The sequence below is a fragment of the Prunus persica genome, chromosome G1 (assembly GCF_000346465.2).
Source record: "Prunus persica cultivar Lovell chromosome G1, Prunus_persica_NCBIv2, whole genome shotgun sequence".
NCBI lineage: Eukaryota > Viridiplantae > Streptophyta > Magnoliopsida > Rosales > Rosaceae > Prunus > Prunus persica.
Window position 1 is genome coordinate 15,573,125 of NC_034009.1, and position 72,089 is coordinate 15,645,213.

General features: G+C 36.1%; 3 protein-coding genes across 3 annotated transcripts; all 3 read right to left on the bottom strand.

Annotated features, from left to right (window-relative positions):
* LOC18788290 (chitinase-like protein 1) lies at positions 6,357–9,069 on the bottom strand. The gene is made up of 3 exons (XM_007227416.2): positions 8,484–9,069; positions 7,518–7,677; positions 6,357–7,140 (listed from the first exon to the last, which is right to left on the bottom strand). Exons 1-3 carry the CDS (start codon positions 8,869–8,871, stop codon positions 6,723–6,725), a joined length of 966 nt encoding a protein of 321 aa, XP_007227478.1. The 5' UTR covers positions 8,872–9,069; the 3' UTR covers positions 6,357–6,722.
* Positions 23,535–34,648, bottom strand: LOC18790597 (signal peptide peptidase-like 3). Its single transcript, XM_007222256.2, has 14 exons — positions 34,330–34,648; positions 33,959–34,117; positions 33,670–33,781; positions 32,198–32,317; positions 29,684–29,841; positions 29,165–29,341; positions 28,197–28,231; positions 27,930–28,086; positions 27,290–27,343; positions 27,103–27,195; positions 25,438–25,577; positions 24,260–24,330; positions 24,015–24,098; positions 23,535–23,918 (listed from the first exon to the last, which is right to left on the bottom strand). Exons 1-14 carry the CDS (start codon positions 34,462–34,464, stop codon positions 23,797–23,799), a joined length of 1,617 nt encoding a protein of 538 aa, XP_007222318.1. The 5' UTR covers positions 34,465–34,648; the 3' UTR covers positions 23,535–23,796.
* On the bottom strand, positions 36,462–47,284 carry LOC18788821 (prolyl 4-hydroxylase 1). The gene is made up of 12 exons (XM_020555062.1): positions 47,051–47,284; positions 45,803–45,850; positions 44,617–44,685; positions 43,214–43,263; positions 42,303–42,368; positions 40,285–40,359; positions 39,554–39,628; positions 39,340–39,410; positions 39,195–39,246; positions 38,990–39,079; positions 37,685–37,777; positions 36,462–36,933 (listed from the first exon to the last, which is right to left on the bottom strand). Exons 1-12 carry the CDS (start codon positions 47,112–47,114, stop codon positions 36,826–36,828), a joined length of 861 nt encoding a protein of 286 aa, XP_020410651.1. The 5' UTR covers positions 47,115–47,284; the 3' UTR covers positions 36,462–36,825.

A 72,089-nucleotide genomic window follows, 5' to 3' on the forward strand; every position in this document is an offset into this window, starting at 1 on the left:
ATAATATCCTACATAATGGAAGAGGATGAGTGGTGGGTGATGAATGCCCGGTGGTGGTGCTCCGGTGCTCTATTACTGCATGGGGGCTCAAAACATTAAAAGCGTGAGTTGACAAAATAAAGTTGTGCAAAATATAATATCAATATACTAACCCCACTGTTAAAACCATTTGAAAATTCATTTAATCCATATTCTATATTCGTACCAAAAATCAAGCATGCATATTTATATTCATATAACCGTTCAGACATTCAATCAATTCATCAAAACCATGTGAAAGCATTGAAAAATAATAATTCCTTTCCACTGTACCCTTCATAAATTCGTCAATTCCATGATTTTTCTATTTATTTCCCATATTATACCATCAATTTCAAGTGTCACATAAGTGACACCTCATCGCAAAACTCGGAAACACAATGTTAACCTGAGTGCAATCCTCGCAGAACTCAAGAGACACTTGGTCAACCTGAGTCGCATTCCTCGCTCCTCACAGTCCGAGTATCCCTAGGACTCATGGAGCAACTATCAAACGCGCTCTGACTCAACCGAAGGCAACTACGATATCTGTGGACATCATTATATCCAAAGGCAACAGTTTATTCGAAGGCAACATTTTGGATACCTATGGTGGTTTAAAAACCTTTCCTGAAAAATTATAATATTGTTTCTCACTCAATCGTTAACTATTTCATTTTCTACTTTTCAAACCATTCACATTTAAGCATAACAAAATTTTATAAAAACATTTGAATTCAAACTATATGCTTGGAAAGCAAAAACCATAAATAATTCATTCAGGATCAATTAATAAAACTTTTACTACATAAAATTTATTTTTAAAACAAACATCTATTCACTGTGCGTCCGACCTGGCATGACCCTTCGAGGGTTATTGCTGTGGGTTTGGTGGAGCTTGAGTACCTATTCAAGCGATTAAAACATTTAATTAATAAAATAGCTCAACCACAATTATTTAATCAAAACCCCGACCCCCGGCTTTCAAGTGCGTGCGCGTAACTTAAGAAAGTTCATAGGCCCATTTTCAACAGTTCTAACAGATAGAATGGTCTGAAAAGACCCGAGATTAAATATACGATTAAATTCTTATATTGGTCAATCCAGTCCCCCGTAGGGTCCACAACCTCCAATTACTAATCCAAAAATTCATATGGGTTCAATAAAGTTTACTAAACACATCCTGCAAGTTTGGTCCAGATCAAGATGTCAGATCACTCATGATCGAATGATCAGAAGGTCACCATTTTACGTAATCTTTGAATCATTGAATGGAAGCATCCAGGACTCCGATTCTCGATCTGTGAGTTCCTATACGATCCTAGAGGTTCCTAGATCAACATATTTGGAAATGGAGTCAATCCAACGATCTGAATATATCGAACTCAGATATCGCCTAATATGCAAAATCTGTTCGATTGTCAAACGATAACCAAATTCGAATCCAAGCATACCATCGTGCTCAGGATGATAGGGAGAACATTTTAGGACCAAATGGGCCACCCTACCCCGGCCCACGGGCTTGAGTGGCTTGAGAAAATTTCGACGACCATAAAATGCTCAAAACACCCAACAATACCTATACCCACCTGATCAGGACAACTAGTGGAGCAACTTTTGTTCTTGGGCCACGGCCAAAAAGTAGCCTGAGCTTGCTGGAAATTCGAGCCGAAAACGGCCAAAACTTAGATCGTGAATCGAGCTTTAAAACTTCAAAATCAATCCAAACCAACTCAGCCATCATCTAAGTCACGTTGAAAGGATGAGAAAGCATACCTGGATAGACAAATTTGGTGGTCGAAATTGTTGAAAACGACGACGAAAAATTTGAAGGGAAACCGGCGATTTTTGAGCTACATCAAGCATCAGTGGTGGCAATTGCGGCGGCGATGGGGTGGGTAGGAGAGAGGAAGCTGAGCTGGTCACTTTGTACCGGTCTTATGGCTGGAGGTAGCCAAATGAGAGAGATTGCCGGCCAAACAATGGCCGGCTGTGCGAGAAATGAGAGAGATTGGGGGAAGAGGAGAGAGAAAGGGGAGAGAGAGAGAGAGAGAGAGAAAAACCAGGTTTTATTTATTTTATAAAATCTGAGTTTGAAATATTTAAGATTATGCCACTGCACTTCCGTTGATCGTAATTTCTTCGTTAAAACTCTGATTTGAGCCCATTACGTGTCTTCGAACACGTATCGTCGCGCTCTACACAATGATGCTACTAAAATCCCCAAATTCTTTCCCGAAGAAAAAGTCAATTTTAAACCTATTAAAATATTCTCGAGGTCAAATTATCTTTTACTAGAATAATTTAATAATTGAATATTAATTTAGAGACAGGATATCACAATCATCGTCGATGTCCTCAATGGAAATTGTAGGCTCGACTATGCTCTCATTGGAGACAAGCACTGGTCCAACTTCAAGCTGCTCTACATCTTCAAGCCCAAGTCCAAATAGGACAAAGCCTTAGTTAAGGGATAGCTGCTCTGCAAATTTTATTTTATTTTCCTAAAAAATTAATTAAAATATATTTTATTTAAAACCAAGTGGCTCTATACCATTGAATGTGTGAGCTCCACACATTTGCCACCTCAGCAATTTAACAAAAAAATTGACAAAACTAACGATATGGACCATTTTTATGTGTGAATGGTAACCTTAGAGTATCTAAAATCATGCTCCCTTTTTTTTATTTAAATTTAGCTAAAAACACACAAAAGTTATTTTAGGAGCTCTCTATAAAATTTGAACTCCAATCATACTCCTTAGTTAGCATTAATTAAAAGTTTGTTGTAAATGCATGAGTTGGTGGATGACCACTATACCTCTTAATATTCCACCGTTGGATTTTATGTAACCTATGCACTAAGTATTTGTAATTAATGCTTATAACCTATAGGTATATTGTAAATGATGGTATTCAATCTCCTATCTTGTAAGCCTATAAATAGGTGGTTCTACCAAAGATTTAGAGATGAATAAAACATGGTGAAGCTTTATCTTTAGCATATCACTTCTCTCTACATTTTCTCCCTCTAGTTTTATAACACGTTATCAGCACGACATTGCTCTTGGTATGTTTTCTTTCTCTGAATTTTCTTTCTTCTTATATGAGCTAGAGTCATCACATGGTATAGAGTTTCTTTGTACTCACCATCAGACTTCATCATGCTTGTTTAAGAAAAAAAATTCTTATTCTTATTACACATGAATATAATGCCATGTTTTTGTTTTTATTTGTTTGTTTATTTAATTTTAAGTATGATCTTAATTATTATGATGAGTTTGAATTATACAAAAGATCAAGGGCCCGAAGTTCCGTGATCCTCATCATATAACTAGATTAGGATATAGAGTCCTTTTGATTGAATCAGAGCCTGAAGTTCTTTGATTCCAAATCATTGAGGGCGTGAAGTTCCGCGAATTTAAAGAGCACATAAGGACATAAAACTCCTCGATTTTGTATTAATCAAAATCAGAATTCCATGAGGCCTACATATGTCAAGAACTTGAACCAGAAGTTTCGAGTGCATATACATCGATTTGAGTATGAAGTTCAAAGCACAACTATTAATTCAATTTATTTAGATCTACGTATTCGTACCTGAAGTTTCGAATATATATTGATATGAACCTGAAGTTCATAGTTTTTCATGGATCTTAATACTATATATGAACTTGAAGTTCATTACTTATTTGTGCCTATATGAACCTGAATTGGTTGGAAATCCAATTCTTAAACTTGTAGTTTTATCCACATATTGAATCCACATTAATATTGGATTATCTTGGAATTTCATAGTCTTTAATTGATTTATTTATTCCTTGTTTATACCACTTTACTTATTTTATTTATGTTAGGTTATTAATTAATTTCGTTTTACAATGGTAATGTTTTGTATTACCGCCCCAATATTGATAACCAGAGGCGTCTATTGGAGAAACTTCCTACTTTCTTTTGTGGGTAGGAAGTTTATGATGTTATGAACCAAAAGTTCTTGAGGCCCCAATGTTACACAACTATTATAGTTGAAGATTATGATGTCATGAACTAGAAGTTCATTGACCGAATAACTTTTATGTTGTGACATGATTATCTTGGCAATCCATGTCCCACAATGATGCATAAGATTTTTATAAATTTGTAAGGACATCGTTTAAAGACTCAAATTATTGTCTTGTCCAACAATATCATTACAAAGAACGCTCACAAATAAAAGTTGTCATAAGATCATCTCAGTCAAAAATTGACTTTGAGCCATCTTTCCTGAAATAATTCAAGGGGATATTTGTGAGCCTATACAACATCTAATTATGGATCACTTCACCAGTTTTACTGAATGTGCCTACTAAAATGGTCACATATTTGATAACGACTGTGAGTTTATTTTCCTACATTTTGAGACAATTTTCCCGCCGTTAGGGGGAGAAATGACAATTCCTAAAGAACGTTGTGAAATAGTGTTGAATCAATCCGCTTTTGTCTCATCAAGATAATGCATATATAAGTTGTACATATGCTAACATGGATTGATATTCTCGTATCACAATCCATTAACATGGTGACTATATATATAATGCATGCCTGAAGCATGTCAGAAATATAGGTTCTAAAGACTTAACTCCTCAGAAATGGAGATTATTTGAAAAATTCAAGCCCTATAAAAAATAACGCTCTATAGGAGGTTATGATCCACATATTCTAAATACTTCATTGTAAAAGAGATGTTTGTCCCATAAGTGACAACATAAGCCCCTGAAGAGGCATTGGTACCCTAAAGTAATGAGATGCTTATAAATTATGCATGCGCATGCACATGAGAATTGTGGGATCACAAATTGATGATACATTTGGTTTATTAGTAGCTACTACAATCATCAAGGGCTGTGATTATATTAAATCACGTTTCATGAATGTCGACAAGTTAAGTGATTGGCCAAAAATGGAAATAGGCAATTCCATTTATCACTAAATAAGAAGAGTTGGATATTGAACCTATAACTCAAACACCAAATTACAAATGTTCAGTATGAAGGTTACGAATTGGTGTTTGTGAAGTGAAATAAGATCACTAATATGACATAAGGTTTCCTGGGAGAGACATGTGGTTTTAGTCTCCAATCTCATCGTAAATGCATCCACATTTCTATAAGTGCGGTTGTTACTTTAACGCAAAACTTATAGTATGTGTTAAATGCATATTTATTAAGACTATATGGTACATGGAAATCCTCAAAGCTCATGAAATATTTGAGATATATCGGATGAAGCAACCTCTTGAAGGATATAAAGTACCACAATATTCTTAATTAAGAGTTAACACTAAGAGTTTGAGTATTTTGAATTCAAATTTGATATTGTTGTAACATATTTTAACTACTAAATTAGTCGTTGATACTCCTAAAGATTTCAATCATTTGAAAAGTGAAAAGCAGGTTGAGTAGTGTGATAGATGATCATGTATGAAGACAATGTTGCTTGTATTGCTCAAATCAGAGAAGGAGAGAGATTAATCAGGGGGAGCATCCCAATTCTACTATATTCAAGACAGATGCGCGTTGTACTCTTTTTCCCTTCGACTAGGTTTTTGTCCCACTGGATTTTTCCTAGTAAGGTTTTAACGAGGCAATATAAGCTCATCCAACACCATATCAATGATTCAGAAGAAAGTTTCACTCTTTTTCCCTTCACTTTGGTTTTGTCCCACTGGGTTTTCCAAGCAAGGTTTTTAATGAGGGAACTATGTCATTGTATGGTGGACATTCAAGGGGGAGTGTTGTAAATGCATGAGTTGGTGGATGACCACCATACCTCTTAATATTCCACCGTTGGATTTTATGTAACCTATGCACTAAGTATTTGTAATTAATGCTTATAACCTATAGGTATATTGTAAATGATGGTATTCAATCTCCTATCTTGTAAGCCTATAAATTGGTGGTTCTACCAAAGATTTAGAGATGAATAAAACATGGTGAAGCTTTATCTTTAGCATATCACTTCTCTCTACATTTTCTCCCTCTAGTTTTATAACAAAGTTTAAATTATGCATAAAACAAAGCAGCATTAAATTATAAGGAGCTACAATAAGTCATATCTCTCCCCTCACCCCTCAAATTTATGAGTTCCTAGAAGTCTCCCTATTTTAGGAGGTGGATAAGGAGTATGATTGCGATTGTATTTTTCTAATTCCTCCCTAAAATTTGTCTAAGAATGTAATTTAGAGAACCCATTATGAATGCACTTAAGGGTCATTGGTGTCACAAAAATGGTTAGGTACGAAAGGTGATAATTTCGCAAACCTGAAGGACTATTTGTTATAAAAAAAAAAACCTATTAAATAAATACAAATTCACAAGTCCATACACATTCGGGTCGACAAAATAGTTCATATATTACATATTACATATTACAAACTACACAACCACACATTTCGACCTTGGAAACGAATGGATCTCAAAATTCACATAGCAATTTAACAAAGTATGGCAATAAATCAATCAGCAAACCATATACTTCCACAGAAATGCATCTTCACACGTAAAAATTAAAATAATCATATTAACATCTACCTTCGACATCTTTTTATTGATAGTCTTGCCCTCGGATGGGTTTTGATTCTTTTTCTTTTTTTCTTTTTAAATTGCTTAGCTGATGAGAGAAGAAGATGGATGTGATAAAGCAGGCAACCCAAGGCCCTATAGAGCTCAAGAAGATGCAGTAACAGCAGCCTTGGTTGGGTTAAATGCAACCTGCTCGGCACAAGTTAGCACTTCATGGGGCCCTGCTTCCTCTCGTCCGACACCCATAAGGTCAAGGTAGTACTGGTAATGGGAAACGATGGTGTTCATGGCATCAATGTCGCCCTGCCCACAAAGTTGATCGCCATAAAGAATATTCATTGTAGCACCAAATCCAGGAAACCTCTTGCTCAAAGTATCATTCTTGGTGGGCTTCCAATTGCCAACAAATGCATCGTGCGCTGAGGGTTGTGACTTCTTGATAGCAGTCATCCACCTCCATATTGCAGCCTGGAAAGCAAGAGTAGCATTCTGCTCAATGTATTCGGGATGGTTCAACAGATCAACCTTCAAAGCTTCTCCAGCTGCACCATAATTGTAGTTCCTGGATGGCAGCACCAATAGAAACTTACAAACATTGTCTACTCAACGAGCTCATTATAAACTAACATATCATCTACAACTCTCGTATGACACTAAATTTGAGGAAAAGAGAAAAGTGGCAATAGCTAGACTATGCAAAAAACTGACATGTAAATTGAAGACAACATGCCGGACCTACAAAACAACTCTATCATTTACTTCTGAGTATATCAATGAATAATCTCATTTTATAACAGCTCTATTCCTCCACAAGACAACTGATATCCTCCGGTTAAGTTATTAGGTAAAAGAGAGTTTGGAAAAATAATAAAAGGAAATTCACATAAACAAATTATGGGGGTGGATTAATTATGAAATAAAAACAAAAGGAATACAAACCAGTAGATTGGCAAAGCACCACGACCATAGTATTCAGCTCCAGGAGTGCAGGGGTATGTGTATTTGTAGTAGTCATCGCAGTATGACTGCATGGGACTCATTTCCCTGTTGTAGCAAAGTCCCCAGGCCAATGGTCCTCCTGTGGCCACACCATAACCACCTGGAAAAATCATTGCTCTCGCCGTCATCAACCATAAAAACAATGGTGCGCATATGTGAATTTCAGCAAAAGCTTATTCTAGCTTATCCAATCTAGAGTTGTATTAAGCCCGTTCTACTTTGTATCCACAACAATATCAAGTTTTAACAATATGTATTTGTGATCAATCATTTTTTTCCCATAGTTTTAATATTTACTATCATTGTAATTCTCATTCTTTACTTGATTGACCAATTATTCAGCTGATCTATCTAAACATATGAAAAAAGTAAAAGATAAAAATTTCTAACCCTTTTAGTTCTTCACATCCCTGTTTCTATGTTCTAAGTGAAATTCAATCTGATGTTTTCACAAGACCCACATTGTTCATAAACCCAATTAACTCAAACTTAACAAATCACAATCAAATCCTATCAAACCTCACCCGCAAAAACACAACCCATAATTCAATTCAACATTTGATTCAACCATTTTAAGCATCCAACAAAAGCATTACAAATAACAACAGCTGCCCACTATAACAGTTCTATCCTAAACCATCTACATATTTATATATACACATCCATATACTGTATGTCCATGAAGATAGGACTTGCAGTTGCTGAAAACACAAACTTTTCATAAACCAAATTCACTCAAACTTAACAAATCCCAATCAAATCACCCTAGCCCATTCTATTCAAAATTTGATTCAACCATTTTAAGCATCCAACAAAAACATAACAAATTAAAGACAATTACCCACCATAACAATTCGATACAAAATTCTTGACACACCACAGAACTTAACAGAAGTGGTGACTTACAAGTGGTTTTGCTGCCGACATGTCCAAGAAAGGCGGCGATCTCCTTCATCTGCATAAGCTTCCCACCAGTGGTCCCGAACCCAAGAGGCTGGAAGAGGGCAGAAGCAGTAATAAACGACTGATAATCCCAAAACCCAACGGCATGCGCCACCGGCGTGTTTCTTTTGGAGAAGAGATTCTCAAACTGGTAAGTTTGGAAGAAATCAGAGATGGTGAGATTGCAACAGTACTGGGACCACCCTTTACACTCCCACCCTCTGTCACACACCTTCTTCCCCCTCACCGTCTTCACCCGCGGGGTCGTTGACGGCATATCGCCGTCGCTGCTGGCACCTAAGAAAACACTCAGCACCACCGCCACCGCCAATGCAGCAGTGGAAATCTTCATGACGGCTAGAGAGAGAGAGCTGAAATGGGTTGATGGGAGAGTTTGGGATCTGACTGGTTTTGCTGAGCAATTTGCAGGTTAAGAGCTTTTGTTTGTTGGTGTTTTGGGCTGTCGTAAGGCAAGAGTTTGACGGGGTGTCGTTTTCGGGGCTGTGGGTAGATGCGTGCTGTGGGGTTAAATGTCGAGCAGGTGGTATGGAAATGGACGGCCGATGATGGATTGGGGATGGGAAAGTGTTCGAGGTTTAAAGAGAGAACAGACTGGAATAATGTTGGAGGGGGCTGACCCACGAAGCTCCACCGACAGCGCCTGGAGTGTTGTGAAGTGTCCTTACTGCCCTTGTTGACACTTGGCAGATCCATGGAATAGAAATGGGGATGGGTCGACTCAAACGGATACCCAGCCCTTTTACCGGCTTTTTTTTTTGTTCAATCGGATGGGTCGACTTATTGGAATTCAAACATGAGAGAATCTACAAGCAAATGCTACCCGTTGCCCTTTTACTGACTTCATTGAATTTAGGGAAGAGAATAAGAGCATTCACAATGGTTGACGTTATCGAAGGAAGTGAAAGCGAATAAGAGCATTTAGAATGATTGTTTAATAGTTTAATTCAATTTGAACTATTTTGGCATTTGTTGAATTGAACCTCAGTTGTATTTGCAATGTTATAGTTCAATAACTTCAACTTATTGACATGTGAGTCTCATAATTAACCTATTGCAATTTAATAAAGGGTTCATCACCAAAACCGACCTTGACCTAGGGCGATCAGCGCCATAGCTCAGGGCCTATATATATATATATTTATAAAATAAAATAAAATAAAAAGAAACTAAATAGTCAAGTGAACAAGAATTGAAGTATTGATAACCTGTTGGGCAAAGTCGAAGTGATTGATTCATGAATATGTGGGTTTCAACCAGCATCAAAGCCAACGTAAAAAATACTTTTAAGGAACTGGTATTTCCTCCGATGTCTTAGCTATCTTGAAGAGAACACAGTTGAATGAAGGGTTGGAGTACGTGGAATTTTGCAATTTGGATTTTGAAGATCTAGAGGTATCAAAACTTTCGTTGTTTGTTTTTTTTCTCTTTCTTTTCCGTTTGGGTTGGTTGAGCGTTCTTTTGTTTTTGGCTCAACAATTTTACTCACTATCTTTTTGTTGTTAGTTTTCTTAACTTTTTTATTTTAAGTTGCTTTGAATGTTTTTATTTTTATTTTATACGAGCTTTTCATGTTTAGTTTAGTTTTATGTGATTCTATTTTAATGGAAAAAAAATACTCAAAATTCAGGTGTTATTGTTCTCTGTTTATTAGTTAAATTATTAAAGTAGAATCCTTCATGCTTGAGTGTGATTGATCATATTTTTAGTTTCTTTATTCCTATTGCCTCTATCTTCCTGTGCAAAAAAGCTTTCTTGTAACAAAACAAAAAACTTTCTTTTAAGTGTTTCTCCTTATTGTGGTGATTGTTGAGATTTTTATTGTTATTAGTTGCGTTTATTATAAAATTTAAAACTTAGAAACCTTAAAAAGAAAAAAAAGAAAAAAAAAGGAAAAATAAGAAGACATTGCTCAAAGTCTTAAAAATTCTTTGGATAAAAATTTTCTTTAAAAAACTAAAGATTTGTTTATAAAATAAAATATAAAAAATTAAAGTTTTAGTGATTAATGTGCGTGTATATGGGGACACTTTAGACTTTCGCCCTGGGCCTTTGAGAGCTCGGGACTAGCCCTGTTTATCACAAAGCACCCTCTATTGCAATTGCATCTATTGCATCTATTGCAATGAACTAAATCACACTATTGCAAGTGAGATTTTCCTGTTTTAATTCAATTTCATGCAATAAAATTACATTGATCTTAACTATTGCAGGTGCTCTAAGATGATTCACTTATGCACTCAAACCAAAATTTGGGATAGTTTTCTTTTCAAATATCCATCGAAAAAAGGAAAAATTACTCTGGAGAAAATACATTAGGGATTGAAGAGGCCCAATAAATTAAGACCGAAAAGAATTAAGTTTTTTTATATAAGTGATATTGGAAGAAAAATTAATCAAAGTTAGGAATTCAGGTGTATGGATGCTCTTAACTACTTTCTACAAGTGCCTTGCAAAAATGAAATATTGTGTCTTTGAGAAGACTTGAAACTTTAACCTCAAAGGAGGAAACCTCTACCACAACCACTACACTAATCTTGTTTGTGTATGTTCAAAAATGCATATAGATAAAATCAACATTTATTGAGCTTCACCAAAAGTAAAAAGGTACGTTTAAAAGATTAGTGAAATACAATCCAGAGTGAGCCCTACAAGGGGTGTCCCTCAAATAAGCTTATTTGAGGGATCCCTCAATGGAAGCTCTCTGTATATATATATATATATATATTTAAAATATAAGCGATAGTCTAAATGAAAAAGAAAAGGGGTTTCTCACACACACTATCAATGTGTTATGAAAGTTCGAACCTACAGTCAAGACGCTTTTATATTAGGCTAGACTCCGTTAACTTAAGTGACTTTATTTAAGAGAACAAAACCAGCACAAACAAAAGGTTTAAAGGCCAAAATCCAACAAAACCTAGAATGAGAGCAAAGGATCACTGCCACCTACCACAAAGCAAAGATGAGCATCGACTAAAAGCAGCTGCAAGCTTACAACAAGGGCCAAGCCGAAAGAACATTGTTTAACCACATGTTCGATCACTTGACTGAGGAAAGGCCTTTGTTTTATTTATTCATTTAACAATAATATATGAGCATCTCTTAACCAACTAAATAACAATGAACGTATCGGATTCACACAAAATTAAATGCATCCATTCAAAGTAGATGGAAAGCATGGTCGAGGAATTTTTATATGGGCTGGTTATAAATGATCTCTCAGAACATGCATGTAGATAAATCCTACCATAAATAGTAGGTGGCAGGTACAGATGTGATATTTTCACACCGAAAAGATAATATTGGAACACATCAGATAATGTCGTACAAATTATATATTTTTGTAATTAGTTTGACAAATTACAAAAATAAACAAGATTGACAGCCGTTAGGCCAACTGTCAAGAAAAAAAAGGTCATAACCCTTTCTTGTCAAACAAAGTAAATACATAGTGAGAAATTCTTCAAATAATTTTATTTGAAGTACACGAAAGTTCATAATCTTTTATAAATTTTTTTTTAATGATTTAAATGATTTATTTTTTTAAGTTTATATTTACAGATTATTTTTGTAAAAAATTATATAAATTGGAAACCGTTTCGACATCCAATTGTGTTCTTCAATAAACACAGTACTTCAAAAAAGTAATAAAATTTTAATAACTCAATTGAGTTGTCAAATGATATCGGATTCAAGTGATTTTTTGTAGAGATAATCTTTGAATAAATATCTATAAAAATAGACGGTTTTAATTAGTGAAATATAATACGAAATGGACCCTATAAAGGTGTTCCTCAAATAAACTTATCCGGATACATTGACCAAGCCAAGAAGAAAAGAATAAAAATAAGAGCAAGTAGGTTAAAAACCTAAAACCAATTGATATCCAGCCAAAAGATTGCGTTGGACTACTTGAAGACTGATGTCCATCACAGATGTTAATCCCGTGACGCTACAGCATGGCCAATTTCTCGGTTCACGGGCTGCATGCATGGCCCCATTCCTTCCCTATCCCTCCCACCAATGCTCTTTTTATTGTCAATAAATAAATAAAGAAATAAAAACCCACCAATATAATCCTTTGGTTTCCCTATAAAACCCACCGACTAGGAGCTCCTAAAATCCACACACACACACCAAAGAAGTAAAAGAGAATCAGTATTTAATGATCATGAAGGGTTTTCATCAAAAGCTCCTAGTTGTTGTGGCTGTGGTTTTGGTTGCACTTGCAAGCAATGGTGGTTTTGTTCAGGTTTGTGATGCTCAGAACATATGCAATGTCTCTTTGAATGGTTTGATGACTTGCAGGCCAGCCGTGACCGCCCCGAACCCGGCCCCGCCTACAACCGCCTGCTGCTCGGCGCTGTCACATGCCGACATGGGCTGCCTTTGCTCCTACAAGAACTCCAACCTCTTGCCTTCTCTAGGGATTGACCCTAACCTTGCCCTCCAGCTTCCTGCCAAGTGCAGGCTTCCTCATCCTGCCAATTGCTAGACAGTGTGGTTTAATAAACAACGTGATATATAGTGATTAAGATGTGATTAATCATGTAATCACATGTTGAACTTGGATAATGATGTCTACTATATAATTAAGTGTTTTGAGTTGAATAACCATGTTTCAGTGTTGTTGTACGTAGCTTACGGGTTCTTGCAATTTGCTACGATGTTGCTGGATATGGAATATGTAATACAGTAGTACTATAATATAAACCTTGGTTTTCACTATATAAGTAGTTGCCTGGAATTTCTCTCAGTTGGTTTGGTTCTTCCACTTCCACTCATGTAAGCAGAGATTAAAAATACCGAAACACTCGATGAATATTTGTGTAAATCCCTCTCCTCCAATCACTTGTATTAAAAATAAAATAAATAAAAATTTACGGTTGAAGTCGTGTGTATTACCATTACTTGTATTAAAAAGAAAGTAAGCCCCTCTCTTCCAATCAGTTTTTGCCTTATTTTTTTATCTGCGTGAATTATAAGTCACGCATCTTTGTGTTGTCTTTCTTATGTAATAAGCACACTTCATGTCTTGTCTTTTAGGTATACGTAACCTGTCTTTATAGACCATTGGATTGAAAATAAAAAAATAAAAAAATAGGTAAATCTACACCATTCAATTTGGGGTAACCTGAAAACCTGTTATTGTAGGTTAAAATTAAAATATATTTGGGATTTGAAGAGGGGAATTTTCTTACTGCATCAACTCTCAAGGTTTGGAAATCTCCAGATCTCTTAGTTTATTTGCATACTATAAATATATATTTATTTTTCAGTGAGTGGAATGAAAATTTATGTTGCTTAGTTTAGTTTGATACTTTTAATACAAAATTAGTGAAACACCCTATAAAAGTAGTTGTCGAAAGATCATCTCGTGACAAAAATTGAGTTACGAAGAAATCGGTAAACATTATCTAGAATGTGTATAGGATAAGCGTGTGAGTACTTCTTGTAATCATCGTTCTATAGTGGATTTGTTTTGGACTGAGGAGTCCCATGGATTTTCCTCAAAAGTGGGATTTTACTACGTAAAATAATTTTCTACGTGTTCCTTTATTTTTGCGCATGTTTCAGGATTGATAAGCCATATCAATCCTACTACTGAAGTTTATTTTTATTTTTTTATTATAATTTTAAATTGACCTATTCACTCCTTTCTAGGCATTTTCACTTATTAGTTATAAATTAATGGCATGTTACCCATTTTCAGGCGATGGATACCAAAGCAAACAACTCGAACAAAAGCCAAAAGAGCCCTGCAATGCGAAGAGTGAATGGGTGCTAGTCACAACATAACAAATTGTCCAAATCATAATCTTAATGATATGGGTAAGTGCAAAAAGGGTTATACAAGCGACGGGAGCGACTGTCTCACTAGTTTTGGATCATGAGAGGATAAAACTCGTTGGAACTAAACATTACCTACATCCTTGACGTTGGGGAATTGGAATACAATAACGTTGTATATTAGAACCTAAATCTTATAAATTACAAGATTTATGTGCCTATTTAAGAGTTTATGCATATGGTTTACCATGTCATGGTAAACTCTAATCCATAATATGATAATCTTCTATTTATACTTTTAAGGATCCAAATTACAATGAATTGGTAATGGTGGACGTTAAAGATGTAAATGAGGTCATATTTCAAGTAAAAACATGTGTTTACTATAATAAGGACTAATATTACAATGTTGGTGTCACGCCCTAGACTCGGGGTCGGTGGAAACTCCTCGCCAGGTGCGTAAGAAAATAAAAAGTAAAATAAAATAAAAAGAAGCCGAAACATGGATTTAAAATAAACTTCTTATAAAAATGGCTCCAAAATCTTACAACTTTACAAGAAATAAATAAAGCTCTATCACTCTCATCTAATTCAGCCTCAACTGGTTTAGTCCTTGCCTTATCCAAATTCATCTAGGTGAAGGATGAGCAACCACCGCTCAATAGGGACATGAGACCTTACAATAGTAGATTGATATAACTAAAATAAGTGAGATGCAATCGCACAACCAGATATCACATTAATTGAAGGGACCCGCCACGAATTCCCCCTCGGAATCTATAACGAACCCTCTCCCTACCCGACACTAAGCATGTGCCAGCCCAAATTACTAAAATACCATGTTTGCCCTAATTCCAAAACAATTTTAGAGTTTGACTTTTACCGGAAATTTGGCAGAGCCTCCCTTGAAACTGGCTCAAAACCCAAAAATTTACTTGCACAGCAAACACAATTATTTCCCAAGCGTTCAGCAAGCATAAACCACACACCAATTAGCAAAAGTTTCAATGGGCTTCAAGCCCACCTTTACCAACATAAGAAAGTCAGCAAAAACATCTTGACATAACTGAACATAACAAACAAATCCTAAACTCGCGGTTGCACCTAGGTTAGCCTAGGTCACCTACATATCCTTACTGAGGGATCAAGCCACACGTAATTCTTTCTGTCATAAATTACAATTAAGATATTACATAAATGTTCAAAGTGAAACCAACAATAAAATTCTAGAATCATTCTTTACCTTGATTTCAACAAGCTACATAATTGAATGTCATGTCTTGAAATTATCTACCTAACTGTTCAATCAGTTTATCATTGTACATCAAACACATATGTAACCAAGCCTTTTACGTGAAAACCATACCTGTGACTATCAGCATAGTGCATATGTCTTGTAATGACTCACCAAAGGGTATATGAGAAATATCATTAAATTCGAAGGCAACCGGGTAAGGGGAAACTAGCCAATCACATGTGGCTAAGGATCCTGGCCAACCCTGTGTAGATAATATGAGCAGGGTGGCAAAGAGTATCCTGTTAACTGTATAAACATATCAGTACTACACTGTTCTCCACATAGGTGTAACCCAAACATAAGTAGTCAATTCCATATACTACACTTGTGGAATGGTCCACTCCACATGTGTGGCACATCTTAGCAGAACTCAAGGAGAAATGGTCAACTTGAGAACGTAATCCAAGCATAACTCAGGGAGATATACTCAACCTAAGAATGCAAATCCTAGCATAACTTAGGGAGATATACTCAACCTGAAAACGAAAATCCTAGTAGAACTTAGGGAGATATACTCAACCTAAGAACGCAATCCTAGCATAACTCAGGGAGTTATACTCAACTTGAGAACACAAAATCCTAGCACCACACTGTTTAGGCATACCCGATACTAATGGGGCTCATCCGAAGGCAACCAAGTCGTCCGAAAACAATCTGAAGGCAACCATATTTCCGAAGGCAACTGTATGTCTGAACACATTCGGAAGGCAACTGTATGTCCGAAGACATTCCAAGGGCAACCATATGTCCAAAGGCAACCAGGATGTCCGAAGACATCAATATCTCTGAAGGCAAAGATATTTCCAAAGGCAAGCGGGATGTCTAAAGACATCAATATCTCTGAAGGCAACAGTATTTATGAAGGCAATACAATCCAATTTTAAACCATTTAACACATATGTAAAAATAAACATGGATATATCATGCTTGGAAAGTAAAAGAGATAGAACAACAATTCATAAATATTTTATACAACTCCCATAGCATAATACCATTTTAAAACAAACAATCAAATCACAAACGCCTCCTAACCAATTGATCACGATCAGGCCGACGAGTCCCACCATCTAGGTCAATTAGGCCCGCGGGGCCATGACCTCTGATTTTCAATCCGAAAGTTCATATAGGTCAAACAAAGTCTACTAAACAAGTTCCGAAGGTTTGGTCTCGATCAAGTGGTCAGATCTAAGCCAATTGCACGACCGGACGACGATTACTTCGCCTAACCTTAGAATCAATTACTCGGAGTATCTGGGACTCCGATTCTCGATCCGTAAGTTCCTACAGGATCCTAGAGGTACATGGAACAACATAATTGAAATTGGAGCCGATCTAACGGTCTGAACCTATCGGACCCAAATATCACATAATAAGTGCAATATCTGTTCGATAGTCAAACGGTAACCAACTTCAAATATGATTATACCATCGTGCTCAAAATGACGTGGGCGGCATTTTAGAACACAATGGGCCGCCACTCGCCGCTGGCAGTGGTGGGTGCCTTGAGAAAATTCTGACAACGAAAAATTCTCAAAACTCCCTACAATACTTATACCAACACGTTCAGACTAACAAGGGGAACGAGTTTGGTATCGGACCCCGAACAAAAAGTGAACGGAAATTAGTAAATGGCGGCCAAACTGTCGACCATAAATGGGTGTTTGATTAATTTCCAAAACTCCACAATTGATCCAAAATAACCACAAAAACAGCAAGAACACAAGGAGAGGATGAAAAACCATACCTAGATCGACAATTTTGGATGTTGGAGCCGTCGGAAATGGTTTCAGAAAAGTTTGAAACCCTTAGTGCTTTCGGAGCTCACCGCGGCTCAGGGAGGGGCTGGGCTCGATGGAGATTGACCTAGACAAGATCGTTGGCTCCTTACGGTCATTTCTCGACTAGTGACGAGGCCTGGTGTGGCGGGAGCATCGAGATCGCTGGTCAAAGAGCCAACTATGTTGCCGCATGCGATGGTGAGGAGAGAGAAAAAAATGAGGTAGAGAAGGGCTGACCAGTTTTTAAAATTTGACTTTGAGAAATTTACGGTTATGCCACTGCACTTCCATATATCATAACTCCTTTGTTTTAAATCGAAATTGAGCATGCCGCCTGTCTACAAACTCATAAGCTCGATCACTACGCAATGGAACCAATAAAATTTTCAAAACTAGCCATGAGCAAAAAGTCAACTCTAAACCATCAAGGAAACCTAAGGTTAAAGTCGTCCTTTCACTTTAGAATTTTGAAAATTAAATTAAATTTCGGGATGGGATGTTACATTAATAATATTAATGCATGAATGTTCTTCATCTACTCGCGTTAATTCATATAACTAGACGAGCAGACCTACACTTCCCATACCATGCTTATACCACCTAAACCCGAATGCCCATTTATATGAACTGACACCCATTTCAATAATCCCATAATTCCTTTTTTGTTAGTCATCTTGTCTAACTCCCTGTCGCCAATCCCACATCACCCAATAAAAACCATGAGCACAGTGGGATCCCTAAGATCTGGTACGTACCTTACAAGAGTTAGACTCAACTACATAAAAGATTATTTCAATTACCCTCTTTTCCATCATTATTTTATCAACACAACAACTCCAATCAATTTTCATGACATGATATAATTATATCTTTCACATAGCCCATATATCTCACAACAATGTAACCATTTAAAATATCACCAATTAATGTATATATAATTATGCCAACATTATTCAACCAGTCAATAACACATAAACATTCCAAGGAAGCCATTCAATTGTAACAAGAACATTAACTAAATAATCATATCATGCATAATATAGTGCTCACAAAATTTAATTAAATCAATCTCTATAAAGGCCCCCAAGAACCCCTAATTGCCTCGTTTTAAAGCTAATTCCAAGTTAAGAAAACACACGAGCTAGAACCTCTAACTCCTCCAGGAATTCTATCACCATTAGCTTTCTTTCTTCCTTTATCCTCTTCCTCTCTCTCTCTGTCTGCCTCTCTCAAGAACTATTACTTTGCATGCATTGCATGCAATGTGCAACCTCAAATATTACACAAGGTTTGTGTACTTTCAAAAGTAGCAACGGAGGGGTAAGAAAAGAACCAGTGGATATCGAACTATCAAAAGACCCTTTTTGGTACGCGCCCCACGCGCGGTCAAGTTTTCTGAGTTTTTCAGATCTGCGATTTCGTTTTTGACTCCGTCGTACTGGAGGCCACGGTGGCTTCCAGGTTTTGTTCTTAATCATCTGTTGCTGGTTCTACTTGGGGTACACCCTCTTTGATTATGGAGGAAGGATCGCCAGGGGTTTTCCTTAAAACCTACCGTTCAATGAAGCGAGTTCGGGTTGGAGATGAGTGCGCCACTGTGTGCAATATGGATGATCAGCCGAATCCCTCTATGATGGAGCATGTGATGTCTGAATCTGAACATGGTCCTGTGCCGAATTCAACTTTTGGAGCTGAAAGCTTTCGTGACAAATTGATGAACAAGGTCAGGTTGGAGAAAAATGTGGGAATTGATATCAGTTCCCTTGATGCTGATTATGATGATTTAAATGATGAAGAAGATGTTCTAATTTCTCATGGAGAACGTGGGCCAAGTATTCAATTCTCTAATCGGGCTATGGATCGCTTTTGTAAGCCTTGGAGAAATGCTCTGATTATCAAATTGTTAGGTAAATCTCATACCTATAATTATATTCATGCTAGATTACAGCAGAAATGGAGTTTGAAAGGGGCATGGAAGTTGATTGATTTGGTTAATGATTACTATGTGGTGAAATTTGATCTTGAAGAGGATCTAAACTTTGTTCTGACTAGTGGTCCTTGGATCGTAGCGGGACAATATCTGGTAATGCAGAAATGGAGACCGGGTTTTTGCCCAGCCACTGCTCATATTACCCGTATGGCAGCCTGGCTCAGGGTTTCGGCTATTCAACTCGAGTGCTTTGACGTTTGGTCCTTGAAACGGATTGGTAATATGCTGAGCAAATTATTAAAAATTGATTCGCTGACCACGGCCCAGAATCGTGGTAAGTTTGCTAGGTTGTGTGTGGAGTTAGATTTAACTAAACCCTTGGAGGCTTTTGTACAAATCAATCAAAATTGGTACAACATTGAGTACGAAGGTTTGCCTGATATTTGTTACCATTGTGGAAGATATGGGCATAAATGAGAAAATTGTGAGTTGAGAGTTAAGGTGCCTGCAGATGTGAACACTGAGAGTACAATTGGTGATGATTCAGATAAAATGAAAACTGGTGCTGCTGGGGTTAGTGTGAATGATCCTTTGGCTGATTCTGGTTTAAGAGGTCCATGGATGAATGTTCAATCTCGCAGGCGACCTAAGCTTGATTTTAAAGCCTCTAGTGGTAAGGGTTTTGGTGCAAAGGTTAAGGGCTCACGTTTTGATGCGCTTAGGAACCTTAGTGACAATTTTGGAAGAGATGAGGCGGCTAGTGATGTGTTTGTTGAGCAAGACAAGTCCAATTTTAATAGCTCATTTCTTCCTGATGTGGAGCATGGCAAGAAAGTATGGACTAAAACCAAGAATGCTACGCCTGTGTTTAGAAGTGCTTTGAATGATATCTCCAATAAGCCTTTTGAGGGGAAAGCCCCTGGTGATATGAGTTTCAGGAAAGGTGATGGTCCTTCAAAAGTGTCTTCAGGAAAGGTAACTCGTATTGGTAAGATGGTTGTTCAGGGAAAGAAAGTTGATTGTTCTAGCCCTGTTAATGATCAAATCACTAGTTGGGTCACTGATCAAAAGAGTCACCATGAGAAAGGTGTCTACATCTTTGGTCATCAACCGCCTAATATAAGTGAGAAAGCTGCTAGTAGTGTGGGGAGCACTGATTCTGAGGGTGATAAGGATACGTTGAACTCTAATGTTTCTGATAGCTTGTGTCAAGCTGATAAAATGGATCTTTTGGAAGGTCAAGCTATTCTATGTGGTGAGAACTTGGCAGGCAATACCTTCAACGATGGTGGAGGTATGACTGTTGGTATTTAATAAAGGGTTTAGCCCTTGGGGTCCTCTTCCCTTTCTACTTACTTTTATGAATATTGTCTGCTGGAATGTTCGAGGTGCTGCTAGCACAAAATTCAAGACTAATATGATGGATTTGATCCATTCTCATCATATGGACATCTTGTTCATATGTGAGCCTCGTATAAGCAGTGGTAAAGCTACTTCTATTGCTCAATCCCTTGGTTTTTCTAATTTTGAAATTGTGGATGCTACTGGTTTTTCTGGTGGTCTTTGGTTGCTTTGGGATGCCACTAAAGTTCATGTTGATATTTTGGGGACTTCAGACCAATCTATTTCTGCTTCTGTGGCTTGGCCTGGCCAGTCTCCTTGGTTGTTTACAGCTGTGTATGCTAGCCCTTGTGGTATTAAAAGAGCAAAGCTATGGGAGTATCTAAGTTTTATCGCTGATTGTCAACATTTGCCTTGGTTAATTGCTGGTGATTTTAATGAAATGTTGAATGTGAATGATAAGCTAGGAGGAGTTCCTGCTTGTAGATTGAAAGGTTTTAGAAGCTGGTTTGATTGCGACGAGGACCACGTCACCGGTGGGCTTGAAGCCCAGCGACCGGAGAAGGGCGGCGAGCTCCAGCTGGGTGAGGCTACCGTCGGAGTCCATGTTGAATCGCATGAAGATTATGGAAGCTGCTTCCGTTGATCAGAGCCGAACGCAGCCATCATTCTGGTAATGGCCAAAGAAGAAGAAAGGGATCAATAAGATCCCAATTGTGTTTTGGGCGTTTTGGTGTTTTTTAATTTTAATTTTGTGGTGTGGGGCTAATTGGTTTAATTCTGTTTTTCTCTTTGGAAATTTGCAATTATAGACACCATTAAGTTTCAATTCACGTGGGCTTTCATATTTTATTGTTCAGCACAATTATGTATACCAGTCTAAAAAGTTAGATTGCATTTTTTCTTGGCTGATTCTTACTTCTCATATCTTAATATCTTTCTTCCTCCTTGAAATTTGCACGAACTGGGAGGGTGGCGTTGGAGAGGGAGTCTGGTGTGGATTCCACTTATCTTCGTGGATACCCCCTTCCAGTATAATTCCAGAGAGAGACAGAGCCTTAGAGAGAGAGAAGGCAAAGATGGGAAAGAAAGCAGAGCGAGCGAGAGAGAGGAAGGAAGAGAAAAGAATGAGAGAACGGTTTTATTTTTCTTTTGATTTTTTTTTTATAATTTTTTTTTCACACATCAGCCCCAATAAATATCCCTAATTAAATATAAATATTTTTTAAGTCAAAATTCTCAATTAAATTTAAATATTACAAGAATTATTTTTTAGTCCGACACAGCACCAAACATAGGTATTCACTATTTTTACAATTCAGCTTCTTAGTCCGACACAACACCAAACGTAGGTCAGTACTTAATCCAACTTAAGCCAATCCGAGCTAATCCAAGACAGTCTCAGGACTTAGTCTAGTCCATGACAGTCCGCTGTACCAAACGACCCCTTAATGGACTAGATAAGTCATTTAACACTGACAAATAGTTTATAATAAAAAATAAAATAAATAAAAAAGCCGATTTTACGACTATTTGTCATCTTTGAGTCGTCGTTTGTTGTATTTTTCCCCTTTGCTATTCCCTTTATTTTTCTTTCGTAACATTTTATAATTTCAATTAATGAACAGTCTATTATGAAACTGCATTCATCAAACAATATTTAGTGAATAATGGATAGTGGGTAATTATAAGTTTTCATCAAGTTGCAATATTGTTTATCGCTTTGGTAATTACTCAATATCAGTTTGGCAATAATTTATAATATGGCAAAGCGATAGACAATAATTCCCCAACCAAAATGGCGTAATTTCCAAATCGATATCCAGGAATTGCTATATCGATAATCCAGAACTGCCAAATCGATACCCATAATTGCCCGATCGATACCCATCAATTGCCAAATCGATATACAGTAAAGTCTACTCCTACAAACCCTACTAAAAAACGTCGCCTACAAGTTTGAACTTAGAGACCCTTGCTATTGCTACAAAAACAATTTGGAAGATAGACAAACCTTAGAAAACTCCAAACCCAGTGATATCTAGTGCTTTATACACACTACGAAATATCTGACAACCAATGGAGGAGATGACAAACTTCACCACAAGCAGCGGCACCAAGTTTAGCAGTTTCACCACTTGCAGAGGACCAAGTTCAGTAGCAGAGATTTTTTGAGGTTTGAAGTTCAGCCGCAGAGATTGTTTGAAGAGCAAGGAAAGAGAGTCATGACGAACCCTTAACCTACTATAGCAGGTTTCTAAATAAAAAACAAAACAAAAGCACATGCTAATTAAATTAAAAATAGATGGTGTATGGGTACACAGGTGTACCGTAGACGTTGCCATCAAGGGAATTCATACTGATAATAAACTTTAACATTCCCCTAACCCTGAACTCTAAACCATAAACCAATAAACATACTTTATTTAAATAAAAAACTCGTACATAAGGTACCAAAAATGGACTACAATAAACACCAATAAACACGGATTATTTAAGCATGAATGTTCCTTGCTCATGTTTGGTACAAAAATTTGGTCCTCTTAAGAGAGAGTGATAAATCTTAAGCATTTGATAATTAGTCGCTCGAATGTACTGATGCATCCAACACTATTCAAGAACAAAATAATTGGTATAAAATGCAGAGACCAAATAAAAGATTAAATCAACATAAAAAATCAAGAGTATATTCCAGTGTGGATCCAAATCATCCTTTAGGAAATTCTTGGTTTCTAATTCCAGTCACTTACTAAAAATCTGTAAGTAATAATGTTTTTTGGGTTTTACTAGGAAGAACACTTTGATTTCATAAAAAACTTAGATTGAAAAATAAGGATTGCAAAGACAAGGATAAGATCTAAATTCTGAAAGAAATTACTAGGAATAACTGAGTCTTGGCCATTAAATTTTTTTTTAAAAAAAAGATAATATACATACATGAGTACAGCAAATGGCAAAGTGATATACTTGAAATGTTATAAGCTAGCACTGCCCTTTACCACTGTATTCTCTGCACATGTTGAGCACATATTCTTGTACAAAAGAAACAAATGAATCTCTTTACACCATAAGCCTTGTGAAGATCAGCATCAACTCCAATCATATGAAGAGATGGGGCAGTCAGACTGATCTAGTGCCTTCTACAGCAGGCTCAACGGTACTTCGCGATACCTCTGGCTCCGTGCCATAATCCCAAAGTTGTTTTAGCTCACGCCTTATCAGTCCCAAAAACACCGTAACACCTGATTACCAGAGCAGGATAAGCAGGAAGGAATAGAAGACAAAGTAAAACATCTGAAATTCTATTGGCCAAAAAATGAAAAACTCCTTGACATTACCTAGTGTACATGGAACAAGATATAGGAGAGCAGGCTGACCATTCCCGTTCATGAGGTATAAACCCAGGTACGTAAAACCAAGTCCTGGAACAAGAATTACCATCCATTAGTACAAAGACAAGATGAACAAGCATACTTTGGTCATGTTGAAGCCAGCTATTAAAAGTAAATGAAATTAATAAACTACCAATATATGAAGAAAAAGTGTATAACATGAAACAGATAGATGTTGCACAAGCACTCACCGATTCCATAGCCAGTTACCAACCAAAGGAAATATCCGCTAATTCCATGCTTCTTATTTTCTTTGTCAAACCTGAGACAGCCAAGCCCAGACAAGATTTAAAATTAGGAAAGATAGATTGAAAGCAAATGCACACAAAATTTTCAACTTAAAAAGAAAAAAGAAATTGAAAGAAACAGCTTTTTAGGTGACCTCGTTAATTTTATCTATTTAATTATAATTAATGAGGCCATCTAACAAAGTTTAACACATAAGTTCAGCATACATTCACAAAACAATGATGTTAGTCATTTTGTGGTTTTACGCCCCGACAACTTTGGGGTTCAATAGGAGAACTAAAAATAAAAGTCAGGAAGTTAAAAAGACAACAATTGGAGAGCATGTTCTGCATCAAAAAGTGACTCGATTCGTGCAGACTCAGATGAGGACGAGGAGTTCGGTTTCGGTAAAGCAGATCTGGACTTGGAGCCTAGTGAGGAAGGTCTTAAAAGTATGGTGATGGTTTCAGGTAATTCAGGGGCGAATTTGGTGGGTGTACACGGGTGGCGGAATTGGGCAAAGTTGGTGTCTCTTTTGAAGTGGAACGGGCTAGGGAGGAAGAGGAGCTGTTGTCAAATCAACTGGATCTCAAGGTTTGGCGGGAGATTTTTAAAGAAACTGAAGAGACATTTAAAAAGGCCAATTCACTTTTTATATGGCTTTAAAATATCATAACTTTCATTTTACATCTCTTTTTTCATAAAACTTAAGCATTTTTTGAGATATTTTAAGAAGACCAAGGTTTATGCATCTCTTTCACAAATACATCACTCTACATATCATCATAATGTTTCGCACTCACAGATATAACCGTTAAAACTTGGTACGGGGATTTTGGGAACGTATGCTATATAATGATAAAAATCTCATTTTAACCAGAGAGAATCACATTTAACTAAGGACTTTTTCCATAATGATAAAAATCTCATTTTAACCAGAGAGAATCACATTTAACTAAGGACTTTTTCCAATTAGTCAACTAGCTCAAGGACTTAATCAAAAAAGGATATATTGTACTCTTTCCAAAAAGAAAATGTGTTAATAGGGACCTATGTCTAATTTAACTAAAAAGTAAACCTGGCAAATGTTATTTGATTTCCTATTTACAAATAGAAAGTTGATTGGGACAGAAATCAGTACCTGTAAGAAAATACAATAAGCAAACCCGGAAACAGAACATCCCCAAAGCCAAGCATGTTCTGACCACCCCAGGGGTCAAAAAAGCGAGGGATTCTCAAGAGCATTGGTAGGCCTTCACCACTATTGTCACCTTTAGCAACCTAGAAGAAAAATATGAGGATTTAATAAAAGCAGTCATGTGTCAAAGCTAATAAAACAGTCAAGCCCATCGGGCACCCTTGAATCAATTGCCCGGCAATGTATATCATGTAAGCACAAGCATTAGACATGCATGAACAGGAGTTTACTCGAAATGGACATCAGAAGCATAAGATGTCAGACATTTACTCATGGAGACTTTGTTCGTGAACCAATGACCTTAAAGCGGGGATCACAAGCATAAGATGTCAGACATTTACTCATGGAGACTTTGTTCGTGAACCAATGACCTTAAAGCGGGGATCACAAGCATAAGATGTCAGACATTTATTCTTGGAGACTTTGTTGGTGAACCAATTGACCTTAAAGCAGCATTAGTATGCCCAATAGATTTTCTTGTTAAGTATTTATGACGTAATATGGATGTGAACCAGAACAAGTATTTTCCTAAGGGAGGGAGGGGGGGTGGGGTGGAATTACCATGATATGATATAAGCAATGTTTTTATTATGTGTAGAAATATATGTGCATGTCCATATGCTTTATATATGTAAAGACAAAACCAACCAGTCCAAACTTGTCAACGCTGTACTCTGCCACATCGCCCAATGACCAGGCTACTGGCCTGGTGGACCGATGGACACAACCAAAGTCAGGTTAGATAATTAAAAATCTTTACGCCTTAACATTGGGCCACCACCTAGACTGCTGCTCACATTTTTACAATTACAACACTAAGTATGATTGCTATTCCAAATTTCATTATAATATGTTAGGTGGAAGAATAAAATAAAATGGATGTCAAAACCCCACACATAAGATTGATGTCAAGATGAATTACGCTAAAGTGAATATCCTTAATAATGATGACCATAAAGAAGCTAAGTATATAATTTTTCCACTTATAAAACTCACTTCTGATGCAAAACAAATGTATAATCATTTTATAAAATAAGCCTCAACAGAATGATAAATATAAGAAATACACCCCAAAACTTCAATTGATGAATTTCAGACAAAAACCTATGCACTTTCCAGTTCAAGGTATATAAATGCTATATAGGCATCTTCTAGATTCATCAAAGTTGGTACAACAATAAAGAACATCAGTTAATAGCTAAGAAAGATGTTGCTTGGTGAATCCTACGGGAAAATTTCTGGCCCATTTTGGTTAAATCATCCTGGAATTTGGAACTAGAAAGACCTATGGAATAGACAAACCAATATATGAAGAAACTTATGCTTGCAACATCCTTCAGAAATCATGAGAACTCCTAAGGTAATCTATCTGAAGCTTGGAATGCTTTAAACATAGAGCATGATAAGGGGGAAAAAAAAGCTTCTCCAGCCATTGCAACTTTGACTTCCAATAAGCAAAATGGCTCCAAAAAAAAAAAAACTGGTCTACCTTCTCAATGTTCTCACAAACCAAAATTGTGACAACAGCTTGCATGGTTAACATGAAACAAATGCAACTTGTAATCTAATAAACCAAGAAAAAGAAGAAAAACGGAGATCAGAACTTACCACAACCATGACGCTATCTTTGAACATTAAGGGTGACAGGAATACCCAAAAGATGTCGTAGACAAATGCACAACAAAGTAGTACGGTAGCAACCTGAGACATGTTAGAATTATGAGACAAAGGACTGATTTATTAATTACATGACAAAAGGACTGATACATTAATTACATGACAAAAGGACTAGTACCTTGATATTAGGTAATCGAGCAATTTGCAAGACTGTTATCATCAAGCAGATACCCTGTCAAAAAATGATATTTAAGTAGCAGAAGTGAATTAAAGGATCGAAGGAGGTCTACAACCATCTTCAACACACCTTAACGCATCATGTAGACAACCAGGATTAACATGTTGCTAAAAACCGGCAGATTAAAAATGGTAGGCAAGTTGTGAAAGACGCATATCCATATGGCATAACATTGTAAAATTTCAGGTTTCTTCCCAAGATATCAGCAGTCCATAGGGAACCCACAAACAACTCAACTTAGGCTCACAGAAGAACTTTGGGTGACTATCTTAACACAAAGTAAGAGCAGAAAAAATGTTTAAAAAATGCATATATCCAAATTTGCAATAGTATGCATCAGACTGTCATCAACAGCTTAACTAAAGGGGTGGTACGTAAAAGCTATCTTGCAAGTATGGCCATTAGAAATGTTCTGAGATGGTAGAATAGAAGACTGACCCACAGTAGTCTGGACATCCAACCACTCTATTTTACAAAGTATTCAGCATTCAAAATATTCAAATTGCTGCAACTGCAGGTAATTTCGCTGAATGCATAATAGGATTAGCCTAGAACACATATATCAAAACTTGAAACTTACAAGAACATCTTGGCCAACCCACGAATATGATGCCCGTCGTGTTACAACCCAGAAAACTGCAAACCCCACACACAAAGCCAGCACAACAAGTGAGAGAATCGACACCTCATCCAGGAGAGGCAAAGTTATTGTCTTCCGTCCACCACTTCTCCATGTTCTGCTCAACAAGTAGTAGAGACATGAAGGAACACCGACTGAAATAAATTATTGCATGCACTGCAGCTAGTGATAGGTTTAGCAGAAACTGGAAATAAATGTGGAGTGTACCTCAAAATCAGGCTTAATAGACAATTATGCATTCCCTGAAAACAAAAGCTACATCAACTAGCATGACACACAAGTAATAATACGGGAGAATGACAGAAAGTAGCACATAAAACACATTGGAGAGAACAAACCAAAAAGATTGCGCTTGTACCAGAGTATATCACAATATTTTTTTTCTCAGGTTATTCTCTAATTCTTTCTTTTTTTCACCTTTTTCCTGCTTTTCAATAAAAAATATGTTCCAAAAAAAAAAAAATTGTCTTTTCCATTCTCATAAAGAGCTTTCTAGGATGCAACAAAATGCCAACATAACTGCTCAACTAAGAACTCAAATAGAAAGGGTGAATGTTACCATTCAACATTTCAAAAAAAAATAAGGAATCAATAGGTGATATTATAATACAGGTAAAGCCAATATATACTCTACATTTCCTCATCCCTTCCATAAAATGCAAAAGCATTCAGGATGTGGCGGGGAGTAGTCTGAAGATGTTTGGGGATAGGATTTGGCTCTGGTAATCTTTATGAGCCCAATATCCTCACCATCTATGGCTAGATCTTTCTTTTCCACTTTTTCAGAGTGGAAAGCTGCTGTTATGTAGATTTTTTTTTTTGGTAACGGTTCTGACTAGTATAATATGCTGCTGATGTTGTTATTTGATGCTGTTAGTAGGATGTTAGGACAGTGGACATCTTGTCCTCTGATTTGTACAATTGCATTTTTCTTAATGAAAGTTATATCTTGTCCAAAAAAAAGTGCATTATTCTGTATTCTACAGATTGTAATGCACAGTTCGACTTAGTTTAATTCCCAACACCCAAAATATTTCATTACCAGAAACATTCTCAAATTCAAGAACAAAAATGCCAAGAACTCTGTTTATCATCAATTTTGTTCATTCCCACTACTTGGCAAGCATACTTTTATTTAATCAAGAAGAAATAAACAACAGAATTTATCACAGTACCTCAATACCGCCAATGCAGAAAAGTACGATCAGCACCCAGACAAACCACGTAGACATAAAGAAATATAGTAGCAACAGAAAAACGGATGCTGTTATGACAAAACACACAGCACCCTTCACGCTAAGATTCATGACTTCATCCTCAGAATCATCTTTCGCTGTTCCAGTATTAGATTCCTATTCAATAAAAGATTATATAGATACTATTACCCATAATTACAGCAATAGAAGTAACAAGAGGGCCGAGATGAAAATATCGGGCGTAACGGGAATATGCCGTTACTCAAATTTATGGACTACATTATGGTTTCAGTATCGATATTAGTGACTGTCAACGGAATGATAGATATTTGCTTTAAAACATGGAAGTTTTAAATGAAACTTTAGTAAATGTTAAATCAATCATTTCCGTTGATGGTCACCAACATCGAAATATCTATCAATACTGATATCTCATCCCTGATCACCACACAATTTTTCTTGTAAAAGCCAAAGACAATAAACTGAGTCTGTCCAAACCTTTTCTGCCAGTTCATTATAGCGCTCATCAGACTTCTCAGGAGCAGTAATCTTTGACCAAAATGAGGCAACTATTATTGTTCCCACAGCCATTAGCCACAAGAACACAACTGAGAAGTCCACCACTGGACGCTTGGGGGAATATAATAGAAGCTCCACTGCAATAAGTTACAGGAGTTATCCATATATTTTTTCACATAAAACAAACTTGAGAATTTCAAAGTACAATCACATTAGCTAACCTAGTCTTTAAAACTCACTAACATAACACACTATGACAAACTAACCTGTCTTTAAACCTCAGCCCTCAAACACATTACCTATGAGTCTACTATCAATCACTTCTTCTTTTTTTTGTTTCTTGAAGCACTATTATGTCTTCCCCTCCCCGTTCAACACCTCTTCGATAACTCTCCTTTTTATCCACCCTAGACCTCCAATGTTCCAGCTGACAAATTCCATTTGAGCATAAAGACCCACCCTTGCTCTGAACTAACCCCTTTCAAATTCAAACGCATGTCAAGTCCAACTTTAACCTCATAGCTTGTCTTTGGGCTCTTTGTCTTGAACACTTTGATACAAACATAGTGCACTAGTTGTTTTGTGTCTCATGCTTTTCCCCGAGGTTGGTATGCTTATATTTTTTTTTAAAGATTGTATGTGGTGAGCATCTTGGTAGATTGAACAAGTTAGCTTGGTATATGCATTAATGCTGAATACATACATACAATTCTCTAAGTTGGTCAACCTCACCCATAGAGTTTATAATTCTGTAAATAGATATGTTATCTTGATTTTAGAATGGAAGAAAATGTTCTCTGTGGTCCTAGAATGGTTTTGTAGAACCTAGTTTAAATTTCACAGTATTTTAGTTCACCGCCTTGGAAGTATTGTTGCTGTATATTGCGTTTCTATATTGGTTGCAAGCAAAAGTGTTTCTTGTATTTTGGTTTGAACTATGTTGTAAAGAATATGTTTCCCTATTGCTTGTAGTGTGATAGATTGTCTTAGACGATAGTTACCTATACTCTCAACTTTTAAGATCTCATGGCTAAGGAACCCTTAGATGCAATCTCTCTTAGGTTATGTTCGTCTATATTTCTTTGTTTTTTTTCCTTCTTTATCTTTATCTTTTTCTTCTTTTCTTTGAAAATATAGAAAATTGTATCAAATACACTCAAACTACACAACTGATGGACAAGAAGTCCATTCCGTCTCTAAAGCATGTCAGCCACCAGCCAAGTGAAAATTTGAATGTTAGGTGGAATACCAGCCTTCCAAATAATAATAGGATCCATTTGATTGTCAATCGATTGAAGGAAAAATATCCAAATAAACATTACCATAAGACTGGGTTGACCATAATGTTTCTACAACATGATTTGGATGCATGGAGACCTTGTTTATACAAGACAATGAACCTGAATATTCTTGGAACTCTCTTTCACTCCAATTCCAACGAAACTGTAAACCCCAGAACATGACCCAGAGGAAACAGAAGCCAGTGAAGAGATAACTCAGTAATAGGTACCTATAGTCTCAATTTTTCAGATTGAAGCCTAAGGAATCCTAAATGTAATGGTTAGGTTATGTTCCTCTTTCATTCCTTTTATTTTTCATAAAATAGAAATTTTTATTAAACACAAACTCAAACTAGAATGCGATGGGCAAGAAGATCATTTGTACTGCACAAAACAAAATAAAACAAAATCAATACAGGTCAGCCTCGAAACTGAGAGCGAAAATAGCTAACTGCGAACCGCATACCAATCTAACAAAACGGCAGACAAATTTAAGGCCCAAAGAGATGACCAAAAAATCACTCTTTCCCACAACTCTTCCACATCCACCCCTCTATGATCATCAAAATTCTTTCGTTTCTCTCCATCCAGATAACTCATATGATGGCCAATGCTCTGAAATTCCAAAGAGCCTAAGCCCTTTTAACCCCACCAAAGCACTAGCCCTTTCACTTAGCAAAGAGTAACTTCCTTTTGGCCATATTTACGACAAACCTGCTTCCCTGAACAGATTGGACCACACCTTTACAGCCGCAGAACAATGAATAAAAACATGATTGACACTCTCCCCTTTTCCCACAAAACATAACTCACCATCTTGGAGACAAGCACACATTTGATCCTCTCTTCTGAAGTAAATCACAGCAATTTAATGTTCTTATTTCCTAGTATCGTCTTCTACTTTCCATTTTAAGTTTCTGCAAATTCTATGGAATTCCCTGCCACAACCAAGCCTCATAGAGAACCTATATGTCCAACATTAAAAACCTAATCCAACCAACGCTTGAAAAAGCTATCAATCTTCCCCCTTTAAAGCTGCAATTAAGGAAGCCCTTTTGCTATGAAACACTCTTTATAAAAGCCCTAAATCAGACCTCCCTAACTGTCCCACATCAGTATGCCATCTTCCTATTATGTTATGTATATCACCACTAACCGCATTCAAGGTAGTAAGCATTTGACAAAAATGTATAAATAACAAAAGCTAACTAACCTTTCTTTCCATCTTGAATAGAATTCTTGAGAGATTCTCCATTTGACTTTGGAATCATCACAACAAAAATCGAAATGTTCAAAGAAGTGCTATCCTCAGGACAAGCCATCTTGGCAAGACCTAAAACAATGGGAGAAAACATCAGAATTTACTAGTATTAAGGGAAAAAGAGAATTAGACTCAAGTACTACCCATCATATTACTTCTTTTTCTTTTTTTCTGAAATTCAGTCTGATGTTACATTTAAACTTAAGGTTCTATTTCAAGTAAGACAATTTCCACAAACCATTTTCAGTTTCAGGTTTTTTATGCTACTTCAAAGAGAATTTAAATAACATTTTCTGGAGAAAGTAAATCAAACACATAGATCTAAGGAACAATAAATATACATAAAACTCCTACGCATATTTCTAAGATTCCATTTGGCATTTAAACTTCGTATTATGGTAGCGAAATTCCTTAATTATTCACCAGATACTTAAAAAGTTACTTTTTACCTTCAGGTGTGCAAGGTGTTTAATAAATATAGTAAAGAAACAAATAGCATGCTAAGAAAGTGTTCAGAACACAATCAAATCACCCGCAATGCTCAAGTGAACGTCATGTTGCAGCACATCATCAGCATCCAGTACCAATATTGTAACAGTCTGACCCAGTATTCTTCATTCAATTTCAGAACAGGAAAATTGTGCTCTAATTCAAACATTTGCATGATAGCTTTCGGATTTTATGTAGTAAATTTTCAGGTTGATAAATTTCTTTTAGCTGCTTTAGATTGTCAACTGACCACCAGAAAGAGAGAATGTAGAAAAGGTCGGCACATATCAGAAATATCACTATTCAGAAGAGGTTAACGCAGGATTTCCCAAAATAAGTATTTACATGTCAAACAATGTTCACTTAGAAGTAGCATTTGACCAAAGAGTAAAACTCCTAGAGTATGTGGCATGAAATACGGTTAAAGATACCTAAAAGATGAGGAATAGATGAAACGTGATATGGATGAATTCAAGCATCAAACCTAACTCATTACAAGAAGAATACCGATAAAAATAATACCATCCCCCCTAACCTCAATAATACCACTAGCCAACCCCATTTCCAAAAAAGCCAGCCGTACTCCCTTAGGGGACTTTCATGCACAACTTTCGCAACTGATTTTTATAAGTAATGCTACACCTCTTTTCTGTAATGCAAGAAAACTTTATACCTACAAGCACAAGTTTTACTCACAACTCCCAACACATACTAATTTTTCTTATTTAAAATAGGGTGCTGATTTTCCCACTCCCCTTTTGTCCACTTACACTCCTTTTCGTCTTTCAATACTTTTTACTCATACAAGGGAGTGTAAGTGGACAAAAGAGGAGTGGGAAAATCAGCTCCCTTAAAATAAATAACGAATCATGATCCCTAGTTAATCAAAACGATGAAATGCTGATGACATGAGTAAGTGCATTGAGAATTACAACCTTCGTCATCATTTATCACCACCAGCGCTTTAGCACCTCCTGACTGTGCAACTTTTGCCTTTACGGAGAACTCACAATCGCCACGGGCAGACAAGGCAATAGCGCCAGATAACTGCACAAGTGAAAAAGGGACCGTATCCACCCAAATACAGTGAGTTCCAGGAGACAATGATGCTTGATCATATCCTAGAACCTCAAGGCACATTTTGTTTCTACATTTAAAGTGTTTAAATTCACATCTAAAGTGATAACAGAGAAATTTTCCATTTAAGAAAAATCAAAGTGAAACCTTTGAAGATGATGCGTTACAGCCATTCAAGGGATTGGAGATAACAACAGGCAATTTGACGGCGTTTTCTTTTTCGGAAGGCAATAAAGCCCCAAACTTTGCACCAGCCCCTTCAAAAGTTTCGGCTTCACGGCCATTAACCCAATTCCTAACCTTTGCCTGAGAAATTAGATGAAACAGTACAAATGGGTTTTTAGCAGGAAACCAATAACTGTATGAAATTGAATTCCAGAAGAAAAACAAAACAAAAAAACCCAACTCAATGTAATTCAATTCTCATATTACAAACATGTATTTCATCATAAATCTCAAAAACAAATTAAGAACTCAATCTCTTGAAAACAAAAGGTATAAAAATGAAAGGAGCTTACCATTAGGTAAGGGTTGTTACAGGAGGGAGTTTTGGGGGTGGAATCGGTGTCCAAAACCATGTCGTTTCCACCACGGGCCAAAGACAGAGCAATCAGAGATACCAATAACACAAGGCGGAGGAGACCCGACGCCATTGGACACCACCACCAGTCAACGAAACTCCTCTAATTTGTAATTCAATTTATGAACCGATTCAATCCAATGTTGAGGAGACAGAGAAAGAAGAAAGGGAAGAGAATTGGTTTTTTTTTTTTTTTTTTAAACCTCTTTTTCTATTGGTTTTTTTTTTTTTTTTCTTTCTTTCTTCTTTTTTCTCTGCTCCTAAGGAAAAAAGAAAGCTGGAAATGGCGAAATATATAATTTTATTTGTCCACCGACGACGTGACGTGATGCCAAGACCGGTAGACGGACACCAGACAAAAGGTGACGCGTAATAGAAGTGGGAACCAAAGTCATTCTTTTTCCAATGCACTTTTCATAAGCTCTCTCAACTGTAAATTTATACCCTGTTTGAATCTGCTTTTATGTCATTTTTGGAAGTGCTTTTATGTCATTTTAAGAAGAAGGTACTTTTAAAATGGCTAAATTGCTTCTAAAAATATTGACAAAAAACATTCGAAGTGTTTTTAGGTTCCAAAGGTATTTTTTCAAGAAGTACTTTTTAAATTAATTATTTTTTTCATAAAATACTTGAACTTTTTTAATAAACATTTCAATGTGTGTCTACCAAAAGCACTTTTCAATAACAAATCAAAATTATTTTTCACTAAATTAGTCCCGTTAGCATTTTATATTCGTTTTAAAAACCAAGAGTAGTGTAGTAATTCAACTCAATTTGACACTCACTTTCTCCCTCCCACTTCATAATTGTTTTTATAAATAAATAAATAAATAAACAATGCCCTCCTACAGTAAATTCCTCATAAGGACATGCATAGGCTAGCATATGTGGAGGTCGAGGTTTCTAGTAAAATTATAACTTTAGTCCACACTAGCCTTTCTGCACGCGCTTCTGCGCTTGCGAGAGGTTTTTTTTATAAAAAAATTTAAATTTATTTTAGAATTAAAAAAGATAATGGATAGTTGGTTCCATAAAAATAGGATCCATTATCTGAATTTTCTTTTAATTTTAATTTTTTTAATATGAAAAATTATGAATTTACCATATTATCCTCATTTAATTACTAATTTTAATTCTTAATGTTTGCATTAACCAAGGGCATTTTCTGGTATTTTGAATGTTTCACCATTCTCTGCCTTTTGCTTTATATATATAGATGACACAAATTTTTTAACAATATCCAACGGCAAGGACAAAATTGTTGTGTGGAAGTTAACTTGAAAGGATGATTCATAGCAAAAAAATATAATAAAAAACAAAGGACCATATGATAGTTTCATACCTTAAGGACGGCTGTGATAAAACCCAAAATAAATATGTACTCCGAAAATTATTTTGGAAAACTGGGCATATTAGAAAGCAATTGTTGTTCAGAACATGTTAATAAAATTAAGAGGGATTCCCTATTATGCCATATATGGGACCCAAATTATTTATAAATAAATAAAAAATAATATTAAAAAAACTTCTACAATAAACGAATTTTAGAAACACACCTGAAGTTTATTTACAACATAACAAAAAAACTTATAACTTCCTATAAATTACAAAATTGTCATCAATTTCTTAAAACAAACACAACCCCAAAACCTTATAAAATAAACTCAAAACACTCAACATGTCATCAAAGTAATTTAATAATCAAAATTAAATTCAACATGACCAACTGTCGTTTTTTGAGTGAGTTTATAGAAATTAAATAATGCATGATTTATCTATATCATTAGTGCTAAAAATAAGTACATAACTAAATATCTATAAAATTATTTCTAAAAAGTGTTTCCGGAAAACGCTAAAAATAGAATTGTTCATATATCTCCAAAATTTATTAACTCCGTTACGGAGTAACAAACAAGGCCAACCTCCAACTTCAGATTTTGTTTGTTTGTTTTTTTTTTTGGCAATTGGTCGTTGTCTTCTCCATATTCTTAGTTTAAGATCAGGTCAGATTTTGTTAATCTTGAAAAACAGATGTGCACACCTCAACCTTCAACAGATATGCCAAAAATATAAAAGGTAGAGAAAGGTTTTCATAAAAAAGCATTTTGGATTTTCGTTCTTTGATAACAAGACAATTTGGTTACAAAGATGCAGCTCATCACCATAGTTATTTTCCGCAGCATATATTACACATCAAATGTTACATTTTTCACTTTCTATCGTCGATATCGACTAAATTTGTTTCTCACCACTACCTAGAATTGTATGGCATTTGGGATGAGCTGATATGCTTCATGTTCATCTTGGTTTTGGAATCTGTTGTATCTAAAGACTTCAGGCTCTCTAGGCTACTTATGTTATGAACCCACATCTCTCCCCCCCACCCCCCAACAGTAAAATTCGCAGATTTCTTGTAAGAGGGGCAAGCTAAAAATCAAGAGATAGTTCTTTGTCTCATCCATTTTGTAGCCGACCACTTTTCCCCGGCCAGCACCTCACATCCTCCATGTACGCTATTTGGATCTGATTGTCCATCAAGGCCCTGAAAGAAGCAAGCAAAAACAAAATGACATGCATGGAAGCCAGACCACTCTCTACTGCATTTAAAGCTATAGGATTCAAAATTGCATCAGTTCATCACCATAGAAGGCAAACCATCATTTGGTTTTCAATAATGCAACCAGTAATACAATTTCATATACCGAATTAAACTGGCATTTAACAATTCTTATAAATTATAATATTTTGATAATTTATATATTTGAATATCCCTTTTCATTTCCCTAGTCAGTAAACAGTAGAAACCGGCATTTCAGAACAATTAAGAGGACTACTACTACCACCTGGATTACAATCACGGATACTCGCCCAATTATACGAGCATATATTACACTCAGAGCAGAGCAAACAAGCAGCCCTAGCTCATTTTCTATAATTTTCTTAACTGTTGACAAGCATGAACCAGTACTTATTAGTATCACTAATCATGTCCTGTAATAACAAAATTTAAAGCATCCAGGTTCAGAAACAAATAAATAAACTATGGGCACTAAAAACTCTACAATTTTATGCGTGTGGTCTTATGATCCTATCTTTACAATTTCCTTTCGTCTATGACATGCCATATGAATTTGAGCGCATACCCTAATACACTTTTGTACATATGGCATGCATTGCATGCCACCGATGGCAAGTTAAACGATGTGCCAAAACAAGGACATCCTCTAATATGATCAAGGGACTGAAGGCAGACCCAATTTTTTATAAAGAGGATAACAAATTAAGGAAACTACCATGCTCCAAAAGAGTACTGCATCTCCTTTAACTGGCTTTACAGACAAACCTCTGACAACTTTTCCACCACAGCTACATTCACCTGAACCAGCCTGAAATCACACACAAGTTAAAACACAGATGAGCAGTGCAAAATTCAACACATAATATGTGCAAAGGTAAGGGTGGAAAGAAAGACCACAAAAGAAAAGGAGGATCGAAAGAGAACTAAAGATTGGGTTAATTATATATTTAAATGTCACGTGTAGAATAAAGTTGTTATATGGGTTGTGAGTGATTTTTATGTACCTGACATAACAAAAGAAAAAGATGATAGTGTCAGGTACACTAAAATTATGTCTATATAATCTCGAATCAGGTACATAAAAATCAACGGTGATGTAAATTTAAAAGAAGTATAACCCAAAGATTGTAGAAATAGGGGTTGGTCTTACTCCAAAATATCGTTGAAGCCAGGATTTCTTAAAGGAGAAACCAAGGAGAAAACCTCAAAGCACAAGAGTTATTAGAATCTGAGTTAAAATACTTAAAATTTACTGTTCAAATCTATTTGCTTTGCATAGGTCCTATCTCTTTTTATAAAGACAGCTTTAATGCGACTTCAAGCACCCTCTTAGCAAAAAATGACTATTTATATTTACTAGAACTCACTTATTAACCCTCTCAATGACTCTTTGACTACCAAAACACTCTAAATGACTCTTACTCCTCATTCAATGACCAAAACCCATTGCCCATGCATCATTAATATATGCATCAAATGGAAATCTACACATCAACAAAATGTCAGTTAAACCTGTACGGCTGATGTGTGCTTTCATGTCTATGTGTTGAGTAAGGTAAATATTTAAAATAAAATAAATTGTGGGATTCCTATAATTTAATCCCTTAAATTGGAGGACTCTTACCACTTAAAATTTCATAAGTTACTGAATTTAATGATGTTGAAGCGTAATACGGAATGAAACAATAACAAAAATGTACCTATTGAAACCACCTAGTCACCAACTTATTTAAGAAAAATGGGGGACTTGGTTGTGGATCCAATTTCACTAAAGGAAAAACCTCAGTTCCACCAGTGCACCTGTCCCCTCCCCTACCCCATATTTCACTCCAAAACCATGTCCGTTATCACTAGTTCTGGAAGCATGAAACCATTAGGTAGCAAGTAAATTAGCCTCCTTTTTTTCTTATTTTCATGTATCCAAGTAAAAGAAGTGTTGTTTTTAGCATTGAAACCTACATATATGATATATCAAGAACAACCGCATAAAAAAGAGCATCAAATCATAAAGACAAATTACCAGAGGGAAATATGTTTCTCCACCCTCAACAATATCACTTAGATACATTAGAATTGTTGCTACTCGCTGACCACCGCGTTTCAAGTTGAACTGTTAACAAAAACCCGAAGTAATATTTAGATTCTTAATGCTAACACGAAAGGATTTAAGCATGACTGCAACTAAGGCATACTAATGCTTGCAAATCTAGGGTAAAGAAACTTACAGTGTCAGAGAAGTAGTCATGATGAGGTTTGTAAAACTGATTCTTTTCGTACCTGTGCTGCTGCAGATGTTAGTCTTGATACTGAACTATATCACTCTACATGTTCATGAAATTTACCATACTCTAAAATAAATAAAATCTTGACCTTAAAACTTGAATGAGTTCGCCATTTTCTACTGGTACTTGCGAATAGACAGAAATACGCTTTTCAATTGCCTAATAAGGAAGCGAAAACAAGGACAGTTAGATGGAATTCTGTTTGCTGTTTTACCGCAAAAAAAGATTGTATCTTCTGAATCGGTACAAATATGAAGCTGAATGTAAAATGGAAGAGAATTGAACTCAAAACAAAAACTAACCTGTATCGTCGGGTACTTTTTCTCTTCATGACTCAAGAACATACCAGAGCTTGTACGAACACTACTTTTTATTCCCTGGAAGAAATTATACATAATATGATCAATAATGCACTTAACTGGAAAAGAAGAAGAATAATATTTCTTGTACTCAATTACAATTTGATGAGACCCATGTGCGAAATTGGGTACTTCTCAAAATAATTTGGTATACTAAAGATACCAAATCCATAAGAATAATTAGGTCACTCTGCTAGTGCTATCTTGTTGACCAAAAGTAACAGGTTCTCATCCAACTAACAAATTTTATTAAATAATAAGGGAAGATTTTACTGGGGGCAAATCTTATTTGGAAGGCCAAAGTATCTCCTAAGGTACTGGTGTTAGCTTCGGTTATTGCTCATGGGAAGGTGAGTACCTGTTATATGGTTCAGAGGAGAAGATCTTACTGGTGTCTCACACCTCACTGTAGCGAGATGTGTAAAAATTCTTTTGAGAGTTCAAATCACTTGGGTGTTCTTAGTATAATCACTTACCAAAATTTTGGATGGAAAGGAATGGAGGTGGTAGATTCCCACCAAAAATGAAGTTTGGGTGTCACATTGCCAAAAAAAAATTTTCTAAGTAACAATATCAAAGCATTTTCTTAATGCATTGCATAAAATGCGCTAAGATCCATCAAAGAGTTGACTGATACTTGAAGTGTAAGATAATAAGTAGGGTATCATACGTACCTTTCCTGTTTTGGTGTCCACTACAGTGGAGACTTCAAGGCGAGGGGAGGCAATAGTTCTAAGATTGTCACATTCCTGCAATGACCATAAATATATCCTGTAACTTCTTTTTCAGATTAGAACAGTTAAAGAATAATGCAAGAGCTTTCATAAATCCACTAGCAGAAATCATTTTGACATGTGCTTGCAAATATTATTGACCACTCAGCATTTGAAAGCTTAAGATTATTAAGCGAATGTGCAAACTTCTATCAGAAGTAGGGCACAGCAACTTTGTATTTCAAGGTCAGAAATGATCCATTGTCTACTGATTTTGAATTTGAGTGGAAAGGGGAGAGAGATAAATGGAGCAAGATAGAAGATAGATAAGTCCAAATTAAACATCATAATCATCTAATATTTATTGCTGCAATCTAGAAGCTTCCCCGACATCTCTGCAGGGCCACTACACTTCTGGTACTATGAACTCAGTTTTCCACTAGACTCTTGCTAATTTTTCTGGCTCACCAAAATCATTATAGATCTCTTCTAGAAACATACCAGCACTTGATTGGATTGCATCAACTGAACTTACGTTTTTTGTTTATTTGAATAAGCTGAAAAATATTTACTTACCCCTCTAGTTCACTAGGAAAAGAAAAATAGCAGCTAAAAGGAAAGAAAGCATTTTAAAAATCCAGTACACCAACTTGGCCCAAAGAGTGACACTCTGTCAAGGATGAAAATATTGGCCAATATCCCGATATATCCCTTTTTTTAGGTGTTGATACAGATACAGGGGGGTCAGCCTATTTCTTCCCCCTTATCGGCGATATATCCCCGATAACCCCTGATAGCCTCGATATTTACCGATATTTCCCAATACCATACAAATAACCCAGAAATTTGTCTTCAGTTTTGAAAGTAATCATAGATCCCAGCCACTGAATCATTGTCAAAAACCAAGCTCTAATATTTAGTAGCTTCTCCTTTATTCTCTTCTCAGTCATTTCGGCTATCATTGGCTCATTCTCTCCTCTCTCTGGTTGCTCGGTTTCTTGTGTGTTTGATTTTATTTTTCACCTAATCTTCTATCTCTCATTTCCTTTTATCATTAAGTCGCACTTTTGCAATATAATGTTGGGTTATGTATATGGGTTGGGTTGGGTTAAGTTTGAATAATGTTGTCTTTGTTGTGTTAAGTCTAATTGTATTTATTTTCAAGATTTTCATCGCGCATTATATGCACGTACATTTCATCATATGCATATCTTATACTTAGTATATTTTGAATTTTATTTGTTCAATAAATTCATTGATAATGTGCTTACTATCTATGAAAGTTTCACTTCAAAATTCCGTGTTTTTAAGCCAATATCTGTCTTTTTTGTCGATTTTCCCAGATACCTAAAACAACATCGATATATCCCCGGAAATATCCGTAAATTGAAGGCCCGATAATATCTGTATTGCCAATATTTTCATCCTTGCACTCAGCTAGTAAATTTTAAGTTAGTGAATATGACCTGTTTCTCATTTCTCATTATAAATCCCTAGTAAGCTTAATTTACAATTTCATGCTGAATATTTTATTTTGAAAGATTAATTTAATTTCTTCAATCCCTTTTGCTATTAAATTATTAGAGTAACCTCTAAAGTCAAGCATGCTGTAAAAGTATCCTACATCAAATGTCATTTCACAAGTATAAAGACTAACCCATTAATCTATCACGAATTCACAAGTCATACTTCCACATAAGCAGGTTGTTCTGAATACATTCAGACAGACATAGATGTTATGGGTTTGTACTTATTATTCCAAATAATTCCATGCTTCAATTTTCCAATATACCAACCTTTTTCAGCTTGGTAAGTTCCGTACGTGACAGTGTTTGGGATTTATTTTTTGGCACTTTATATTATCAGTAGTATCGTATTTTAAACAGAAAATTAGTTCAAGCTCATAAAGAATACTGTAAGAGTAAAGCAAAAACAAGCCAACAAGAAGAGGGTGATGCTATTATATGACATAAACATACCTCCATGCTCAAGAAGTTATGAAGTACAATTATTCGAGGGGACCAGCTAATTATTTCAGGTTGGACCTACATTGACAGGATAAAGAAAGAAAAATCAAATTCAACTTAAGCACTGAACAACCATAAAAACATCTCCATCGTCACTTTTCTCAACCAAAAGGGATGTGAAGATATAAGCTGGTGTTCTAAAAGTGGAAATAGGTAATTCTTGTAGGAAGGCATAGAAAGGGCAAATTATGAGTTTAAAAATTACAAAGAGATAAATTAGAACATCTTCATGTTTGTATGCAGAGAGGGAGAGTGTGAGAGAGAGAGTCATGGTTTTCTGGAAGTCACATCCAATAATAAAATAAAAGCCCTTTCTATACTTCCTACCAAACTCACCCAGTTGTAGCCTCGAGCAGAAACATTAAAAAGAAAAAGTACCAAGCATAAGAACACAGAATAACCACAAGCCCTGCATTGATCTTTTAACAGAACCACTGTATGGTTTTTTTATGAAATAAAATTTCTCCTTTTCAAAAAAAAAAAAAAAAAAATCTTTTAACAGAACCACATAGGCTAACATACAGTCTGGAGTATATATATTCTTTTGTATTGTGCTATATCAAGGGAACTTATGTATTTTATCTTCTCTGTTACCAGAATAAGATGACTTATGTGTAGGTTCTTTTCATATTTTGTTTCTTTGTTATTGGAAACTAAAGAGATATTACGATCATACTTCAAAAAATCCCAGAAATTTAAATCATCATGGATTTCAGGTCTCTAATTAATGATTTTTCATTCTCTAGAAAAACATCCAATTTTCATTGTCCTTTATGTCAAATGGTGCATGATACTTTTTCCAACAGGCATGGGATTATCTTAAAGACTAGAAACGAAAAATAAAGCTAAATATGCAAGCATACATATCCAAGCCGTAAAATTTTTGCTTCTTTGTCATTGTTCCAATGAGAACCTGAGAATTCAAAAGAGAAGAAAAGCAAATTAGATAAGGAAAAATGTTTGCAACACCATAATGATCCTTTCTCAAGCTTCTTCTAATCTGAGGAACAACTGGAATACTAGAAACTCAGAGACACTTAAAAACGGTTAATTCATTACTAGTAAATCTATTGTGCATGCGATAACTCTAATTAAAACGTCAAGAACAGAAAAGAAGACATCATGCATAAATATAATAAATGGAACGCCTACCATATAAACAATGAGTCAAAACAGTGTCAAATACTAACACCTGAATTCAAGCTTCAAGCTCCTCTTCGTACATGCATACGCAAAACTTTGTGATGAAGGGCCCAAGAAGAAAAGTATATTCATTTTATGAACAAGTGTTTTAAAACGCTGATCCAACCCAAGGGAAATGTCTTTCCATGGACTTCAGTTTGATCCTCTCTCAATCAGAATCTTCACATTTTGAAGAAGGTGGAAGTTCCAAATGGGATACCTTTTTTCTTTTCAATTTTAAAAGAGTTCTAATTTGAGTACTTTAAGTGCTTCACTGTGCACACCATGTCTTTTCGGTCACAGGGAACCTTCTTTTTAATTTGTTTTCACGTTTTAGGAAAGCCTTGGACTTGGATTGTAATTGTATAGGACACCTTGGTCTTCTTCCTTATTTTGTGAATAAAATTGACGTACTGTGGAAAAAAAAACAAAAAGAAAAGAACCTCAGTTACACTCGTTACTTTTTAATTGCCCAATATGTCTTTCTGGTTTTCATTTTTAGTTTTACTAATAAAATTCAAAACTAAGAATAAATTCTCATTAAAAAAACTAAAAAAATCTCCTTAGCCTCCCCATGTTCTTGTTACAGAGCCTAACAACCCTAATATCATCCCATAAACTCCATGATATTGTGTCATTTGGTTTTTTCCTTGGCATTACAAAGTTGTGTCTACAGAGAATATAACTGCAATAAATCAAAGTCAAACATTTTAAAGACAATGTAAATATCAAGTCCTCACCTACGTCCAATTTTCTTTTTTTCTTTTTTCTTTTGATAACTAAACATCTTTATTTAGAAAGGTCAGGGGGTAAAGAAAGAAGAATATACAGTGAAGAAAAAGAAATCCACAAGAAATTCAAGAGGTTATATTCAACCACACAGAGTTATCTCAACAACCTTTCCTTTGGTGCTGAATGCCATATCGTAATGAATACCCTACTTAAATGCAGCCGAATCATAATATAAATTATGAAAAATAATAGATTGACTAAAATTATTATTTTCTAATTCAAAACTCAAATAAGGAACAAATGTGGTGGCATATCTATCTACCAAACAAAACTTGATAAGAACCATACCAACCTCCGGGCAACTCGAGATAGCCATCATTTAGACTTCTACGCACTCTTCTAGGAGATGGAAACTCGGAGCCTAAAAAGGACCAATTTTAAAAAAGATAAATCATGTGATAGAATAACAACAAAATAAGCATGATATAAAATCATCAAACAAAATAACAATAAAAAGAAATATGATATCACTTTACAAGAATAAAACATTACAAAGAAAATGTCTTAGACTCAATGATTCAATCAACAATAAAAAGTCCTAAAAAAATGGAAGATTGTACAATTTACTCAACTAAATGTAACAGCTCAATTTCTGTCAAAATAGACCTAACAAAGAAGGAAAAACCCCACAGAATATTAAGCAATGAAGAAAATTATACTTCCAAAGATGTGCAGCATAGCGAAGGTGGAAAAGGGACATTTACAAACGGAATAAAAGCATGCCAGAAGAACATTCAAATTAGTAGAATTAAAAGAAGATCCAAATCAGATCTTTTAAAAAAATACATAAACTAAAGATAAACGAATTTTCTTCAGACATTATTCATTTCCCGCAATCAAGGTTCAACACCATGTTACACACAAACCAGGTTTTAATCTCTTGCAGGCTCTCATATGATAGCTTCTATGACTCTAGTATCTTAATCGCCAATTATTTTCAACTATTGCTGGTTGAATAAGATAACATAATTTCACTCAAAAGCATGCAGTGGATATATCTCTGAATGTTTGATGCCAAGGAATACCATAAAATTTGTACATACTTGAATCTTAATTATCCTGAATCTCGTTTAATTGTATTATTTTTTATGACACTCTATCCAAAATTACAATCCAATGGATCAGCTCTTAAAAATGCCAGGCCCAGTTTGAAAATTCTGTTTTACAAAGAAAAATGATATAAATAGATGAAAAGGATGCCCGTTGTTCTGCCAAAAAGACTGTTTCAATCTGACTAAAAAGTCTGATCCATGTTAAGGTTTGCAAAGAGGAAAAAGAGAACCAGAAAAATCTAACATATATGAGTAAGAACTTCACCATATGCATCTGTCAAGAGCTCTTCTACTTGGTAGAGAAAGAAAGATATGTCAAAAAAGAAAAAAGACTAACAAAGTCCCAACCATGAGCTGAATGTGCAAGTACGAGGGGAATTACAAGATAATATATTTTTGTATGAAATTTAATCAATTGCAAGATACCATATGACTCTTCCAATCTTCGTATAAATGCCAATTGAAACAAAGCACCTGCGATTCAAAAAAAACAATCAGAAGATGCTCGCTTATTGAAAATAAAGTAATTTAAAATCATTCAAACGTAATGTCAAACTAACAGCTTGTTAGAAACCACCAACCATTTAACATGGAAAAAAAGAGGATAGCTAAAAATAGTCATACATTCATACCCAAGAACAAAGAATTCTTTCTTTGCATGTATTATATGAGGGTAAAGCGTAAGCAGTAATCGTAGTGGGGTTTGTTTAGGATAATAGATAATAATCCTCTCTTAAGGTCTCCAGGTTGATCCAGGAGTCTCTAGAGGTTTTCAAAAGAGGCAAGGAAGACAGTTGATATTGGAAGGCCGGAAATTCCCCAGACTGCAGCCCCATGCCTACACCTTCTCTGTGCTCTGTGTGATCCGCAGTACTAGGGTAGGGTGCAGTGCCATTGCCCCACATGTCTCTCTGTTATTTCAAATTCCTGTTTAAAAGGAGGATATCACAGGTTTCATTTTTTAAGTTCTTCCATTTCTTTCATCATTTTGATCCCTCCAGTCCAACCACAGGGGTTTCTAAAGGTAGCACATCTTGGGATACACATATATCTGCAAAGATTTTAGCTGTGAGCTTACAACGCTGTGCATAACTTCAATGTTTCTAATTTTTCCTTTACCATACTTACCAATCCGCATAGCCAGAAATCAATGCATCACATCTCAACAAACTTCAGAGCTAGATTAATTTGACAAATCTCGACCAAAGATGTACAATTTTTCACTCCAAAATACTGCACTGAAAGTGCTGTCTATAAATTTTTTTTTTTATTATTCCTACCAAGAGCCCTTATGATATGCCCTAAGAATCCAAGTCCAATGAACCTATTTGTGGCGTTGGTCATTCCTAAAGTTATGAATCTGCATTACATTAGTTTGATTCCGAACCTAATATCCAATACCCAGATCAAATCCAGATAGGAGCTTTCTGGTTGGTTTTCGAGAAACCAAAGGAAAATCAAGTTTTCGAGAAACCAAAGGAAAATCAAGGATAATAAGAACATTGGACCAAGATTCAAACTTCCTCTTCGACTCCTACAGTTTTCTGGTTAAATAGAAACGAGATATAATCGTAGAATCAACATATACACAAATCAATATAATGTAATGTATATACATGTACATGTATGTATATGATCAAGATAATAGAAATTTCTTTGATGATTTGGTTTTACCTATAATCATTCCGACTGTGACAAACGTTAGCAGTCCGAATACAATCTTCATCGCAGCAGCCATGGCGTCAGTTAGAGAGAGAGAGAGAGAGCGAGAGGGAGCGTGCGTCTGTGTGGCAGCAAAAAGGGGGAAATCTAGGAACGAATTACTCTCTGAAGACCATTGCTTGCTTCGGTTGAACGCCTTGTACTCTACACTACGCCGGGATTATCCAGCATTTGTCAAATGAGTTTTGATGTTTTAGTCAAAGTTTTTTCTATTGGTCAAGTTTTTCTTTTTTCTTTCAAGAGTCAACCAAAATAATTTTGGGCAAAAAAAAAAAATACCCTTTTTTTTTTCAAATTGACCAAAAAAAGTACTACATCCCCCACCTCCCCTAAACTTCAATTCGGGGTGAAGTTTGCTCGGGATGCTAGCTTTTCTTCTATACTGATTGAGTTTGATTCACAAGCATTGGTAAAATGACTTAAAGAATAGTGGGGAAGAGTCTTGGGCATTAGATGGGCATCTCATTGATCATATTAAGAAGAGTCTGCAACAATTTGATAGTGTTACTATTTCTTTCAGTCCAAAGGAGTGCAATCAAGTAGCTCATCTTCTAGTAAGGCATGCACTTAATTGTAATTCTATTGCAACTTAGATTGAAGAGGTTCCCCTCTGGCTAGGCCAATTGTACAGGATGATACTATTGTTTCCTCTTCATTGTTATCAATGAATTCCTCTTTTACAAAAAAAATAATAATAATTTTTTAAAAAAAAATATTACTACACTGTAATTACATTTCCATCTAAAACTTTCTATTACATGGTTGGGGGCATTGGATGAGGGAGTACGAACATATGATATAATTTGAACATGTATTATAATATAAGTGAATCTTTATTTATATTATTCTAAAATGAGAAATATTAATCATGCCGTCCACCAATATTATAACACATACACAAATTATACCACGTGACTTACCTCAATATCATACTATAATTTCTTAGACACAAGGACAACTTCACCCATTTGCTCTTTACAATAGCCTAGGCCCATCTGTAGCTGCTGGAACAAAAAAGGCCCTGTAGGATTTTCTACAACCATTCAGGAGACGCCACGTGGATATTGGAATAGAAGTCAAATAATTGTGTCAACTAAATTCCCATTTAATTGGCCAATTATCAAGATTTAATATAGGGGTATCTTCATAAATCAAGGATTTTATTTCCATTAAATCTTGTTGATTTACCCAATCTCCTTATTTACGGAAAAGAGTAATTCCCTTAAAAAATAATTATTCTCCCATAAATCATACCAAAGATGACAGAAGATCAAAAAACTATATAAAGATAACATCATATCGCATGGAGGTAACTTCTTCCAAACCCTAAACAAAAAACCCTAGGTTACACGTCTCTCTCTCTCTCTCTCTCTCTCTCTCTCTCTCTCTCTCTCTCTCTCTCTCTCTCTCTCTCTCTTCGACTCATGCCGCCCACTCTCTTTCTGAAGAGAAAACACTCATTTCCTTTCAGAAATATTTGTATCTCCTTGAGACCATATTCTAACTTAGGCATCGGAGGGCTCTTGGCTAACACCACATCAGCCTTAATTGATTTGCAGTGTGCTTGGAGGAATTCATTCAAGAGAAGCAAGGATCTTCTCCAAATATTCCCGCAGAGAACATTTGCACAAACAAAGAGGTGCTTTCATTGAGAGATTTGAGTTATACTCAAAGCAAGTCTCTCGAATCTAAATCAAGGGAAATCTGTTTCCTTTCTATCAACCAGTTTCATCTGAAACCTTCAAATCTCCATGGTAGGAGGTGTTGTCACGAGGAGCAAGGCTGCCGTGACCAACAACTCCACCACGAGTTTGAGTCATCCACATGGTGCGAAGTCAAGCCATCCGCATGGTACGGATTCGAGCCACCATCCTCACGGCCCCATTGCCAAAACCACCAATCCACTATAGCCATTCCAGGATGAGTCAAAGAAGCTTGCCTTTGCACTTGTTAAAGCTAGCACCACAAAAATGGAAGTTCAGCAAAGTGGACTTGGTGCAAGCACTAGAAGTAGTAGCCAAAATAGGCAAACATGCTCCCCAACGTGGACAAACAGACAAGCTTTCTCAACTGCTAAAGTAAATACACTACAGAAGTTCGATGACAGAGTGCAGCTCTAGTTAATCAATCGTAAATCCTAACTTCGATTTGCGCTTGTTAAGGTTAGCACGACAAAACTAGAAGTTAGCAATGTAGACATGGTGCAAGCACCTCTTGAAGGTGACAAACAGGGTTCCTCCAATTCTTGTATTAGCCAAGATTCTTAGTGCATACATATAATGAGTAGGGTATTTTATTTTAACCAGATTCTTTTAGTTTCTTGCCTGTAAAACCAATTTTTTAATTCATTACACTGTAAATCCCTTTATGTATATAGTTGATTCAATTGTCTTCTTCTTTATGCAAGATTGAGTTGTACTATTGTATTCTTTTCAATGGAATGAATTTGATTTGTTTCTTGAAATAATTTTAAATGTGGGAGTAACAACCATGACATTAATTTTTCCAAGAGATGGCAGCCAGCCCTACAAGCATCCACTCAAGGTTGGGCCTGTGAGGAGATCAGCACCAAAGCCTCTTCGCTGAGAACGTGAAGGAAAACACTCACTGGATTGTACCAAATGGGCATATTCTAGTTCACGCGCCATGGGACTCCCTTCACAAGCTCATTCCACTAACATGCCGCACTGGCAAGACAGCCATCAAGAATAACCCCTTCGACAGAAGTGGAGGTTAACTAGCGATGCCGGTGTCGGGGACATCCTCAACCCAAACCGCAACCTTTGCCAGTAGAGGATATTGAGAAGCTGGTGAACGAGTGACTCCGGAACCTAAAAGTTGAAGGAGACCTAGAAGACGCACTGTGTCGAGAAGTAGACCAGGTGAACACCTCATCGTTCACTAACAAGATTGAGACGGCAACTCCACTAAGGCAGTTTACAACACCTTCCCTTACACCGTTCAAAGGGGATTCTGATCTCGAAATCCATCTAAAGCATTTTAGGAGTATCATGATACTCTGCAAAGGCAATGATGCATCAATGTGCAAGGTGTTAGCCATGACCCTGCAAGGAGCAGCTTAGGATTTGCTCCACACTCTAGCGCTAAAGTCGATCCACAACTTCGGGAGTTAGCTCCCATATTCACAAAGGAATACACTTCATATCGAGTGATCAAGAAGCATTCTGATCACCTTTTCAACATAAACAAGGAACATAATGAATCTCACCTAGACTTCATCAAAAGATTCAAGGCAAAGAAATCCAATATAATAGGATGCGACAACTGAATCGCATCTTCAGCTTTTAAGAAGGGCTTACCTACCAAACACAAGTTGTATCGCGAGCTAACCATGGCTCCAAGTCAGACTCTGACTAATGTCTTCGCAATGGCAGAGCGCTATGCTCTTTGGGACGATGATTGGAGCACTGCGAAAGAACCATGCAAGCAAGTTGACCAGCCACAAAAGGAAGCAAGACTGAAGAATGTCGAATCATACAATGGAAGAAAGTGCAAATCGCGCCCTACCGAAGGCGATTTCTCAGCTGGTAAGACTTACATAGAATTTACAATTTCGATCAATCAAATTCTACATGAGGTGAAGGACAAGCCATGGCAGAGGAGGCCACTGCCACTGAAATCTAATCATGCCACAAGAGACACCTCTAAGTACTATGCCTTGCACATAACACATGGATACTACATTGGTGACTACAAAGCCTGGAAAAAGCATCTTGAGGAGTTAATCAAAAAGGGTCATTGTTGTCATGCCCCGATCCGAAAATAGGGATTATCTCTGAATTAAAGCATGAATCATACCATAGTTAAAGAAACAAGCTCCTATAACTATGATATGATAGAAGTACAGCCAATAATATTACAAACTTATTTAATAAATACAAAGTCAGAGTCGCGGTAGTTCAAAGTTAGTTACACACTCTAGAGTAATATTCCAACAATTTATTCCTTAATAATTTTATAAACAGTAACTAACAACACTGGTCTAGTCCTCTGGTGAAACTTTCACTTCCTCAGGATTTGCATTGAGACTTGCATCATCTATTAGGGTGTGAGCATTTTAATGTCCAGTAGAGTACTGTTACATCTCTCCCCCCCTCCTCTTAAAGCCATCTATCACTGCTAATCAAAGTGACATGCATTAAACAATTACCATATGCGCTATGCATATGCGATGATATCATGAACTCACTCCCTTCTAAACCCACTAATTCATACTTTAAGGCATCAAGCTTGCATGTCCCATACCATGCATTTTATCACTGTGGCTCCAAATACCCTAAACTATAAATTAGCGCACATCCATCCTTTACCCCATGTTTATTTTCTTTACGAATTTCTCAACTTTCACTTGTCATTAGAGTCCCTGCTCCCACCACCTCAATATATTCAAGCCCTACTCCCGTCACCTGAATATATTCCACATTTTTTACTCAGATATATCTAAAGCCTTCTCTCACCCTTTAGTTATACCTTAAACTACACACAAACCCAACACAACTGTATTTATGATCCATATATAATGCAAACGATCATTAAACTTTGCGGAATGATAATAATTCAAATAAATAAAAAGAAAAATATTTCAAATTTAATCACATGGATAGTAATATTCATCCAACATCACATAATACTTAATAAACATTCATAAAACAAAACAATAGTATTTACCTAACAATATCCATCAAGCAAAATAACAAGATATTCATATTTAGTACTATATATAAACACTAAGATTAAAAGTGATATAGTCTAATCATTGAGGAAAAAGAGAGACCCTACCTCGTGTCCAAGAAGCTGAAATGACAAAATTACCCTCCGGAGGTTGTCGGGTTCTCTCCCGTTCCTAGGTTTGAAAAAATAAATAACATAGATGATGTTAGAAATTTTTATTTCATAAAAACACCTTTTCTCTTAACATAGAGAGTGCACTCCACTCTCCAAGCTAAAACCCTTGAAACGACCCGAAACCTATACCATTAGACTCGGATTGAGATATTGAGTAGGATGGACTAAAAATAGGGCATCGAAGGCTACTGAAATAGTGGCCACACGCTGGAGCCGCAAGTGGGCTTGTTTTTTAGTTACTGTTCATCGTCTTAAAAAAAATCTTCCAACTTTCTCTATTTTTTAAATTAAATCCTAGATTTTGTGAGACATTTTGACCAACCAAACGTTAACGAAAGTAGGCGAACTTGTCGTGGATTTGAAGCTTAATATCTCTAGTTTTAACCCAACAAACCACACTGAAAACGGAGCTAAAACGAAGGAGAAAACCAGCTCCAAAATTGGGCTCGTGGATGGTTTTCTGCAGGAAACAGATTTTTTTCCAAACTTTGCACATGTGTTTGACATAACCAAACTCAACCAAATTCCACGAAACCAATTTTTTTTTTGTTCCTTTCCATGTCTAGTTTAAAATTCAACAATTGACTTCCTCAAACGCTCAAAGTATTGGGAGAAAAAGAGAGCCAAAGTAAGGCTCGCGGGTTGAAAATTTCTAAAACATGACATTTTCCAGATTTTGTTCAAAGTTGTTTTCAACTATTCTAACACCACCAGGTTGTTCCTAAGGCTTCTAAAACTCTTCTAGACTTCATGTCTATCGTAGAACTCATCACAAACACAAAATGGAACAAAAATCAACAACACCCACACTTGAAAAACATTGTTCTATCCACCTAACCTGAAAATAGAAGTTCAACCTCTTCCAATTCAATTTTCCTAACACTCATATGACTCAAATTATTCTTTAAGAGACTAAAATCACACAACCACAAAGTAAAACCAAATTTTTTGAAATTGACTCACCTTAGAGATTTTTTTCTTCTCTTCCTCACCCCAAATTCTATCTATTTCATTCTATCTTATCTTAGTTTACGCAAGTAATACTCTTAGCCTAGACTAGGTGATTCATCTCCAATAGGTTTACAACTCATCCCAATTTTAGATGAAAATTAGATTTTTGAAGAGATTGTATGAGGGAATAGGGAAAGAATGAAGGGAAGAACAAAGGTTTGGCTGGCTTACACGTTGCCTTTTTTTTTAAATTTTTTTTTTATTTTTTTAAAAACTCATAATTAAAGTTAAATAAATATATTTTATTATTATCTTTTTTTTTCCTTAGATACCAATTGCATTGAGTTTGAGGCCAAAAAAGCCATTCAGCATATCAAAGATCGAGATGCTACTGAGAAACCCCCACAAAAGGTCATAAGGATCAACGTCATCCTAGACCACTTCGAGAAGTCCGGGCTGACCAACAAGGAGAAGAAGAGGAAGATTAAGCAAGTGACAACAATTTTCCAAGTCCTAACCAACTGCTAGCAAACGAAGACAATCCTATGAATATTGGACTACGGATTTTAGTTTTGATTATGAAGTATGGGTATAGAATATTGGTTTGTGGATTACACCATGATATGTACGTCCCTTGGTTCAATATAGATGTTACCCACATGTGCAATGTAGAATTCTAGTGTGTTTGATGAGACATTGGCACCCTTGATGGGGTGTGCCGTAGGCCCTTAACGAGGCAATCTGCGCGCGTAAGACTTGATTTGGCCGCATGTGAGATGCATAATTCCGATATGTGTGCTGTGGAGCAACAGTCCCCCAGTTGGACTGCTCGTCCCTAGTCACACGATAATACGTTGCTACCTTGTGGTATAGTCAAAACAGTCCCCGTATTGGATTGTTTTTACTGGAACTTATTGATGGTATAATGAGTACTTTTATATATATATGGAGTTTTCTTTGCATATTGTGTTTTTACAAGCATGTGCCCCAAAAAGGATATGGTTACATGAAAAAGGTTCAGTTTGATTATTATATTCTATGCTATATCGGGTTTATAGGATTACAATGATTTCAAATTCAAGTATACTATAACAAAGGATTTGCTTTCATAAAACGATGGGGTTAGTACGTTCGATTAATACTATGCTCAAACTTTATTTTTGTGCATTCACAATTTATGTTCTACGCCCCCCAGGGTGTAGCTTGACATGACTCGTGAATCCAAGCTAAGCTACCTTTCAAGTGCATCCGACATCATTGTAGGGTATTCTATTATTTCTTTCTTTTAGAAACTACTTTGGTTGTGTAAACTAAAAAATTTCTTAGGTTTCTCTGATATTGCCCATGTAGCATGAATTTGAGGCTGGATGCGTATTTTGTGAACTGTGTCCTTTAGCATTGTGTGTGTTGCCAGTTGGCTTATTATTTGTGTCGTTTGACAAGTGAAAATTTTGGGAAATGATCGTTTTACAGGGGAGACTCTGCCGAAATTTCGATAGAAGTCTTGGCCAATTTTCTTTTTAATGGGGAAGAAAAGGCTATTTTAGTAAGTGGGCCTATCATCGATTAGACGTTGGTACGGAACAAGGTCCGTCATGGATTCCAAGGGGGAATTCAGGGCTCGTCATGTCAACTTGGTATCGGAGTAATAGGTTCAATTTCCTTTGGACTTCGCACTTCATGTGCATTAACTTTATGTTTTATTCTTATTAGTATCATGCCTCCTAGACAAAGTAGACCGAGAACTCACTACCAAGGGGTTGGGGAGCGTAATCCACCACCTTCACTCATCGATGAAGGTGCGAGTGAGAATGATCTTGACCTATGACATATGCTTGCGAACTTACTGTTGAACAAAAAAAATTCACGAAAAAAAAAGCTTGCCAGGTTGTATTGGTTAACTCCCTCCAACAAACCTTATCTAATCTAAGTTGATAAGTGCTCAAACAAAACAAACTTGCTAATCAGATAAAGGAAGGAAATTTTAAAAAAAAAGAGGGAGGAGAGTTTGACCAATAGTGGGCACTCTCATAAGATATTGGCAGTTCCCTTTTTTGAGGCTCAGCTTATCATCATGTTTTCAAATACAAACATTCGATCATGGGTGATCAATATAAAGACAGCAAGAAAAGAAGAGAAAGGGGGAGGCAGCCATGAGGTTGCAGATACAAAAATAAAAAAGGAGGCTTCAAAGAGAAATAAAAAGCTTGTGAGGCCACAAAGCAAGAGGAGCATAGCCATGCTGGAGAAAAATGACAGAGGCAATCAAGGATCTTCTCTTGAAGTCCCCCATGCTTGGGTATGAAATCTGCAAACCAAATTACATGGATTATCAATCCATCATGGGTGGTAACCCTTTAATCAATCAAATGGATGGCAATCCATGCGGGGTGGCAACCCTTTAATCAAATTTCTTGCATGCAAATCCGTGGGTGAGTAACTCAAAAAATCATTGGATATGAAATCCATTATTGGGTGAGAAACCTCGAAATCATTTGGATGTAAATCCATAGGTGAGTAACCCCGAAACCATTTGGATGCAAATCCATGGGTGAGTAACTCGAAAAATCATTTGATATGAAATCCACGGGTGAGTAACTCCGAAACTATTTGGATGCAAGTCCATGGGTGAGCAACCCAAAAAATCATTGGATATGAAATCCATTATTGGGTGAGAAACTCTGAAATTTATTTGGATGAGAAATCCTTATGGGTGAGAAACCCCAAAATTTATTTAGATAATAAATCCATTTCGGAAGGAAAACCGATGAACTTTATGGAGGATCAATCCATTTCGGAGTCAAACCCATCACTAACAACAATCAATTGATGACATTCTTGCTGCCAACAAATAAGAAAGGATCACATTTTCTTTTCTTGGACAGGGAAAGTATCAGCCAAAGAGAAGGAAAGGTAGCAACAACAAAAAGTGGATTGAGGTCTTAGCACAAAAAAGGCTTTGTTGCTCTGAGAAGACAAACAATAAGAAAATGAGCAAATGAGCTATGTTAAGGCTCTTGTCTGAATACACTGCACCCAAATTGTTAAGGCCGCATCGCCTTGAAGATTCTCTTCACTCCATGAAACCCAACTCGTGTTGCACGTAAGGAAAACAAAGAAGAAATGGCAACAGGACCTACTCTTATAAAAAAGGGTGAGGTTATCTTGCTGTGTCTGAACAAGAAGAAAAAAAGGAGTAGTGGGGCCATGTCGCATGGTCTTCTTGTTTGATCTTTCTTAATGCTCTCTAAAGCCAAGAAAAGGAGGGAATAACAAGATGAGCCTAATTGTAGTCTTTCAAAGCTATTATTTAGTTCTACTTAAAGGGGCAAACAGATATCAGTTTGGCTTCAATTGGTAGCCGGGTCTCAAAGTCTCTCTAATGTGGACTCCTTGCTCATGATCCAACTAATGAAAAATGTGGAGTCCCGGAAACAGATTATTGGGTTATCAAAAATATTCTCCCATTAGTTCTTGAAAGCCCAAAATATTTAATGGGTGATACAAATACTTACCCATTAAATTTACAGATGCCCAAACTGCCTATTATATGGTTCATGGATCAATTTTAAAAAATCCTCATAGCCATATTTGGGCCCGAGTGCAAATGTCAATTTTAGAAAATTAGTGGGTTAATCAAAATTGCTCATTATTTTTCTTGGACATTGACAAAAAGGAAAATGGTACAAAACCATCCAATTTTTGCCCACAGGTCATCTACCCATACAAATTTTAATGAGATAAGATTTAAATCTCTTAAACACAAACCCCCAATTAATGGGTCACACTTACCCATTAATTTCCAATTTTTCCCATAGGTCACCTACCTATGAAAATCTCCAAATTGTCTCAAAGATACAAATTCTCAATTAGTGGGCTACACTCACCCATTAATTTCCAATTTTTCTCATGGGTCATCTACCCATGAAAATTCCAATGAGATTAAATTCAAATATCTCAAACACAAATTCTAAATTAGTGGGTCACACCTACCCATTAATTTTCAATCTTTCCCATAGGTCATCTACCTATGAAAATCTCCAAATTGTCCCAAAGACATAAATTCTCAATTAGTGGGCTACACTTACCCATTAATTTCCAAATTTTGGAACTACGTAGGTTTGATCCAATTAAGGGTACGTAGGCAGACTAGTGTCTAAATAGACGCAACCACAACCAAATTTGGATCACTGGTTAAATCAACCAAATTCCCACAAATCAAATGTCTACCTTTACACAAATCAATTTGGAACTAAGCCGGTTTGATCCCATCAAGAGTACGTAGGCAGTCGAGCATCTCAATAGACGCAACCGCAACCAAATCTAAATCTCTAGTTTATCTGAACCAAATTTCGCGAATAACACTTTGCCTAGTGCAATTGTCAATTTTAGGAAAAATTAATGGGATAATCAAAATTACTCATTATTTTTCTTGGACATTGACAACAAGAAAAATGGTACAAAACCATCCAATTTTTCACAGGGTCATCTACCCATGCGAAGTTCAATTGACATCAAATTCAAAACTCTCAAGTACACATTCTAAATTAGTGGGCCACACTTACCCATTAATTTCTGGTTTTTTCACATGGGTAATCTATCTATGAGAATCTCTAAATTGTCTCAAGGACACAAATTCCAAATTATTGGGCCACACTTACCCATTAATTTTCAAAGTTCCGAACTACGTTGGTTTGATCCCTTCGAAAGGGTACGTAGCCAATCTAGAGATTCAATCTAGATGCAACCATCCTAAACACAATTTCATATCGAATCCCTGGTTTATTCAGCTAAATTCACTCAAATACTCCTCAACACAATTCAAATCAAATTTTCCTCGCAATAAGTCATTTATTCATTGCGAATCTTTGAACTATGAGTCGCTTGATTCCCGCGAGGGATACATAGGCATCCTAAGGTTGGACTTGGGAGCAGCCGCAAAATCAAACACACACGTTCTGTTTCTTTATGATGGAATCAAAGGATGTTCCCTTGAAGTAACGGATTGTAATTAAGAGACTTGCGTCTCGAATGTGTCGAACCTAAAATAATAAAACCCCATTATTTAATTAGTGGTGGTGAAATTATGTAGGGAAGGTGCATCACACTTTTCCTTCAACGTAATTTTTGACACGCCCGGCGGGACCCATTTTCCCTTTCATCTCTATTCATAAAAAGACTAATCATATTTACTTTGTGTTTGCCCAAGGTTATAAAAACCAAAACAAGGGCACCACAAGATATGCTCTACTTCCAAGAGCCCCTTTAGAGTTATGGTTAGCAAGGCGACTGCAAATGTCATTAATGCCCAAGCCACAAGAACTCCATCTAAGAAGGCAACCTTAGAGCTCCAAGGAAGAAAGTTAACTATAAAGTTGTCCCAATCAAGGATTTTGAAGCTGCTGCAACAAATGCCACTAAGGTTAACTTCTTCAAATTCATTAAGATTCCAAGGTTAGCAAATCATTTACAAGCACTCAGTCATGATTGGTTGAATCTTTATCAACTTGGTCTTTCTAGCTTCAACATCAATGGTTGCTAACCATAAAGGACCAACCGCTGTCAACTTGAGCATCACAAAACCTATGATGGTGATTTTTGCTGAAGAACACTCACTATCCAAGTATGCTCACTAAGTGGCTAAATCATCAAGGTTGAACAAGTCCAACAAATTCATAAATACAAATAGAGCAAAGTAAAGTGGGGGCAGTTTCCCCACTTACAAGTCAACACAAGTTAAGACATGAAACTGATGTAGCAAGGGGTAATCCTATCAGTTCAAAGTCAATGCAAGACTGATGTCACAAGGAGTAATCCTATCAGTTCAAAGTCAAGCCAACACATGAAGCTAATATGTCACAGGGGGCATCCCTCAAAGTTGCAACTCAAGTGAACACATGGAAGCGAAATCTCATTATGCTGATATATGACAGGGGGCAATCCCCTCAGCTCAAAGTCAAGTCAAGACATGAAGCTTATGTATGACAGGGGGCAATCCTCACAACTCATATATGATAGAGGGGTAATCCCCTTAGCTCAAAATCAAGTCAAGACATGAAACTGATGTAACAAGGAGTAATCCTCTCAGTACAAAGTCAATCCAAAACATGGAACTCATATGTCACATGAGGCATCTTCAAATACCCAAGGGAAAGCCTAGACATTTAATGAGTCGTATTGTTACTCCAAAACAATGGGCGACGTCACATCATTCTTGACAGATGCTTCTAGCCTCAAAGTTGATGAGAAAACAAGTTCCAAATCTCCTATCCAAGAAGAGAATATTTCAAAATCAACAATTCAAGCTCGAGGCTAGAATATAAAAGAAGACATAAAGCCTGAAGCCATGCTAGTCTTGATTACTATTGTGGATGAAAATAGCCATATAAAATGCTCAAATAGCTTGACTAATGGTTTAGTCCGCTCTAAGGATAGTCAAGACAAGCGTGAAAAGAAAGAAGGAACAAGAAGGCAACAAAGAAAGTTCCCATCCTACAAAAAAGATGAACATGAACAGCCTGCAAGCTTTCTTGCTGCCCTCGCTAAATTGTTTTCAGCACAGTTCTTCATAAGTCAATATGAGACTAAAGAATAGGTCTTACAATGCACCATAGCCTGTGGAAAAGACGACAATGTTGATACTGTGGATACATCTGCTGATAGCTCCTTAAAGGTTCTTTTCTTTAAATAAGTCTAACAATGCAAGTGCCTGCAGTGAATCCAATGGGAAAGTCATCCAAATCTCCTTTATGACACTACTACAAAAAGTGAAAAAGACGACCAGAAAACAACGACGGTCTAAGTGAAAACCGTCGTGGTTTATAAAAAGACGACGGTTCTAAAAACACCGTCGTGTAATACAACCTTAGACAACTAAAAAATGGAGTTTCAAATGGCTGTTCAAAAACAACGACGTACATAATTAAACAACCGACGTCTATTTGAAACAGATTTCCTCAGTGTAAAATCAATGCCAACAAAGAACGGCAGAAGTTATGAATCGACCGACGTAGAAAGTAAAGACGACGATTTCAATAAAAACTGCCGTTTTTACTCATAAAATAACACGACGAGGTTTTCGTATAAGACGCCGTATAATTACAAACAAATCCACGGCTTTAAAATACAAAATATCGCCGTATTAAATTAATTTACAACGACGGAAAATATAAATATATCGACGTCATTCTCGTATAGTTCTACTACGTTATCTTTAAATCGTACAATAAAATTTATCGTCGTATTTATTCATTTTATACGTCGTACCTTTAATTTTAACGGTCGTCTTAATAAGAATTTTTGTTAACAATTTTTTTCTTTGATTTTCTTATCCTACGTCGGTAGATCTACTTAATGACAAGAATTGAAATAACCACGACGGTTTATATAGAACACCGCCGACATAATCAGTTTTGTCTGAGATCCCAAGGGTTACGAAATCTTACCAGATGGAACTCTGTTCCACATCATAATCTTAACAGATGACACAGATTTGCAAATATTGCGTCGTGTTAGTTTACAAATTCTAGAACATTAATTTCCCTCATTTTAAATTTCCTCGGGAAAGAAAAATCTATTTATCACGCTTTGGAATTGAAAACTAAAACTGAAAGAATACGGGAAAAAAAACTCCATTTATAATTTAAAATTAAAATCCACGTCGGTTGTAGTACACTTAACGACGTTTAACAAAATAATCTACGTCGGTAATTATAAATCTACCGCCATCGTAACTTAATATAGACGACGAGAAAAGACGACGGTAGAACAGAAAACCGCCGTTGTTTCAGTTTCTTTAACATATCTTTCTGCAGGACTTGTGTAGTTCAAAGCATTGACAATGTCTTCATCATATCTCCCAGAAACTACTGATTCAATTGCTCATGCTTTAGAGGCCATCTGAAGCCATTTCTATTCTTTATCGCATTCTTGAAACCCATCTTCTTCTTCTGAAGCTCTACGGATAAAGGAAGAGGCTATCACAATAAATCCGACGGATCTTCTTAGGCAAGAAAATCAAGCAGAGGATCAGGCACATCTGATCTTCAGATTTCCCTGAGAAGCGAACTTTCCTTCGACAGCGAGTGGAGGCCAGGCTTGCATCTCTTTTGATGGAAAGCAAGGAGTATTCAGAAGCACTAAGTGTCCTATCAGGCTTGATCAAGGAAGTGAGAAGGCTAGTTGACAAGCTTCTTCTTGTGGACATATATTTGATGCGAGTAAGCTCAATTTCTCTTTGAGAAAACATCCAAATTATTATCTTTGAGACATGAGAGACTGAGAGAGGAAGAACTTGGAACCTTAAATGTAAACCGAAAATGAATGAAAGCGACAAATTTATAGAATAAATTTTTAAAACCAACGGCGGTCCTTACAAAAAAACCGCCGTTTAAATTGTAAAATCAACGTCGGTATGATCGACGTATATTACAGAAATCCACGTCGGTAAATTAATAAAAACGACGTGTTAAATAATATACCATGACGCGAGTTATTACTTATGTACTTTAATTTTTGAGTTTACTACGACGGTACCTACAAACTACTGTCGTATTTATTTACCACGTCCGAAGTTAAATGTACCGTCGTATTTTGTAATTTATACGTCGTAGTTATATGTAACCGCCATATTATTTTTTTGAAATGGTTTTATATGTAAGCAACTTTTCGTCTACTTGACTTACACATTTGTTGTTTTTATATTCTTATTTTATTTAAATCTGTCATCCAAAAAAGAAACTTTACATATTGCAGAATATTAATTTCCTTCGTTTTAAATTTCCTCCGGAAAAAAAACTCTATTTATAACGCACTGTAATTGAAAAATAAACTGAAAGGTCACGGGAAAAAAAATTCTATTCATAATTTAAAAATTAAAATCCACGTCGGTTATATTAAACCTAACGACGTTAAATGAAATGATTCCACGTCGAATGAAAAATATTGCGTCGTTTTAGTTAAAAACGACGTAGTTAAATGTAACCGCCGTATTATTTTTTTGAAATGGTTTTATATGTAAGCAACTTTTCGACTTACACATGCACTGTTTCCAAACCCGATTAAAAATTTCAATCTCCCAGAGAAACCTTTTCGTCTTTTTTCCTTGTCAGAGCATTGTCAGAGTTTCTCATCGTCTTCCTCTCGTCTTCTTCGTCGTCTCTGAACTTAAACATCGATCATCTTCCTCTTGCTTTCATTGCACGCAAAAGGTAAGCTTTCATTTTCACTATTTTGGTTACTATTTTGCATGCTCATACGTTTTTTGTTTGAAAAATCTTTTTACCTTTTTTCTGGCCAAAATCATTTTACTTCTTTCCAAGTTTGATAAAATATACAGACAAAGAGAGAAAGTTTCCAACTTTGAAGACAACTACATCAACTAAATAAGACGACGGTAGACCACGACGGTTCGTCAGTTGTTCTAGCGTCGTCTGAAAATTGACAAAGTTGTTTTTAAAATAATAGTCTTTTTTTATATGCTTGTTTAATTGCAGGTTTGATTTCGCTGAACAATGGTTTTTGTTTTTCCCTTATTTGATAAAATATAAAGAAAAAGAAACTAGGGTTGGTATCTAATATAGACGACAAAATATCTTATTGTTTTACGTCGTGTGAATGTTAATACCACGACGGTGTATTACTATTGACGTCGTATGAACATAAATACCACGACGTTATATAATTAATAGTTTACCACGACGGTGTATTACTATTGACGTCGTGTGAACATATATACCACGACGTTATATAAATAATGGTTTTAAACATTTATTACGTCTGAGATTATTTCATTGCGTCGTCTAAAATCATATCATACGTCGTATTTTTTTAATACCGTCGTTTGTGTTCTTAATGTTTTCCTGAAATATTTTCACTTGCAGTTTTGTCTGTTAAAATGGTTTCTCAACAACAAACTAAGGATTCTGGCTCCAAGAAGCTTGGAGTGGTAGCTCCCCAAGACAAGTCTTCGAAGGAGATGAAGTCTTCGAAGAAGATGAAGTTTGCTTCATCATCTGCTGAGACAGAACCAACCAGCCAGACAACAATCTCTGATGATTCAAAGACTGGTCGAGGTATGAGCACAATGCCTCGTGTTGTGAAGAGAAAGCTTCAGAAACTGAGGCCAATTGTTGAGTACAATAAAAGGGGGAAAGGTGTTGGCCAAGCACATATTGAGATGCAGTCGTATATTGGTGTCTTGGCACGCTCCAGGATCCCACTTGTGGACAAGAAATGGTCCCAAATCCCAAAGGATATAAAGGAGCAGATTTGGGAAGCAGTTGACATGGCTTTTGTCGTAGGCCAAGGGGGCAAGACCTCTGTTTTATCTTCTGCTGCCAAAAAATGGAAGGATTTCAAGTCTACACTAACGAGGCATTATATCCTTCCATACACCAATGACAGGGAGAAATTAAGCCAACCCCCTGAAACATATAAATTCATAGAGAAAGCACAATGGGATGCCTTTGTAGCTTCAAGGCTATCCAAAGATTTTCAGTCTGTGCATTCTCAACATTCACAGATTAGGGAAAAACTCGAGTACAATCATCGATTGTCTCGAAAAGGATATGCTGGATTGGAGGATCAATTGGAGGAAACCATGCCTGGGGTAGAAATTGATCGATCTACCTTATGGAAGAGAGCTAGACAGGACAAACATGGTAACATCCCTGATCCAAAGGTGGCAGAGAAGGCAAAATTAATTGTAAGCCTACTCACTCTGTTTTAAATTTTTATTAAACTGTGAATTATTCTTATTACGTCGTATGTTATATTTTTCGTCGTGTGAATGATATTACCACGTCGAAAAGTTTTTAAAAACGTCGTTAAAGGTCTAAATAGGAATCACTACTATGTTTTCTGTAATTATAGCATAAGACGTCGGTGGTTCATTTTCGCGTCGTGTGAAGGATATTACCACGTCGAAAATTTTTTAAAAACGTCGTTAACGGTCTAAATAGGAATCACTACTCTGTTATCTTTAATTATAGCATAAGACGTCGGTTGTTTATTCATTTCGTCGTTTTAAATAAATAACCACGTCGGTATAACTACCGTCGTGATAAGTTATAATAACGTCGGTTTATACGTTATTGCGTCGTGTGAAATTATATAATACGTCGTTTGTACATAAATAACCGTCGTGTGTTTTTTTGTTTATCTTTGTTTTAGGATGAATTGCAGAAACAAGTCTCGGAAGGCAAAGTCAGAGTAGATGGCAGCAATGATGTGCTGACCATGGCTTTGGGCCCCGAGCATCCAGGCAGGGTGAGGGGAGTTGGTGCTGGTGTTTCCCCAAGGCAATATTTCAATTTGCCCAAACCACAGAGGGTGAGCTTTGACGACCGTTTGAAGGAGAGTTTAAGAGTTCTCCTTCAAGAAGAGACTAAAAAGATGGAGGCTAAGGCAAGGGAAGAGGCCTTAAGGATGGAGGCTAGGACAAAACAATTGGTAGAGGCTGAGAGGGAGCATTTCCTGAGTCAGCTTTCCCAATTAATTCCCAATTTTGATCCAAGCATGCTTAAACCAAGAATTAGCCAAAGCCCCAAAAATCCAATGTCTGACAAAGCTAGCTGCTCTGGAGGTGATGTGAGATCCCTACATTTGGAGGATGATACTGCCAAAATGGGGAAACATCAGCCAGATGAAGAGAAGGAAGAAGAAAAGAGAGATGAAGAGAAGGAAGAAGAAAAAAGATATGAAGAGAAGGAAGAAGAAAAAAGAGATGAAGAGAAGGAAGAAGAAAAGGAGAAAGAAGATGAAGAAAAGCATGACGACAAGGTATGTTAACATAACTTTTTTTATTTGTTTTTCAAAATTTCAGACGTCGATATTTTTATTTAATCCGTCGTTTGTTTACAACTTAGACGGCTGAATTTTTTTAAGACGTAATAAAATATTTAAACGACGGTTTTTTCACCGTCGTTTAAATGGTTTCAGACGACTCTTTATTCATAAAACCGTCGTCTTTATTAAATTACCACGACAATTTTTTCACCGTCGTTTAAATACTTTTAAAACGACGTTTTATTCCTTAAACCGTCGTCTTTATTGAATTACCACGTCATTTTTTTTATTTCTTTAAACAGGTTATTGAAGTTGGTGCTTATTCAAAAATGGAGGCGCCATCTTCTTTAAAAACCCTTTGTCGTTTTGTGGAAACGACACTCCTGCCTGAGGATAAGACAGTCCAATTTACAATTGATAAGGAGGTGTTTGGTGGTGAGCGCGATACCTTCCTCCTGCCTGAAGATATTACACAATTTGCAGGCATGGAAGAAATTGGAGCTACTGTATTGGCTGTATATATGAGGTTTGTACTTCTAAAATAATAACTCGTTGGTTTATATATTGCGTCGTCTTAACTAACTAACCACGTCGTCTTAACTAACAACCGTCGTGATAAATATATTATAACGTCCTCATCTATTTCAGTACGTCGTTTGAAATATTATAATACGTCGTTTTTTTTATACATAACCGTCGTGTTTTGTGTGCTGACTTGTTTATATTATTTTATTTGTTTAGGTACTTACACGATGTTTTGAAAAAAGCCAATATGTGCAGTATGGTTGGCTTTATCGACCCTGCTACAGTTAGTGCCAACTCTGGCACAATAACTGCAAGATCACGACTTGTAGCAGCTCGACTTCAGAAGACAGATGGTGAACAGATTTTCATGATGCCTTACAATCCAGGGTTAGTCTCCTTAGGATTTTGTTTTTAAGATTTTCAATAAATGACAGCTTATAAACTAACCACGTCGGTGTTTTATTTTATTTAGTCGTTTGAAACTACTAACCACGTCGGTATTTATTTATCATCGTGATAAATATATAATGTCGTCGTTAGCTACTTTACTTCGTCGTGTGAAATACTATAATACGTCGTTTTTGTAAATAACCGTCGTTTTTATATTAATTTTGTGCAGCCGTCATTGGATTTTGCTGATTGTAAGAGCAAAGAGAGAAACCGTCTATTTTCTGGATCCTCTGCCAGGAAATCGTGTGGTCGATGAAGAGGCCAAAAACATCGTGAACAGTGCTTTAAAAATATATAATACCCACATAGCCCGAGCAGGACGTAAAAATGTAATTTGGAAAACTCTCTCAGGCACACCAAAGCAACCCAGCAATGTCGAATGCGGGTATTATGTAATGCGCTTCATGAGGGACATCATCATGGATCCTTCCTTGGGGTTTGAGAATAAGGTAAGAAGAAATTACCTTCATACATTTCACGTCGTTTTTTGTATTATCAACGACGGTCGTGTAAAATTAACGTCGTTGAATGGATATACTACGTCGGTTATGAAAAATATCGTCGTCTGTGATTGAATTTCTTTTTATTTATAAACCCTAATAGTCATTGTTTATGCAGTATGCCAAGGGAAACCAGGAAGCTTCATACCCCCAAGAAGCCATTGATGAAGTCCGGAATGAATGGGCAGAGTTTGTTTTCCAAATTATTAAACAGGGCAATTATTGAACACTTGATATTTATGTATAATGTACAAATTTTCTCTATAATATGTAATGTAAAAATTTGTTGAGGTTTTCTTAAATTAAAAAAAAAACAAACATACAAATTGCTTAACCGACGTGTAATACTTTTCCAACGACCTAATAAAGTCACAAACCGTCGTATTTTGTTGTTTCGTGTTTTAAACAATTACGACGTAAAAATATAGTTAGACGACGTTCTTTGAACAATTGAGTCGTTTATGGTTTACAACATCTTCAATTTCTTAAGGGTTCAGGGTATCATCGACGACGTTTATGTAACGACAGCGGTTAAGTCGTTGATATATATATTTTACGTCGTATAGTTAAATAGCCGCCATGGTTTCTCATTTTAACGACGTCATTTTAACGACTTAGTAGTCTATTACAATTTACAACGTCTACAATTTATTAACACCGACGTGGTTTGTTGTTGTGGTAAGAATATTTTATTATTTTTATATCAAAATATTCAAAATAAATTTAAAATAAATCAGAAAATTGAAAAGTCAACTCCTATGAAGTCATTGATATATTTTCTTCCACATAAACCTTGAAAAAATTCATTTTGAATAACAAAAATTTAAAATGACCATCCAAAACAAAATTGTTTTGATGAGTCATAAAATCACTTCTAGTTTTATGGTTTAGGGTTTAGAGTCTAGGGTTTAGAGATTAGGGTTGTTATTTATTGGGGTTTATTTTTAAAGTATAATTTTTGGGTAGTCTAGGGTATATGTTAGGCTTTAAAACCATAAAACCTTTTATAAACTTAATTTTTTAAATTGTATAATTTAATTTTATGGGTTTAGGGTATTAATTTTTAACGACGGTGGTTGGGTCGTGGAATACATATTTTACGTCGTACAGTAAAACATAGGACATGGTTTACGCTTTAAACGACGTCATTTTAATATGTAAGTCGGTTTATATAATTTACAACGTTTTTAATTTCTTAACACCGACGTGGTTTCTCATTTTAACGACGTCATTTTAACGACTTAGTAGTCTATTCCAATTTACAACGTCTACAATTTATTTAACACCGACGTGGTTTGTTGTATGGTAAGAATATTTTATTATTTTTATATCAAAATATTCAAAATAAATATAAAATAAATCAGAAAATTGAAAAGTCAACTCCTATGAAGTCATTGATATATTTTCTTCCACATAAACCTTGAAAAAATTCATTTTGAATAACAAAAATTTAAAATGACCATCCAAAACAAAATTGTTTTGATGAGTCATAAAATCACTTCTAGTTTAATGGTTTAGGGTTTAGAGTCTAGGGTTTAGAGATTAGTGTTGTTATTTATTGGGGTTTATTTTTAAAGTATAATTTTTGGGTAGTCTATGTTATATGTTAGGCTTTAAAACCATAAAACCTTTTATAAACTTAATTTTTTAAATTGTATAATTTAATTTTATGGGTTTAGTGTATTAATTTTTAACGACGGTGGTTGGGTCGTGGAATACATATTTTACGTCGTACAGTAAAACATACGACATGGTTTACGCTTTAAACGACGTTATTTTAATATGTAAGTCGGTTTATATAATTTACAACGTCTTTAATTTCTTAACACCGACGTGGTTTTTCAGTCGTCGTTATATAAAAAATTCAAAATAAATTTAAAATTAATCCGAAAAATGAACGGCCTTACGTTCTTAATCCGAAAAATGAAGTTTCCGTCGTGGAATATTAAATTTACGTCGGTACTTGTAGAACTTTCGCCTTGGTTTTTCTTTCGACGTTTTATAACGCGCGCGCTCTAAAAATTTTCGCGCGACCTAAATTTTTTTAGATTTGGCTCTTAGTCTTATACTTTGATCCCTGAAACCTAAAATTTCAGATTTCACGCGACATAACATTTCGCTCTCTCACTTCTGCTCTAATTAAAAGTTGCACTCTCCAGGCTCGTCGAATCTGTGAGCTCGTCCAACCTGTAAGTACAAACCCTATCTTCCCCTTGTAAATTCATTGAATGATATTAGGTTGTTTTGTTAAAGGGTTTTAGGTATATGCTTTGCGATCTGTTAATAATGTGCTTATAGGTATGGGTTCATGGATTTTCTGTTTAATGGGTTCATGACAAGATCAAATAAAGGTGTACTTTTGCTGGAAATCAACACAAAAAGACACATCACCAACTTCCAAATGATTTCCAGCAAAAGGACACCTTTATTTGATCTTGTCATTTTCCGCTCTGGAGAAGGTGCAAAGTGCACCAATGCTTATAGGTATGGGTTCATGGATTTTCTGTTTAATGGGTTCATGGATTACATTATCTGTTATGTTGAATTGGGAATGGATTTAATTTTGTCGTATCTTTTAATCACCCTATGTTATGTTGAATTGGGAATGGATTTATTGTTTTCATGCTTGGTTTCATGTATATGTTGGTTTCTTGCTTGGTTTCATATATATGTTGTGTTCTTAATGGGTTTTGTGTTCTTGAAAATAAACTGAGACACGACGAATTTTAAGGCGTACGACGACGATTACACGACGGTGTTTTTAAACTACCGTCGTTGTATTACTTATACACGACGGTTTTTTCATAAACCGTCGTTTGTATTACGTATAATAGACGACGTCTGTTGAAAATCCGTCGTCTATATATGCCAAATACGTCTGTTTTTGATTAAAACCCGTCGTCTCTGTTGTTTATTACTTGCGATTAGATCATTGTATAATCTGCTATAGTGATGGTCATTGCCTGTATTTTCACTTTATTATAGATAATAGGTTATAGTGTCGGAGATGGATAAGTCATGGATGCACTCTCAAGTCAAACAAATATTTTTTGTTGACGACCCGATGCATCGTGGTTGGTCGGTAGTGTTATCAATGCCTAGTAGAGAATATAATGATGTTATTGGTGATGAAGTATTAGGTGATGTGATAATTGAGTGTGAGCCATTTACTAGAGGGATGCCAAATGTTGACACATTTGATGAACTGGTAGGTGAGTTAGGCGGTCAAAATATTCGAGATGGGTGTGAAGATATATGGATTGAATGATGCTTATGTAATTGGCAGTGTATGACATTAATTTTGTAATATATTGTAATGTGATTTCTTCACTTTCTACGTTCAAATAAAACACGACGTTATTGTGAATCAGTTATTCAGCATATTTACCGACGTCTTAAAGCAACGTAACAATGAAGAACCACGACGCTATTGTGAAGCAATTATTCAGGATATCACGTCGGTGAAGGATAAAGAACCGCCATGTAATTCAAAATAACACGACTCCAATCCCATAATACCGACGTCTAAAAAACGAGATATGTAATCTGAACGTTAAAAAATACGACGTCATCATACATTTTCCACGTCGCAAGTTCTTTTATAAACGAAGAGGAACGAAATTAATTCCGACGGAAATTCATTATAACCGCCGTCTAATAACAATTAAACGACGTTATTTGTAATACGGCTCCCATCATAATCTACGCCGTCTATATGTTCTGTAATACGGCTCTCATTTATTTGGAACCGACGTTGTTTAGACGTTCAACGTCGTCTATATTATTAAGTGCGTCGTGAGTAATGAATACATATAAATACAACGTCGACTATATAAATGTATACGTCGTAAATAATGACACTGACAACTATTTCCACGTCATCTTTTTTAGATAAAATCGAAGTGGAAAATTTATTTCACGACGGTTTTTTGTAAATAAGAGACGTTGTAGAACTTTAGCAGACTAAACACGTCTGTTTTTATTGTTTTCCGACGTTGTTGTATTTAACAACGTCTAATATTTATGGTCGTTGTTTGTTTCTGAAAATAGGACGTATAAATTTTTTAATACGACTCTCATATATTTGTAACTGACGTTGTTTAGTTTTTCAACGTCTACTATAGAAACACATACGTCGTAAATAATGACACTGACAACTATTTCCACGTCATCTTTTATCAAAAAATCGAAGTGGAAAATTAATTGTACGACGGTTGTGTTTATATGTGCGACGTAGTAGGTATCAATAACGTCGTCTTCTAATGTATTTAAAGACGTCATATTTTTTATTGTCGTGAAAATTATATTTAACGTCGGCGTATTTTTATTGTCGTCGTTGTATGTCTATCTTGCGGCCTTGTTCTCTTAATATGTGTCATATTTTCCCTTTTTAACGACGGTCTTTTTAGAGAATTGGTCGTCTATTATCATCATCGATTGCTTTTTTTAGATCTTTTTGCAGTACAAAGACGTCGTTTTGTATTTTTTGATGACGTTGTATTGTTTAACAACGACGGTTATTTAGCGTCGTGGTTTATGAGGGAAAAGATGACGGTGGATTCCACGACCATTGAAAAACCAAATACACGACGGTGATTTACCGTCGTCTTTTTGCTTTTTTGTAGTAGTGTGAAATGATGTGACAATGGAAGTTCCAACTCCCACCCTAGGACAAGTGAACCCAAGTGGCACTCCATTTTATGTCACTGGTAAGGTTGGGATAACAGTTAACAGAATCTTGTTGGATGACAGTTTCGAAGTGAATTTGATCCCAATAAAAATGCTCATGTCATAAAGATCTATGAACGACAAATGCCCTCCTAAGTGTCAACCATACCATACATGGGTTCAATAAACTTGGGCAAAAAGCCAAGTGCTCTCTATCACACTGCAAATGGAAATGTGAAATTTTTTCTATGACTACCTTCGTCTATGTGACAACGTCCTATTAAGTCATGCATGCCTAGACACATATGACACCATCTATACACCGCTCCACTAATGCTTCAAATATTTGTGGAGTAAATGAGGGTTTTAGCCAACTCTGATCTGCTTATAGGGGAAGCGATAAATTACTCAAATGCAAAGTTTTATTGACCGCCTGGCCTTACCTTAGCTCAACCTTTAAAAGCTGAAAAGCTAGGTTGGAGTGAGAAGGTGAAAAAAAGAACCCCAAAAGGCAAAGCTAGGTTCGACAAAACCATTTGAGTACACTATGCACCTTGTATTAGGAATCCTCAAGAGGTGAATGAGTTGTGAAGACCAATCTAAAGAAATTTTTCAAGTTCGCAACAAGGGGCCAAGGAGAGTCCAGTTTGTGGAAACATATAGTGAAGTCATACACTTGGGCTATTCGAAAGATCAATCAGCCTAATTCAGGGGGCAGTATGGTTATGAAAAAAATCAAAAGAGCAAGAGGAGAAGAAAAGCAATGCCAACCTCACAAGCAACTCTTCCAAAGCCAAACTCAAACATTTCTGAACTTGAACTTCTCACTAATCTCGAACACTGAATGTTTAGAGGAGACGAAGTGAGTAAAGAGACGCTTCGCGTCTTTGTATTCAAAAGCTCAAGGGGCAAAAAGCCACCATGCACCTTAGTCTTTCAATGTTTGGAGGATCTTTCCAATCATTAATAAGGGAAGGTTCACATAAACAAAACAAAAATGGAAGATCAAGGTTCAGTGAAAGGCAAAATTTTCAAAAAGGCTCAAAAATGGTTAAAAGGGAACAACGACATAGCTCAAGTCAATTACACATCCGCCAAGGAGAAAATAGAGCAAGATGTCAACCATCTGTTTGCAAAGGAATTCCATTGACATTGTTCAACTAGCAGGGACTCACATCTTTACTAAGGTCTTTGCTAATGAGCTCACGAGTTCTCAAACTCCAAAGGGAAGCACATTGCGCCTT

Bases quoted from the DNA above. Each gene is read 5' to 3' on its own strand.
- LOC18788290 (XM_007227416.2), bottom strand. From the start codon at position 8,871: ATGAAGATTTCCACTGCTGCATTGGCGGTGGCGGTGGTGCTGAGTGTT. The intron at 7,678-8,483 runs GTAAGTCACCAC...TGATTTTTCCAG, and splicing joins TGTCGGCAGCAAAACCACTT to GTGGTTATGGTGTGGCCACA. The intron at 7,141-7,517 runs GTTTGTATTCCT...GCTGCCATCCAG, and splicing joins GGTGCTTTGCCAATCTACTG to GAACTACAATTATGGTGCAG.
- LOC18790597 (XM_007222256.2), bottom strand. From the start codon at position 34,464: ATGGCGTCGGGTCTCCTCCGCCTTGTGTTATTGGTATCTCTGATTGCT. The intron at 24,099-24,259 runs GTGAGTGCTTGT...TTCTTGTTCCAG, and splicing joins GGTAACTGGCTATGGAATCG to GACTTGGTTTTACGTACCTG. The intron at 23,919-24,014 runs GTAATGTCAAGG...TCTGGTAATCAG, and splicing joins TCTTGTTCCATGTACACTAG to GTGTTACGGTGTTTTTGGGA.
- LOC18788821 (XM_020555062.1), bottom strand. From the start codon at position 47,114: ATGGCTGCTGCGATGAAGATTGTATTCGGACTGCTAACGTTTGTCACA. The intron at 39,080-39,194 runs GTAAGTTTCTTT...TTTTGTTAACAG, and splicing joins ATGACTACTTCTCTGACACT to TTCAACTTGAAACGCGGTGG. The intron at 37,778-38,989 runs GTAATTTGTCTT...GTGTGATTTCAG, and splicing joins GAGAAACATATTTCCCTCTG to GCTGGTTCAGGTGAATGTAG.